We start from the raw sequence: 72,089 nt of genomic DNA on the forward strand, positions 1-72,089 counted from the left end.
ATAATTTTTTGCATTATTTATTTATTTAATTGGTTCTCTTCTTCTAGCTTTAGGACTTGTGTGAAGACCTGATCACATTTTAGGTCATATTTATGCAGAAATGAGTTGAAATTCTACAGGGTTCACAAAATTTCTATCACCACTGTACTTAGTACAATTCAGCTTTTTCTATTATTATGTAGTGCATGGTACAGCTGCCACAAAGACAACACATTTTACCACATTTAACGGTGATATTAAACCTGGTGCTGATTCTTTTTAAGGAAAGCTGTAAGTCATGTTCGTTATTTACATACTTTCATTGTTTTATTTTTGATAAATGAATAGCAGGCATTGAAATAGAAGAAGCGTTTAAAAAAAAAACCTGCTCAGAAATTATGGATATTAACTATTTACAAAGACGATTGAAAGCAAACATGTGTATGTACTCTGATAATAAAATTTACTTTGAACTTTGAATTTTGCTTCAAATTACATACAGGCTTAATTCAGGCAGGAAGTGAAGAGGTGGATTATTTTAATATTAAATTATCTGCTCTGAGTGTCATGGCAAGACTAACATTCATTGCACATCCTTGCTTGCCTCTGATGGGCTGGTGATGGGCCAGCTTTTAAAGGCACTAGACCATAACAACATATAATATAGGAGTAGAATGAGGCCATTTGGCCCATCGAGTCTGCTTCATTATTAAGGCCACATCTGAAGTGTTACATACAGTTCTGGTTGCCTCACTAGAAGAAGGATGTTGAGGCTTTGGAAAGGGTGCAGAAAAGGTTTCTGTTTCTCAGGTTTGAAATGTCTAATACTAGGGCATGCAATGAAGGTGAAAGGGGGTGTGTTCAAAGTGGATGTGAGGGGTAAGTTTTTCACTCAGATGTGTGGGTGCTGGAATGCACAGTTTGATACAGTGGTAGAGGCAAGTACATTAGAAGCTTTTACGAGATGTTTAGATAAGCTCGTGATTATGAGGAAGATGGTAGGAAATGGACATTGTGTAGGTAGGAGGAATTCGTTTTGGGGTTTTTTAATTTACTTTTTTAGCTGGTTTGCCACAACACTGTGGGCCAAAGGGCCTGTTCCTGCGCAGTACTATTCGATGTTCTATGTTCAAGATTGTCACGAACCCCGTGATGGGTTAAAAAGGACCAGCAGAAATGGAACACAGCTGGTCTAAATTAAGACTATAGTTATTACTAGTAGGAATTAATATCATTAAACCGAATAGTACAATACAGGTTATAAACTATTACATATATATCTATCCGTAAATGTGTGTGTGGATACAAAATATAATATTCCAGGAGGTAGATATCAGTCTTACGGTATCAGGTAAGTTTAAGCAGTTCAGTTCACTTTGTGTTGCGTCGAGTTGAATTGATGGAGAGAGAGAGAGTTAATTGAGTTGATGTTCAAGTTGGCAGCTTTAGTTGTTCTTGCTTCCGAAGTCTTCAGAGTCACTTCATGTGACCCCCACACAGACACAGATGGACAGAGCCCCTTCTAGGGAACAGTCTACTAACCCACGGCACGGGTTCACCACCAGAAGACCCCCACAGGCAAGCTCTTACCCGCACTGGTAATCACGGGTCAAAGTTAATCGGTCTGTCGCCTCCACCCTCGTGGTGGTCTTAAACTCCACCAGTGGTTTCTCGGGTAGCTTCCCCAGTTCTCTCATGTCGTGTCTCCTCTTCCGTTATCAGACCGAAGGATCAACATTTTATAATCCATCCAAAATTCCAGCGTCCGTTAGCTCAACCGCTCTGAGCTGTTACCATGGTGACTCCCCAGCTCGTGTCTCAGCTTGCGCCATACTCTCTCTCTCTTTTAATTGCCTCCTTGTTCATTAGACTGCTGAGCTTTCTAGCAGTTTCTCACCCTCCCCCTTTTGAGAAGATCTTGATCTTCGAGCAAAATTTTGCTCACTCACAGATTCTACACACCAAGCACTATATTCTACTTCACAGAGTGTACATTCAGCATTTACACAGTTCGTCGGCGTTTCTAACAGCGGGATAGGCAATCTGCAATGACATTGTCCGTACCCCTTAAGTGTCCCTCTCGAGTCTTATATTTTTAATTGTTTTTTCAAACCATCTTTAATTGACTCATCTTTTAAGGAATGGGATAGATTGGGTATTAAATGATTTCAGGATTTGGTTGAGGGAGGGAATCTCTTCTTTTGTGCAACTTTCAACGAAATTTAACCTTCCCAACACTCATTTTTTTTGATACTTACACAGTGGAGGTTTTTTAAGACCTCAATTCCTTACATTTCCTACAAGTCCAGATAAGCACGATCCATGTGGTACACCACAGGTCACAAGCTTCCAACCACAATGCCAAACACTTCATCATCCACACGTGCCCATTCAGCATCTAATCTGCCATTGTTCCCTGTGAAACACCCTGGTTTCCTTGGCTGTGTAAGTCGAGGGAAGACAATCTCAAGTCCCAGAAACTCGTGAGATTGAGACGGCTCATCCCACCCCAAACTGTGGTTTGTGTGAATGCTGGGTATTTTGTGACCCTGTTACAAATTAGTGCCATGAAATAACAGACAGGACGCTCCATATGATTAATGGAATTATCTTTAGGAATCTTAACTAAAGGGTTAGTAAAGAATAACAGAACGAAAAGGCCCTATTCTAATTAAACATTCAAATATGCACAAGTTGGAGCTCATCTTGAACTTCTCTGTCACTTATGCGCTGGTCCCTCGGTCAATGTGAATACCCACACCACCTTCTGTATGTCGTGCGCAATCTATCTCGAACAAACAGGTCTCCCACCAGATTGTATGCTACGACCTAGCGTCTTGTCTCTTCATCTCCCGCTGAAACAGAATGCAAGACTAACCTTATTGTCCCTCAGCAAGAAAACCTCCCGCTGATTGGATGGCACACATTGCACATCATCCCTTATCTTCAGCAATAACCCAAACTGGCTGACAGCAGAGCAGAGCTGCTCAATGAAATCCCTACAGCATCACAGTAAAGATGTGAAGCAGGGCTTTACACCTGGATGTCATGGGCAAGCCCCGCTCCCATTCCATCTTTCTCCATGCACGTCTGCATTATCTTTCTATAATGCAGTTCGTTGAATCTTAAATGTGCCCGTCCACTTCTCCACAACTTCCTTCAACTTGCATTCTGAATCCTTCAAGTCTGGCTTTTGTTGAACATGGATAGATTGAGGTTTGGATTGGTCCGACCTCTCTGCCCTAAAATTTGGAGATTCTGTGAAGGTGATCGGTGGTAAGTAGGTGGCTTCTCCCACAATGATTCTCTTTCTAAGTTTATTTGGAATTTCTACATCAGGGGAAATGAGGTAAGGCTCAAACAGCACAGCTCACAACTCATTCACGTAGTTGATTAAAACTGGATGAAATGCCAGATTCATACTGTCCCTTCTATGTTTAAATGCACTTGTTGGCCTCTCTCTCCCTGCATGGCCTGATTTTCCCCCTCTTTTTTCCCACCTTCGTCTAATTCACCTGCCACTGTCTCCTAACTCCACTCCAAGCCATTTCCTCTTTGACCTGGCGCATCTGTCCATCATCTTCCACCTTGTCAGCTCACTAATCACTTTGGTCTGTCTCACCACTCCTGGGGGACCATCTCACTTCTCCCACTCTGTCATGATGAAGGACTTCAACTCAAAATCAACATTTCCTTTTCTCCCACTGTTGCTGCTTGAACACCCTGCAGCTTTCTGCCAGTTGAATGTTTGATGCGGGCTGTTAGTATTTTAGTTTCTTCTTTCTCTTTTTATTCTTGTTCTAAATACTCCCTCTTTATCTTATCTCAGTCAATATCCCTGCTTCCGAAGCTGCTTCCAGTTCTCAGGGTTTTAGATTTCTTGAGACATCTTTGTTTTTTCATAAGCTTCTCTGAGGAACTTGCAAAAGTTGAAAATACTTAATGCAGAAGTTGGTTACTCTGTAGTATGTATTTGTCATGGTCCGGTCCGTGAAGTCTGTATTCCGGTTCACGGTCCAGTCCATCGACCCTTGCTCCAGGTTTTCCTGTCTATCCTGTTTCTGTTCTTGTTGAGCTAATTGAGGCAGCTGATGCTAGTTGGGGCTGGCTGCATAAATACCTTCAGAGACCAGGGTGTGGCTGCTGGATTGTTCTTGTCCTTACTCCTTGTATCCCTTCCTTGGCCTTCTGTTTCCTCGCCTGAAGCCCTGCCTTGTCTTGCCAGTAACTCTCGCCTCACCTGAAGTTCTCATCTCACCTTGCATTGCCTGAAGCCTTGCCTGGTCTTGCTGGTAACTCTCGCCTCATCTCGCCTTCAGTCTGGTCCTAGAGCCACCCTGTACCTAGCTCCTTTCCTGTCCCTTGCCTCTGCCGGGTAAGTCAGGCTGTCTTGCCGTTACCTGCAGTTGGTTCTGTCCCTTCCTGTCCCTTGCCTCCATCAGGTAAGTCAGGCTGTCTTCACATTACCTGTGGTTGATTCTGTCCATTCCTGTCCCTTCCTGTCCCTTGCCTCCATCTTGCCGTTACCTGCGGTTGGTTCTGTCCCTTCCTGTCCCTTGCCTCTGTCGGGTGGTGATCCGTGCCCTGCCCAGGAGTACCATGCCCTACCCAGGTGAACCATGCCATGCCCAGGAGGAGCCTGCCAAGCCTCAAGCCTGAAGACTCTAGCCTCCTGCCAAGCCTCTAGCCTCTATCCTCAAGCCTGAATACCCCAGCCTCCTGCCTCCTGCCAAGCCTCATCTCCAGCCTCTAGCCTCACGCCTGAAGACTCCTGCCTCCTGCCAAGCCTCGTCGCTAGCCTCTAGCCTCAAGCCTGAAGACTCCAGCCTCCTGCCTCCTGCCAAGCTTCGCCTCTAGCCCCAAGCCTGAAGACCCCAGCCTCCTGCCTCCTGCCAAGCCTCGTCTCCAGCCTCTAGCCTCTAGCCTGAAGACTCCAGCCTCGTCCTTGCCTAGTTCTGGAGTCCAAGCCAGAGGCAAGACCCAGGTACTGGGTCCTTGTCCAGTCTCTGGCTTGCAGGTCAAGCCCGGGCTCCTAGCTCTCTTGTCCAGTCCTGTTCCGGGTTCCCGTTTTCGTGTCCATATCCTTGCCCTCAGCCTGTATCCTAGTCCTGTCCCTAGTACTTCAGTGTCTGTGTCTTGCACTTGGGTCCGTTCCCAGCCACCACCCTATGACAGTACTGTCTTTACTGTGACAGTAAAAATGCTGACATATAAAAATAATGCGCATCTTTTCCTGTTCTCATGAAGTACTGTGTATTTTATTAAGGTCCTGTCCAGAGATGAGTGTGTTTTATAGGCCAATTGATTAGAGTTCAGGATGTGCTTGTCTCTGTACGGGTGAAATGTAAAACATTGGAAGCATTGGTGAGTTTGAGTGACAAGAGTTATTGAATGTATAGTAAAAAATAAGAGTTCACTCTTACAAGCCAAACTGGATTTTTTGAGCAAGCGATGCAGGGAATTTGTTTTGGTTGGGCAGTGGATGTCATCTACATGAACATCACTATAGTGTTTGACAAGGTACGTCATGGTCTGATGGTCCAGAACACAAGGGGATCTGTGGATGTTGGAAATCTTGAGCAACATGCTTTAGATAGACCAACTCAGCAAACCAGGCAGCATCTATGGCGGAGAATACACAGTCAACATTTCAGGCCAAGAAACTCATCACTTGCAGGGTCTCTGCACTAAATATTGGCTGATCCAAAGGATTTAGTCAAAATTGGATCACCGGTGAATTGATAAATTGGATGCAAATTTGGCTTTGTCAGAGAAGACAGGGTAGTGGTTGCAGGTTGTTCATGATGGGTGGACACTAACCACTGATATTCTGTAACTATCAGTGCTGGGGCTTCTGTTTTGTAATATATGTTCAAGAGTCTTATTAAAATTTTATGTGCTCTGATCGGGAAGTGTACAGATGAGATGAAAATTAGTGGAGTTGTTGGAGCAGTATACAGATTAGTTGTAAATTTAAGCAGAGAAATAGCAGCTGGAGTTTCATCTGGACATGAGTAAGGGTCAAATACTGGGGGAAAGTCTACAGCCAATGGCAGGACCCTTGGGGACATGAATCTACAGAAGCAACTTGAGGTACAAGTGCACAGCTTGCTGAAGGCGGCAGAATATATGGTCAGGATGGTAAAGAAACCCTCTGGACCAGACTATATTTTAGAGGAGACCTTATAACGGATCAGGGTCTTGGCCCAAAATGTCAATGGTGTATTCTCTGCCATAGATGCTGCCTGACCTGCTGAGTTGCTCAAGATTCCCAGCATCTGCAGACCCCTTGTGTTCTGGACCACTCTACCATGAGTTACCTTGTCAAACACTTTACTGATGTTCATGTAGACAACATCCACTGTCCAATCATCACAAATTATCTGTGTCACTCCCTCAGAAATTCCAGTCCTTGTAAGAGTGAACACCCCCATGAGAAAGCCAGGCTGACCATCGCTAATAAGTCTATCCTTTACCAAATCAACATACTCCCCCTTAATCTTACCATCACCTATGATCTTCTCTCTGGTGAACACCAATGAAAAGTTCTCATTAAGTATCTCAACCATTTTTCCTGCCTTGTGACCAAATTCATTCCATTGTCCATGATTACACAATTTTTTGACTCCTACCATCTTGCTCCCAATACACCTGTAAAATGCCTTGAGATTCTCCTATTGCTGCTATTGTTTAGGGCATTGAGTATAAAGATTGGGAAATTATGTTGCAGCTGTATTAAACTTTGCTTTGGCCACAACTGGGATATCTCTGGTGTGCAGTTCTGCTTTCCACATTATAGGAAGGATTTGAAGGATTTGGAAAGGGCACGGAACAGGTTTACCAGGATGATGTCTAGATTGGAGTGTATTTCCAATCCCAAGAGGCCTGTTTCTCTGTTCTACTGGTCTGTCTGAAGAATGCTCATTGAAATCTATCGAATGTTGACAGGTATTGGAGGGGGAATGTGCAGGGGATATTTCCAGTGCCGGGGGAGTCTAAAACCAGAGGATACATCCTTATACTAGAAGGACGTTCATTTAGAACGGAGATGAGGAAGAATTACTTTAGCCGGAGCTTGGACAATCTGAGAAATTTGCTGCCATGGGCGACGATAGAGGACTCATTGGGCAGGATTAAGGCAGAGATTGAGAGGGTCTGGATCAGTCAAGGCGTGAAAAGTCACGGGGAGAAGGCAAGAGAATGGGGGTGAGAGGGAAATTTATTAGCCATGATGGAATGGCGGAGCACAATCGACGGGCCGAATGGTTTCATTCTGTTCCTATGTGTTATGGTCCTATGGATCCGGCACGAACACCCGCTCATTGTGAGGAGGGTTAGGAACTGAGGTGGATCAGACCACGCATTATGTCAGCTCAATAGCTTCTGCCTTTGGGCTGGACTCGGTTCAGCGACGGGGATGAAGAAGCAAAGCGGGAGGAAAACTCCCCGACAAACTGAAGCAGCGCCGATGATTTGGGAGAGTCTGAGAGCTGAGGTTTCGGAAGAAAGCTGAAGACCTTGTGGGAATTGTCCCAGTTCACAGAACTTTAGCAACCACAGTGTGAGGTGGAGAACTGCAGGTGCTTGTAAGACCAGGCATTTCCGTATATTATCGCTTGACCGAACTTCCTCGGAGCGATGGAGCTTTGTGTGCCCACCGTGACTATAGAGACGCTCTTAGTCAGTCGTGAGAAACAGATTTCTCTTCGGGAGCTTTCTGACATTTATCACAGACTGAGATTTTGGCAAAACAACGTATCCCAGCGGCGATTTCGTAAGCTATGAATTTCAGGCCGATTTCACTGAACGAATCAATTTTCGTTTTCACTTTACTCTTTATAGTAACAGGTAGGTAAAGTGATTTAAAAACATTCAATATACACGTATTTACGCGGACTCACAGAGAATCCGATAACTCTACTTAGTATCTGTGCCACACACACAAAGCACTGGTCCTAATGAAGGGTCTCGGCCCGAAACGTCGACTGTTGGCTCTTTTCTATAGATGCTGGCTCACCTGCTGAGCTCCTCCAGCATGTTGTGTGTGTTGCTTGGATTTCCAGAATCTGCAGATATTCTCGTGTAAGCAACCGTGTATTTTTGCGCTGTATACTTTATTCTGCAGACTGTTACTCGTTTCTCGTTTTTATTCGTCGTCTCCGGCTTGCAGAACAAAAGAGAAATTTCACATTGATTTGTACTTCAACCGCAGAATGGCTGGAGAGATGAAAAATGGGAAAAAATGGGCACCGAGTAAATATTTGCACAATTCACAGACGGGCTTTCAAACAGTTTCATGTTTAGTGAATTTTACACGTCATTTTGCCCATGATGTCGGAAGCGTGGCATTGTTCAGTATTGAGGACCGTTACAGACCACGTGCCTCTCGGTGATCCATTCCGACTCCCCGTCTGAGCGTAAAACTGTGGATCAGCCGCCAAGACTCAAATGATCCCAGATACAATTCGGTTTGTTTATTCATTCATTCATTCGTATTCCCGATGAATTGTTAATCCGCCTGTTAAATACTGTTAAAGTTGCGATTGTAGGTGGAGGTTTAATAAAATGGCTCGCGCAACTCTGGTTTGAACGCAGACGAGCGTTGACATAGCGGTAGCTGAGGGCGGAGATTTCAAAGACTGGGTTCTATCATTTCTGAGGAGTGGTCAGATTTGCAATGTCTAGTTAGTCCCCATTCCCCAGGGGAGAATGAGAATTCTGAGGTAGTATCCGCCCTTAGCTCTCTGGCGAAAATTGGGAAAATGCCCAGGTTCAAAGTCCCAGCTGTGTTTGGCTCTGCCTATTCTCTGGAATACGCCCACCCCGAAAGGGGAAGAGGAGGATGAAACTTGAACGGAGCAGACCTCCCAGTTGTTAGGCGAATAGCAGTGCTCTGATGACGTCAGGCGACAGGGATTGGTTGAAAGTTTGAATGGGTGGGCCGCTGACGTTGTAAGAGCCGTCAGGTTACGGTATCCCGTAGCGACGGCTATCATGCAAGCATTAGACGATGCTTTTAGTCCGACTGGAAGCCAATGGAGCTCAAGGTCAGGAACTTGCGTCAAGAGGAGCGGGGAAAAGCTTTCTGCTTTTATTTTTCGGCTAGAGAGGCAGTTAAGTTGCTCGCAGCGCAGAGGGGTCATTCAGGCGGCTGAGGTGGATCAGTTACGAATGGACCAGATATAGCCAGGAGCGCCCAGTCCCATGACCTGATTGCTTGGGGTCTCTGACAGTCTCGCAAGACGCCCCTCTCCATCTTTTGAGCTGATCAGAGAGGTAAGGGAAGAGAAGAATGCGGCGGAGGCGCTGGAGGGCTTAGTCGGCGGGGTACAGTCCTCGGTAGTAGTCCCCTGCGGTGAAGTGACCACAGATAGCCTACCCCGGGGAGCGGTAGAGGAAATTGTGGCAGGGTTGAGAACGAAGATGTTTCGACTGTTATCAGCAGATGTGACACCCCCCCCACCCCATATTATGGAGCTGATTGGGGTTGCGCTATCCCCTAAGGGGACGTACAATGCGGAGGGCTGCTGGCAGCAGGAGTCACGCCAGAAGGAGAGTGAGTCCCCGGGTACCTCAGCAGGGAGAGTCGTTGGGAAAACTTAGAGGAGACCCAGTGAGGGAACGGCCTGGTGTCTCTGGGGGAACACGTTCCCAGCAATGTACCAAGGAACCCCCGAAAGGGAAAGGCCCAATTCCTGAAGGTTTATTGGGACCACGCTCCAGTGTGTCGCTATGGATAGAGGGTATTTATGCTAAAGCCAAACTCGACACCGGGTCGCAGGTCACGTTGTTGTACTGTTTGTTTTACAGCCGGTAATGAAGCATTTACCCTTGACACCATTCCGGGCACTGGAGATCTGCGGGCTTAATGTTAGTGATTATCCGTATGACGGTGATTTGTCAGAGAAGTTGGAGTTCTCGGAGGCCGATGTGGGAGTGTCGGAGGTCGTTGATACATCGGTGCCGGATTGTCCAGACCCTGCTGAGAAGGGTGGCGTTTCAATTCTGGTGGAGACCAACACCCCTCTGGTGAGGAGACTCATGGGGGCCTGCAAGGAGAAGGCTGGCGAGAGATTTTTTGGAACATCGTCCGTGCACCCGGTGTTTCGAGCTGCTGTTGAGGAAGTTCGTGGCTGCATTAGGCCGAATTCCGAATTTAGACGAGGGACTGTGCGGTTCTCCCAGTCAAAGCCAATGGTGGTACGGCCCGGGAAGTAGCAAGAGTGATGGGAAGCCCCACATTTCCAGGAGGGCCTGAGGGCGGGGGCCTCTTACTGGACGCTTCGGAACACCACGAGGGAGAGTCGGGATTTCCTGCTGGGGTACTGCTGAGACCCGAATTGCAGGCAAGCAGGATGGCAGTGATTGTCAGGAACTTCACGAAGAGGGAGGCCACCTTCCAGCGGGGGATGCCCCTGGTCCATTTGTTCCCGGTGACGGCAATGTCTAGTGTCCCTATGAGGCATGCCAGGACAAACCATTGGACAAAGCGGGGAAAGTCATTCAACTTTGGGCACTCCCCGATGCCGCCGGGTTGGAAGAAGAGGTTGGTAGAGATGATGTTGAAGCTGGAAGGTGTCTTTTCCACTGATGAGTTTGATGTGAGTTGTTCCAAGAACACGCGTCACACTCTCCAGGTGACTGAGGATACTCTGTTCAGAGAAAGGTCGCGGCGACTGGCCCCCGCACTGTTGGAGGACGTTCGGCAGCATTTGTGTAAGGTGAAGCAGGCCGGGATCATCACCGAGTCCCAAAGCCCGTGTGCGTCCCCAGTAGTAGTGGCCCGAAAGAAGAATGGGAAGGTACGGATGTGTGTGGACTTTTGGATTCCGAACGAGCGTACCGTCCCTGACCAGTATACTGTCCCGAGGATTGAAGACGCACTGGCCTGCTTGAGTGGTGCAAAGTGGTTTAGTGTGCTGGATTTGAGGAGTGGATATTACCAGATCCCCATGAATGAGGTCGACAAGGAGAAAACGGCATTTATATGTCCCCTAGGATTTTTCCAGTTCGAAAGGATGCCCCCAGGGCATCCCGGGAGCTCCTGCAGCCTTCCAGCGGGTCATGGAGAAGAGGGTGAGGAATATGAACTTGCTTGAGGTATTGGTGTATCTGGATGGCCTCGTAGTGTTTGGATCCACCTTGGAAGAACATGAACCGAGGCTGCTGAAGGTGCTGGGCCGCCTGAAAGCTGAAGGGTTAAAACTTTCCCTGGACAAGTGCCAGTCCTGCCGAACGTCTGTTAGCTTTGTTGGGCACATAGTCTCATGGGATGAAGATCTAGCTAAGATAGAGCCGGTTACCACTTGGCCAAGATCCCAGACCGTGAGCGCTCTGCGCTCGTTCCTCGAGTTCTGTGGGTACTATCGGAGGTTCGTTAAAGGCTACGCGAATGTGAGTCACCCGTTGAATCAGCTTCTGTGCGGTTACTCTCCCTTGGGGAAGAAAGGGAGGGGGAGAAAAGGACTGGACGGTGGAGAGTATCTCAGCCCGTCGGAGCCCTTTGGACCGATGTGGGACGCAAAATGTGAGGGGGCCTTTCAGTCGCTGAAGGAGCTGCAAACACAGGCGCCGGTGCTGGCTTTTGCAGACCCGCGCTTCCCGTAATTACTGAACACGGATGCCAGCCGAGAGGGTTTGGGGGCGTCCTCTATCCGGATCAAGGCACCAGGTTGAGACCTGTAGCGTTTTTCAGCTAGAGTCTGTCTCCCTCCAAGAAAAACTATCCCACGCACAAGATGGAATTTCTGGCGTTGGAATGGGCGGTGGTGGATAAGCTGAGTGAGTACCTCTACCGGGTCAAGTTTGAGGTGAGGACGGATAACAACCTCCTAGTTTATATCCTAATCTCGGCGAAATTGGATGCCACAGGCCATCGGTGGTCGGTAGCGTTGTCTGCCTATGATTTCAGCCTGAAGTGCCGGCCGGGAACCAGGAACATTGATGCTGATGCTTTGTCCCAATGGGCGCATGAGAGACTGGCTAAGGACGAGGAGTGGGAGAGCGTTCCTGCCCCGGGGGTGAAGGCCATGTGTCAGTTTGCCATCAGCGTGAAGGCAGAGGGAAAGGAGGGGCAGGGTAGAGCGGTGGATCAATAGTGAGGTTCTGATGACGCCATTCTACAAGTTTACTGTAACCCGACTGCTCTGAAAACAAGCGGCCGGAATTGAGCCCTGGGGAAGTGGCAGCTGCTCAGCGAGATGACCCGGGCATTGGTACCATTTAGGCGGCAGTCAAAAACGGAGACGTAACTCAGGCGGAGAAGAAGAAACACGCGGCGCTGCCTCTATTACAGCGAGAATGGCCTCGCTTGGAGATGAAGAACCACATCTTATACCGGGTCACGTCACCCCCGGACCGACCTCGGCGTTGCCAGCTGGTTCTGCCCGAGATGTAATGGAGAATTACGTTGAAGTCACTTCACGATGATTCTGGACATTTGGGGGTGGCAAGGACCTATAGATGGCTCAAAGCAGTTTTACTGGCCCCGGATGAAATCGGAGGTCGAAGAATACTCCAAGTCGTGGATTCAATACATGCAGAGGAAGACACTGCCTACGCGGGCAGCTCCCTTGTCCCACTTGCAGAGTGCGGGGCCTCTGGACCTTGTGTGTATGGATTTCCTGTCAATAGAACCCAATGCCAGCAACACGGCGAATGTCTTAGTCATCACGGCACACTACACCAGATATGCGCAAGCTTTTCCTACCAAGGAGCAGAGGCGTCCACGGTGACAATAGTGTTATGGGAGAAGTATTCCATTTATTATGGCCTTCCCAGGTAGATACATAGTGATCAAAGACGGGATTTCGAGAGCAGACTCATCCATGAGTTTCATGCAATGCTTGGAGTCGAGAAGTCGAGGACCACGCCCTATCAACCGCAGGGTGATCCCCAGCAAGAGAAGTTTAATCGGACCTTGCTAGACATGCTCGGGACCCTGGAGATCAGCAAGAAGAGCAAGTAGAGTCAACATATTGGGCATCCTGTCCACTGCTACAACTGTAGATGAAATGAAACTGCTGGGTAATCGCCATATTATCTGATGTTTGGGAGTGAGGCAAGGTTGCCCATTGCCCTTTGTTTTGGGACTGACAAGGGTGACATACCCCCAAAGACTTATCTGAAGTATGTGTCTGATATGGGAAGGGAGCTGAAAAAGGCTTATGAATTAGTTGGGGTCGTGGCTGCCAAGCAGAAGTAAGGAAATAAGAGGTACGATCCAAAGGTTAGGTCCTCCCAACTCCTGCCGGGAGACTGGGTCCTCATGAGGAATTTGGAGATACCTGGAAAGCATAAGTTGGCTGACCGCTGGGCAGCTATGCCCCATGTGGTGCAGAGTCAGATGCTAAATCTACCAGTTTTCTGGGTGAAACCAGAGAATGGGAATGGGCCTGGCAAGATTCTCCATCGGAACCGCCTGCTGTCTCTGGGACAAGAGGTGCAGGTAGACCCAGAGCCAGACTTGGAGCCTACACCATGTAGGAGGACTCTGTGGAAACGCGGGGCGACTTCAGGGCCCAAAGCAGGTGAGGTTAGGCCAGCCCCCATCCCTGAGAGGGATACTGATTCGGAGGATGAGGACCTGGATGTGTGGTTAATGTTGCCTTTTGCTAACTCCCCACTGATTGAGGAAGAGACTCCCAGCCCTCCTTCCGCTGTGAGGTAAAGTGGGGGGAGGGTCTATCTGTGGGCAGCCTGGGTTGCAGTGGGACTCTGCGGGGAGGAAGCGGGGCTTGACCACGGGGCAGGGAGGGCTCAGAGTTGCAGGTGGGCACGAGTGATAGGTTGGGAGAGGCCTCGCCAGGTAGACCAGAAGTATCCCCAGTAGTGTCTGAACTTGAAGAGTTAGGTGAGGGTGTGTGGAGGTCTCAGAGAATTAGGGGATCACCGGATAGGCTGGCCTACGTAACACCAGGGGAACAGAGTGTGACCCCAACTGTGTTGGCGAGCTATGTCACTGCCTTTTACACTTGGATTGGGCTTTGTGTTTTGCAGGAAGGGTTAGCGAATTATCTCAACATCATGAGGACATGACTAAATTTGGTGGGAGGAGAGTGTAACGCGCTGTAAGGTTTCACTACTATGTAATGGCCTCTCTGTAATGTTTCACTGCTAAGGCTAAGGTAATGGTTTCTCTGCAGCAGCAATGTTTGGGTTATGACTAGAGATAACAGGGCATGTTAGTCCTGACCCTTCGTCAGGACTGAAGAGGGAAGTGGCAGATATGACGAAGGGTTCCGGCCCGAAACGTTGACTGATCGTTTCCACGGATGCTGCCCGACCTGCTGAGTTCCTCCAGTGTGTTGAGTGTTGTTTTGACCCCAGCATCTGCAGAGTATTTTGTGTTAACAGGGGACACATCGCACAGCATCCACCAAACAATATTTCTTAAGTTTGGCTGGGCCGGGGGCTATCATCCCCTAGATTAAACCGCTAGCCGAACCGAGGGTTACATATGTATTTATATTTATTGTGTTTTAATTATTATTGTATTTTTATCTTTTTTAGCTGCATTAGATCCTGACTAACAATGATCTTGTTTCCCTTTACAGTTGTTTACAGGACATGATATTAAACAATCTTCAACCTTGAGTGTTGAACGACAGGAGTCCCATGTTCTCTAAATAACTCCATGTGTCACTGATGTCTCAATTTCTACCTCGCCCTTCCTAAATATATTCAATGACGTGACCTTTCTGTACATTTTGGAAAATTTTTCTCCACAGCTCAATCCCTCCATCCTGAAACAGCAATTTGGCATGTCTCTGCCAATCAGGTCTTAGGGAGGAGTCAAATCAGATCCACCCATGTTAGAACAGAGTGACTTTTAATGTCTTTATTCAAAGATTCAATTTACATTTATTATCAAAGGATGTACACATTATACAGCCTTGAGATTCATCTCCTAACAGTCAGTCACAAAACAAAGATACCCAAAGTAATCTGTATAAAACGACTGTCTAACACCCAAAATGCAGAGATAAAAAATCACATTCCCATAAAATAAGAAAATGACTGAAAAATTCCTTCTGTTTGAATACACAAGGGCTAAAATTATGCTGACATGCGTTTATATTATGTGGAAATAGACAGGAAGCTAACTGCATAGAATACGAGCCCTTCACTACGATTTTTCTCCACACATCCTCGTGCATCCCGAATCTGCAAACCCTTAGCCAGGGAAAGTATATCTCCTGCATCCAACCTCTCGAGATCTGTCAAAACGCCATACATTTGATTAGATCTTCACTAATTCTTCCAAACCTTCGTGTTAATGGGCCACAGTGACTCAATCTCTCTTCATACGCCAGTCCTGCCATCCCCGGAATCAGTCTGGTGAACCGTCCCCTCACTGTCTGAACGGTAAGTATATCCATTCTCAGCTGAGATTGAACTGCACACAACACTTCACTGAACAGATTCCATTTCCCTGTGTGTGTGTGTGTGTCAGTACCTCCAGTTGAACTCTGTCTTTTTGTGTGTTTTCCCCTAGCTGTCAGTCTGTGGTTTTGTATTGCCATGTGCCCCTGTCCCCGCTCCTGCTCTACTCCGGCCGCTGTATTACTGAGTACTCCATCTCTCATCTGCCTCTCATTATTACCTGTTTTGCTGCCACCTGTGTCTCATTGTGCTCCACCTATCATCTGCCTCTCTGTTTATTCTCAGTGTATTTCAGTCCTGTGTTTTCACCTGTTTGTGGCCAGATTGTGCCAGTGAATTTTCCTCAGCCTTTCCAGCATTCATATCTGTACTGTCTGTCTGAATATCGACTCTGCCTGTTTCCTGATTCTAGTTTTTGGATTTCTCTGGATGTTTTGATCTCAGCCTGAACTTTGACGCTGAGTTTGTTTGCTTCTCGGGATTTGTTACTCAATTAATATCACAGTGTGCACAATACTGGGTCTGCGATTGAATCCCTGTTCCAGCGTCCTGACAGTACAATCTGGCCAGAATGGATCCAGCAGTCCCCGGTCAACTGAGAATGGCTCTGGAACAACAGGGAGTGATGCTGAGGAAACCCAGCTGGACTCTGTGTTCGGGACAATGGAGTCGCTTTTTATCAATGTAGCTGATCTTGTGGCCCTGACTCAGCCACTCCAGCTGTCCCAGAGCGCCCATCAACATCCTGTGACTGCATCTTCCGCCCCACCCTCCACCTTCTCAGTTACTCCTCCTATCCAAGAGCCCGCCTGCCTCCTCCAGAAAAGTACTCAGGTGAGCCCGGTACCTGCCACTCTTTTCTTTCCCAGTGCACCCCCAGTCTTCAATTACAACCAACAAACTTTCCGACTGATCGAGCCAAGGTCACCAATGTCATGCAACTGTCCGGTCTATCCTCCTTCCCCTCACCCTACTGTTTAATTCTTTTGTCTTCCCCATTCCTTTCCAGGATAGCTGCTGTTTCTAAAAATGGAAAACTGTGGAACTGGAGGCAAAGTTTCGGGGTGAGTGGGTGGTCATTTGGGACTGAATTAGGGAGGAGTTTCTTCTCTCCAGTTGTGAATTGATGGAATTCTTCATGCACAGGTTGTGGTTGCGCCATCACTAAACATATTAAATGGAATTTGGTCCGGGTAGGATTAGAATACAAATTTATTTTGGAAGGTGCTCGGACAGAATACTGCCAACTTCTATTTATAACGCTCCGAGAACCGGACACCGATCGACACCAGGGGATGATTAAAAAGCGAGAGAGACACCTTGTGGTCTGGGAAGGGAACTGCAGAGTTTAACTCTGAAGGCAGCTGCAAGCACAGCTCCCCCTAGTGCAGGGATGAATCAGCAATGGGCAGTCAGAAAGTCCTCGGGGAGTTGTGTAACTGGATAACAGGGATAGAAAGCGATCGGATATCAACTGTTTAAACCAGAGAATGAGAATGTTGCGAAAGGTGTTGCCTGACATCTTATCCACTTGTAACATAATATAAGGACAATATTTGTGTCATTTAAGCAAATAGTTACCACAGAAGAAGATGATTGCAACATTTGAACAAGTCTGTGATCCAACGGTAATTTCCATGAGTGGGACGGAAAGTTGTCAGGCTCAGATGGCCTTACTGCTGAAATAGTCTTGATACCCATGTTCAGGTGGTGACTCCGTGTTCGTAGAAATCAACTTTTGAATGAATTGATTTAAAACAGCCCGGAAATCAACACTCTTGGGAATGTCCCTGCATTTAGCACAGTATATGTTGCCGGTAGACTGTAGTTATTAGAATCAGCAGTCTCCCTCAACAACAATATTCATAAAATTATTGTTTTATCTGTGCAGGATTGAATAATACCATATATATGAGTTCGTTAGTGGTTATCGTTTAGAACTTTGAATTTACTTCTGTTAAAAATTCCTGATCATTCCCAGAAGGGATGTCCTGATTTTTGTGGGGTGCTGCATTCATGACGTTGTGATGTCCTGTTTTCTGAGCTCTGTTTCTTAGGATGCAGGTGATGACCAGCACGAGTAATAGTATTAGGATGGGTAGCAAGATCATCAACACCATCTTTCAAACATCATCTGGGGAACATACACAAAAGCCATTACACAGTCATTAACCATCTCAGGCAAACACATCAATTGTCAAGCCACTAATCCTTCTGAAAATCCCAGAATTTTGTAGATTTCATGGACCTTACTGTTTACTCTCCCATGCTTTCTCATTTTCTATATAAACGCATACTACACATGAAACATTTTGACATGGTACTTCACAACCAGTGAAAATAATTTCTGAGGAGTAATGACTGTGAAGGCCAAATTTCACCCAGCAAGACCAGAAACAAACACGTGGCAATGCCATCATCCGCTTTAATAATGCTGATTGAGGGGCAAGTAGTGACCAGGATTCCATTAGAAATCATCTGCTCTTTGAGTTTGTGTCATTTTGTTTTAGCTACAAGCCTGAGAAAGCAGGCTGTTTAATGCCTCAGCTGGAAGGCAGCACCTCAGAGAGTGCTCCCTCAGGTTGGAAGCCCGTGATGAGCTGTGTGCCCAGGGTTCAGAGCTGGGCCCATTGCTGTTTGGTCGAGAACATACAGGGACATGGGTAGACAGTTTGCAGATAACAAGATGCACAGGTGGCATTATGGACAGTGAAGATGGTTATTGGGAATTACAGAGAAATCTTGATCGGCTATGTAAGTAGACAGAGGAATAGCAAATGGAGTTTAATTCAGATACGGTGGCATGGTAACATTGTGGTTAGCACAGCGCTTTACAGGACCAGCAACCCAGGTTCAGTTCCTGCCGCTGTCTGTAAGGAGTTTGCATGATCCCACTGTGACTGTGTGTGTGTGTTTCCTCTGAGTTCCTCCCACAGTCCAAAGACCTACCAGCTGGTAGGTTAACTGGTCATTGTAAATTGTCCCGTGATTAGGCTAGGGTTCAATCAGGGGTTGCTAGGTGGCAATAGAACAGAAAGAGCCGGAAAGGACTGTCCCATGCTGGAACTCAATCAATATATAAATGCGAGGTGTTGCATTTTGGGAAGTGAAGTTAGTGTAGGACTTTGCACAGTGAACGGCAGAGCCCTGGGGTGTGTGCAAGACAGAGAGATCGAGTGATCTCAGTTCCCTTAAAGTGCTATCACAAGCAGACAGTATGGTGACAATGGCTTTTGGCACACTGACCTTCATCAGTCAGAGTATGGAGGGTAGCGTCTGTACAGGATGTCAGTGGAGCCACATGTGGAATAGTTTTCCGTTCCACTTGTCCTTTCACTGGAAAGATGTTGTCACCCTCACCCACATCTCTTGCATTTCCCGAACATCCGTGCTCACTCCATCATCTCACCACCTTAACAGTGATCGAGATCCTCTTGTCCTTACCTACAACCCCATGAGCCTCTGCATCCAACACATCATTCTCCTCAACATCTACCATCTCCAAAATGATCCTACCACTAAACATATCGTTACCTCCTCACTCTCTGCCGAGATCACTCCCTCAGTGATTCCCTTCTCCATTTGTCCCTCCCCATTAAACTTCCTCCTGGCACATATCCCAGCAAGTGGCCAAAGTGCTCACCTGCCCATTTACATCCCCGCTCACCTCCATTCAGGGCCACAAACAGTCCTTCCAGGTGAGGCAACACGTCCCCTGTGAATCTGCTGGGTTGTCTATTCTGGCCGGGGCTCCCAATGTGACCTCTCCTACACTGATGAGCTCCATCGTTCATTGGGGGACAGCTTTGTCGAGCACCTCCGCTCCATCTGCCAAGACCTTTTAATTCTGATTCCCATTCCCATTCATGTCCATCCATGGTCTCCATTGTTCTAAGATGAGGCCACCCTCAGAGTGAAGGAGCATCACCGTATATTCCTCCTGGGTAGCCTCCAACCTGATGGCATAAATACCAATTTCTTCAGTTAAAAAAAATCCCTTCCCCTTTCCTCCTCTTCTATTCCCTCCTGAGCACTGTTACCTCTTCTCACTTGCCTATCAGCTCCCCCTGGGTCCCCTCCTCCTTCGCTTCCTCCTCTGGTCCACCGTCTTCTATCACATTCCTCCCTCTCCAGTCCTTTATCTCTCCCATCTACCAAGGAACTGAAAGAGTGTGTTAGAGGGACAGATTGGGTATGCTTGGACTTTATTCAAGGGGCCATAGGAGAATGTGGGGGTGATCTCATACAGGAGTTCAAAATCAGGAAGGGCAGAGATAGGTGAATGTGCTCAGTCTTCATCTCAGGTTGGGGATCAGGAACTTCAAGTCACACATAAGATGAGAGGGGAGAGATTTTATTGGAATGTCAGGGGTAACTTTTTCACCAGAGGCTAATCTGTAAATGAATGAACCACCAGATGAAGTGGTTGAGGAAGGCAGATTAAGAACATTTAAAAGCACTTGGACAGGTACATGGAGAGGAAAGGTTTAAAGGTAGGGTGAGATGCATCCTTGATAATATTTTTCACTCTGCCCAGGCAGCATTTATGGTAGATGTTCTCAATGGTGGGCAACTGGGTGCCAATAATCTGCTGGGCTGTTATCACCACCCGCTGGAGTCCTTTGCAGTCTGATACAGGACAATTGCCATACCACACTGAGATGCAGTTGGTGAGTATACTCTCAATGGTACAACAGTAAAAGTCTGTCAGTATCCCGGGACAGAGGTGAGCTTTCTTGATGCTCCGCAGGAAATACGTTGCGCCTTTTTGATCAGGATGGAGGAGTTCAGGGACCAGGTGAGATCATCGGAAATGTGGACACCAAGGAATTTGAAGCTTGATACACACTCCACTACAGCTCCGTTGATGTAAATGGGGATGTGAGTGTGGCCCTAACATGCCTGAAGTGCACAATGATCTCCTTGGTCTTCTGGGTGTTAAAGGCCAGGTTTTTGTTGGCACACCACGCGGCCAGGTGCTGGACCTCATCCCTGTAGGCCATCTCGTCATCCCCTCTGATCAGACAAGCCGCCGTGGTGTTATCTGCGAATATTGATTATGGAATTAGAACCATGTACAGGAGCGCAGTCATAGGTGAAAAGGAAGTACAGAAGAGGGCTCAGCATGCAGCCTTGAGGCACGCTGGTGTTCAGGTTGAGAGTGGAGGAGGAGAGGTTGTCTAACTTAACAGATTAGTGTCTGTTAGTCAGGAAGCTCAAGGTCCAATTGCAGAGGGATGAGCTGATACCAAGCTGGTGAAGTTTAGCGATCAGCTAGGAGGGGATCACAGTACTGAATGCTGAACTAAAGTCAATGAACAGCATTCTGACGTAAGAGTTGGGGCTGTCCAGGTGGGTCAGGACAAAGTGAAGTGCGGTGGAGATGGTGACCTCTGTTGACCTGTTGGTGCAATAGGCAAATTGATGGGGGTCCAGGGTAGTGGGCAGACAGGATTTCAGATGTGATAGAACCAGTTTCTCAAAGCTCTTTGCAATGATGGGGGTGAGTGCAACTGGGTAGAAGTCATTCAGGCCCGTGGCAGTGGAATGCTTTGGTACTGGCACGATTGTGGCGATCTTGAAGCTTGTGGGGACAACTGCCTGGGCCAGGGACAGGTTAAAAATGTCCATGAAGACCCTAGCCAATTGCCTTACTCAGACTCTAAGCACACAGCCAGGTATTCCATCTGGACCAGCTGCCTTCCATGCATTCACCCTGCTCAAGGTGGCACAAACATCGCAGGTGGAAAGTGAGAGAGGCAGTTCACCAGGTGGGAGATCCACTTTGAGGGTGACCTCCTTGTTCTCTCGGTCAAAGCGAGTGTAGAAGTAATTGAGCTCATCAGGGAGGGAAGCAGAGCTGGAAGGGGGCACAGTACTAGGTGGTTTGAAGTCTGTAATAATCTGTATGCCATGCCACATGCACCGGGGGTCCGAGGAGTTGAAATGCTCCTCGATTCTCTGTTTGTATATGTGCTTAGCCTGAGAGATTCCCCTCCTCAGGTTGGCCCTGGCTGAGCTGTAACCCTCCTGCTCTCCAGACCTGAAGGCTGAATCTCTCTGTTCATCCAGGGTTTCTGATTGGGGAAAAGTTTTATTTGTTTTTGTGATGTCACTCTATCTACACACTTGTTGATGTGCTCAAGGACAGAGCTGGAATTGGTGCTGAAGAGCAGAGTCAGCACCCTCCAGCCAGATCTTAATAGTCTTCATTGTGGGTTTCACACGTTTAATGACCGGGCTATACTTGGGAAGCAGAAACAGTGAAAGATGGTCGGACTGTCCCAGGTGGGGCAGGGTAGTGGCGTCAGCCACATTTGTGTAGATATGATCTAAGGTTTTATTTCCCCTTGTGGTGCATGATACATTTTGGTAAAATCTTGGAAGCACGGTACGTAGGTTGCAATGATTAAAGTCCCCAGCAACAATAAAGGCTCCGTCTGGATGCAATGTCTGCAGCTTGCTAATAGCGACACTGAGGTCTTTCATGGCTACTTTAGCATTAGCATCCGGTGGTACATAAACTGCGACAGCAATGATGCATGTAAACTCTCGTGGTTCATAAAAAGGTCTGCACTTAATAATCAGGTATTCCAGGTCAGCAGAGCAGTAAGTGTCAGCAATGGTAGACATTCCAGATCAGAATCGGAATCAGATTTAATATCACCGGTATAGTTCAGTAGTACAATGAAACAGATTACCAATAAACATATTTAAAAAAAGCTGAATTACACCAAGTACGTATACATACATACATACACACACATACACATATACGTATATATATATATATATATATATATATATATATATATATATATATATATATATATATATATAATGACAATGTCGTTTAACAATGGTGTTGGAGTGATGGTGAAGTGTCAGCTCGGCCTCACAAGTGAACTGCTGTCCATTCAGCTCTGCTGGTGGATTCACAGTGTGGTAGATAGTCAGCCCAGTACTGGCCAACCTGTTCACTAATATCTCACTTCCCTTCTTCAGTCTGAGTTGAAGTTCCCCTGAGATGTTAAACACACTGCAGGTAATATCCACTGGAATTCCCTCAGTGGTGATTGGGATTTGGATTTCAGGGTTGGAGAAAACTGTAACAACAGAGAACATTGTTAGAAACTTTCTCAAAGTGAGTTCTGCAGCCCTTCTGTGCCACTAGACCGGGTAGTCAACCTTAAGCGCAAATGATTTTCTACCATGTGTTATTCATTAATTTGTGGAAAAACATAACTAGGTGTATTTAAATGGATAATTCCCATGTTGCAAGTTTTTTATGGCATTTATCTGTCCCACCGTCTGCTCATTAATATGCGATCCTACCCACAGAGGCAAAAACCCCTGACCCCTGCACTAGACTGAGGTAGCAAATGGAACTCTTTTGAAGTCTGTCTGTGGTGCAGCACCCATCTACCTCACTGTGTGTCTAGTGGCTAAAGAATGTGCTGTGGGAATTATGAAAAACCCTTCCCACAGTTTGATCCATTTGCTGGCAGACTTTAATCCCACTTTCACTTTCTATCTCTGGCAAATTCAATTGCCATTATTTGATTTTTTTTGTTCTCTTTTTGCAATACTATATACATATATATATCTTACTGGAACTTATAATTTGTTCTTGTTATCGTGCATTGCATTGTACTGCTGCTGCAAAACAACAAATTTCATGACATGTGCCAATGGTGTTGAACCAGATTCTGATTAATGTCCAGGCTTATTCTCATGCTCCATTGAACCTGCTCCATTGATAAACCCATGGTTAAATAACTGCAGCTGCTTCAAAGGTTCAACGGTTCATTTTATTGTCAAAGTTTGTATGCAGAATACAACTCTGATATTCGTCTTCTCCAGATAGCCATGGCATTCAGAAAAACTATGGGCATTGTTGAAAGAAAAGTCATTGACCACACCCCCCTCCCCGCATGAAAAAGTTAAAGAAACAAAACTGGCAAACCACGCTCCCCCCCCCCCACCCCGCCACACCACCCTTGCACAAAAAAAAACTAACAGATTGTCCACATGGAAAACAGCAGCTGGAACATCAAACGCCAAACCTCCCAACCTCTCCCTCACAGAAAAACTATCAGATCGCCAACATGGAAAATGGCAGCTTGAACAAATACCAAACCACCAAACCTGTAAACAAAACAGCAACAATAATATCAAACACTGACCACCCAACTCCCTGCCTTAAGATCTATTTTTCTTTTCCCCTAGATTTCTATTGATTTCTGTTTCAAATACCGATTGAGAATCTGCTCTGTGTTGCTGCCTGTTGACAGTCTAGGAGCAGGTGGGAAACTCTGAAAGATTACCGTCCAGTCAAAGTGCTCAATTATCCAGCATACTTACCGTACACGTCAATGGTAATGCTATCATTCTTCGATGAAACTGATGGATAGTCCCCAAAATCTGCCATGCCGTTGAGTTCAGTCAGACCGGTCTCTTGTGGTTTCCATGTAGCTGTTGCCTGGACTGTGGTGAGATTTGATCTACTGGCAACTGAACTCCATTCCTCACCATTCTGAAACCACCTTATTCTCACCTTCTCAGCAGGGTAGACGTTTGAGACCTCACACTTCAATGTGGTCTCCTGATTTACTTCTACAGGGTCTCTGTTGAGGATCCTTGGAGGCTCTGGAAAAGCTGCAATACACACAAGAAATTCACTGCACATTGGTTTGCCTTGGCCTGTTTCAGACACTGATGGAATGATGCAAAACTGACCAAACCTCCGTAAGCCTCTATACACAACCAGGAGTTCATCAAACCCAAGTCAGTATCAATAGGTTCCATACTTTGCCCTTTCTCTGAACTCTTCCTACTCTTCAGGCATCCCAAAAATCTAATTCTTTGCTCCTCCCATGGGCAGTGATACAGGAGTAAATGCTCACTGACTTATCAGGAGTGTGATCTCAATGAGCAGCTAGTTTGGGGTGGCATGGTAGTGTAGGGGTTAGCACAATGCTTTACAGTGCAGGTGATCATTATTCAATTCCCAGTGCTGCCTGTATGGAGTTTTTATGTTTTCCTATGATCATGAGGGTTTCCTCCCACAGTCCAAAGACGTACTGGTTGGTGGGTGAACTGGTCATTGTAAATTGTCATGTGATTAGAATCGGGTTAAAATGGTAGATTGGTGGGCAGCATAACTCGAAGGGCCAGGAGGGCCTATTCTGCATTGTAGTCTTTCAATTTATTTTGTTCTGCCCATACTGGCCCAAGAGAAGGGCTGATCCGTGAGAGATTGTGATTTTGCCCTGGAGTGCAGGACCTGAGTTATGAGGAAAGATTGAATAGGTTTGGAGTTAATTCCTTGGAATGTAGAAGATTGAGAGGAGATTTCATAGAGTTATACATAACTGTGAGGGGTAAAGATAGGGTAAATGCAAGCAGGCTTTTCCCACTGAGGTTGGGTGGGAATACAACTAGAGGTCATGGGTTAAGGGTGAAAGGTGAAAACTTTAAGGGGAACATGAGGGGAAACTTCACTCAGGTGGTTGTGAGGTTGTGGAACGAGCTGCCAGTGCAAGTGGTGCATGTGAGCTCGATTTGAACATTTAAGAGAAGTTAGGGTAGGTACCTGGATGGTAGGGGTATGGAAGGCTGTGGTGCTGATGCAGATTGATGGGAGCAGGTAGATTAAATGGTTCAGCACAAACTAGGTGGGCTGTACTTTTCTAAGACCCTGTCTATTACCCACCACCTGCACTGACCACCAAGAGGAACACGGGAGTATCAGGTAAGACTGCAGAATTTGCAGGAGTTTGGAATTGTTTCAGTGATCTTCAGCCAAATAATCTCTTCTACTTCCATGGTTCTCTGAAGTTGTAAACTTTCAGTCTTGGTTGAAGATAAGCAAGTTTTGCTGAAGGGATAAAACAGGAACTAAATGCGAAAACTTTCAAAACAGGACCACTCTTTGCTTATTTTTGCCTATTCCTAACCAAAGAGCAAGAGGGCAATTCGATTTCAAAATGGAACTCACAGTAAGTTTGCAGAATCACAAATGCGTTTGCGATCCGTTTGGTTGTGTTAGAGTCCAAGTTCAACTCTGCCAAGCAGGTGTACACCATCCCATCGTCTGAAATACTTGCTTTGAAATGAAGGACATTCTTCAATGGACCATCTTCTGGGAAACCTGGTTTCTCTGTGGAAATATTTGCTATAGTCTCACTCCCTCTGAGCCAGGTGAGTACGAGTTTGTTCTTTGGATAGACCTTCGGGCCAGTACACTCCAGCTGATATGGTTTGTTAACTTCCAGCACGTCAGGAGGTGGAACAACGCTTAAGTTTCGATCTGTTAAAGGAGAATCATGTTAACAAAATTCATTCAAATTACAACTCTATACTTGTGTCAAACACAGGAAAATCTGCAGATACTGGAAATCCGCAGCAACACACAAAATGCCGGAGGAACTCAGCAGGCCAGGCAGCATCTATGGAAAAGAGTGAACAGTCGATGTTTAGAGTCGAGACCCTTCATCAGGTTTGGTAAAAGAAGGGGAGAAGTCAGAACCAGAAGGTGGGAGGAGGGGTGGAAGACGTACAAGGTGTTAAGTGATAGGGGAAACTGGGAGGGGGAAGGGGTGAAGTTAAGAGCAGGTCAAGTCAAATTTATTTATAAAGCACAGTTAAAAACAACCCATGTTGAACAAAGTGCTGTACAAACCATAACAGGTAGCTAAAATCACAAATGCAAGAAACACAGATACAAACGACAAGGCACACAGCTTATAGGCACAAAATAAACAACACATGAGCCTAGGCACAAGCCAAAAATCAGCCATATCAGGAAGATTCAAACACTAGTGAATAAAGGTAAGTTTTGAGGCTGGACTTAAAAGTCAATGGAGGGGGCAGATCTGATACTGAGGGGTATGCTGTTCCACAGTCTAGAGGCTACAACAGCAAAGGCACGGTCACCCCGAACTTAAATTTAGATCGTGGGACAGCCAGGAGCCCCAAGTCAGCCAATCTGAGGGACCTGGAAGTAGAATAAGGGGTTGGGTCTGCGATATAGGAGGGGGCCAGCCCATTTAGGGCTTTATAAACAAACAGGAGAACCTAAAAATCAATTCTAAACCGTACTGGTAGCAAGTGGAGAGAGACCAGGATAGAAGTAATATGGTCACTCTTCCGGGCACCTGTCAGGAGCCTGGCTGTGGTATTTTGGACCAGTTGCAGGCGGGACAGTGATGACTGACTAATCCCAGTATACAGGGAGTTGGAGTAGTCCAAGCGGGAGGATATAAGGGCATGGATGACTTTCTCGAGATCTTTGAAAGAGAGAAACGACTTGATTTTGGCAATAGTACGAAGCTAGAAAAAAACTGGCTTTTACTACTGCATTAACTTGCTTGTTAAACTTAAAGGCAGAATCAAATATCACACCAAGGTTTTTGACATGGGGTTTGACAAGGGTGGACAGGATATCAACACTGTTGGTAATCACTTGGATGGAGTCAGGGGGGCCAAATAGGACAACTTCAGACTTGCCTTCCTTCAGCTGTAGGAAGTTTTGTGCCATCCAACACTTTATGCCCTCAAGGCAGTTCAGGAGGCTGACTAGATTTGACTGGTCGTTTGGTTTCAAGGGGAGATGAAGCTGTGTGTTGTCAGCATAACGATGGAAGGAAATGTTGTGTTTTTGAATGATTTGACGGAGGGGAAGCATATATTTAGAGAAAAGAATAGGACCTCGGATGGAACCAAGGAAGTTGACTGGAGAAAGGGTTACAGTAAAGGACTGGGGAAGGTGGAATCTGATAGGGGAGGACCAAAGACCATGGAAGAAAGGGAAGGGGGAGGAGCACCACAGGAGGTGACGGGTGGGTAGGGAGACAAGGTGAGAGAGGGAAACTGGAATGGGGAATGGTGAAGGAGAGGGGGGTGCCAATTCAATGTTCATGCCATCAGGTTGGAAGTTATCGAGACAGAGTATTTGTTTCCCTCTCTCACCTGATCTCCTTGTTCTGACTTCTTCCCTTCCTTCTCAGTCCTGAAGAAGGGCCTCGGCCCAAGATGTTGACTGTTTACTCTTTTCCACAGCTGCTGCCTGGCCTGCTGAGCTCCTCCAGCATTTTGTACTTGTCCCACCTTTCATTCCATTCACTGTCATTTCAGGTGACTTAAGAACTTTGAAATACTCTTTAATACTAAGTCTACCTTCATTAAAAAATTCTTCAAACTTTAATGAATGTCACTAACAAGTGGTGCTCAAGGATATAGTTATTTTTCCATACACATGTACACCACCAAATGAACCAACATCCTTCTGGAGCGAGGTGCACAACACAGTACACATACAGTAAACTCACACACTACACATAAAGTAATATTACCACAAGTAACAAGGTGCATTACAACACAAGTTAAAACATAAACAGTACAATGCTACTGGTGCTTCAAACCTGATGAGGCCTGGGTGGTGGCAGGGAGTTCAGTAATCTTACGGCCTGGGGAGAAGAAGCTCTCTCCCATCCTAACAATACCTGTTTTGATACTACAGTAACCCGTGTCTGATAGTAGGAGTCAAAGAGACTGTTGGACGGATGGCAGGGATCATTGACAATGCTCAGGGCCCTGCATACCCAGCACTCCTGATAAATATCTCTAATGGGTGGAAGAGAGACCCCAATAATCCTTTCAGCAGTCCTTACAATCCTCTGTAGAGACTTGCGGTCAGATGCCTTGAAATTCCTGTACCAGAGAGATATGCAGCTGGTCAAGACACTCTTAACAGTGTTCCTGTAAAAATTGTTAGCATGGGGCGGTGGGACAGGGTGGGGTGGTGGGAAGTGGAAAGCCTTGCTTGCCCCAATCTCCTCAGGAAATGGAGATACTGCTGTACTTTCTTGTCCAAAGAAGTGGTGTTGAGGGACCAGGTGAACGGTCTGCTTTGTGCACTCCCAGAAACTCAGTGCTGCTAACTCTATCCATGAAGGATCCATTAATGTGCGGTGATATCAGCTTCTCAACATCAGGCAGAATGTCACTCAGAAGGAGTCTCAGATCTCTACATTCAGTCATTTGCAATCTGCTTCATTGCTTTGAAAGAAAGTTGGCAACTCCACTGAAACAATGCTCCACTAAATATGATGTTAGAAAGGCAATAGAGAACAACGTGATCATTTTCCACAGTGCAGGATATCATTCAGATTTCCTTCTGCAATCAAATCGTTATGATGCTTTGGAACTTTGGCTTCACTGCAAAGTCATTTTGTAGTGAGATCAGTTCTTCCTCCACCCTTCCTGTTAATTCCTCATTGCAAGTGTTGAGCAATGGATTAATTACTCAATCTGGAATTTGGATTGACAGAAGATCCAGAAATCTCTGACAATTCTTTTTGCAGCTCACCCAGGTGGGTACTGTATGCTTGAAGAACTTCATCTGGTATTCTTCCTTTCTCTTCCAACTCAGAGAGGCTCAGAAATTGGAATGGTCGACTCTTGGACAGAAATGTGGAGACGACTATTTGACTTTGATAAGATTCATATCATTTCCTTGTCATTGAAGACTGATTTCATCAAAGTTTACATATACTGTCATTCTGACAAATAAACAATGGGATGCTGAATATTCTTGAGTTGACTACTGAATGAAGCATCAAGGCTTCAAAGCATTTTATCATGGTTTCAGTGAATGCATAAAAGCATCTCAGGAAGGCTCCTTTTGAGAGCCAGGAAAGTTCTGTGTGTAACAGCAAGCATTCAAACTGTTCATCATTCTCAATACAAAGCTTTTAAACTAGTCGAGAATTGAGAGTATGAGGCTTGATTTTATTTACTACTGTGATACCTGTAACAGCATTCAATGATTTGTGCAGCCGATCACTTCGGTATTTTGTGACAATATGCTGTCTGTGAATTATACAGTGAATGGAAAATATGTTAGGAACAGGATTTTTTTGTAAAAGTAATAACTCCACAGAAGTGCCCTGTCATTGATGGTATCTCATCTGCTGCACAGGCAAGAATGTTGGTGAGCGGAGTATCCTTCTCTTTGGAAAATTGCTCAGCAATAACAAGTACTGGTTGACTACCCATTATCCAAAATGCTTGGGGTCCGAAGTGTTTCAAATTTTTGGATTTTGGAATATATAATGAGAAAGCTTGGGATCAGCAACATATACATCTCTGAATTTATGTGCTACCGGTGAGCAGTGTTTGTTACAAAAATGTTCATTACATGTATGTACTGAACACTAAAAATGATTGCATACTATTAATATAATGACAATATAATGTGTGCAGGGTAACTGGAGCAACACAGCAGTATTGGGAGACTACCTGAATCAACAACGAAGCTTTCAGTCTCCACCCACGGTGCCATGGATTGATGAAAAGGACAGTACACTGTATTTGTATTGTACTTGGGATTTATGTAAGATAATTTTTTTTTAAAATCACCATTGCAAACTTGTTCTGTTGTTGGATTTTCAGCAGTGACCATGTTCGCACTCCTACAATTTTCTCTGCTGCTGTGTGACCTGCAGATGCTTTATCTTTAAAATTTTAATGTGATGCCTTTCAGAAATCTCTGTAATCACCCTACTGAATATTCAAAAATCCCTTCAATTGTCAATTTGTCATGATAGATTTTTGCTTGTTTCATGATCAGCATACCATCAAGTGGCATGTGTTCATTGCCACTGATGAATTCACCCTTTTGAGATGATTGAGAGCTTCGTTTTCCACTTAATAGTGTTTTTCCATTCTTTGTTAACTCTGTTCATTATATATGAAGTCACTTCTCAGAACTCCCTGTGAAACACAGACCTGTGTATTTCTTGGGAACCTTCACAGCAAGTTGTGGAGTTTTCCATTTGTGATGCCATGTCAGTAATCAAAATTTTTTTTAAAATTTAGAAACCAGATTTCGGATGTTTTCAGATTTGGGTATTTTGAATAAGGGGCAATCAACCTGCATTGACTCATCCTTTGTATCTGTTTTAGTTCCCTTTCAAATAACAACTTTATACCATTGCCTGAGAGTACCGACTCATCCAAATGCAGAGCAAATTCTTTCATTCTACTTAATGTGTCTCCAACATTCTCAGACAGTTCATCTCTTCATCTTTGAAAAGAGTTGTCACTCAGAGGAATCACTTTAATTACTTGGTCTGGAGACTTATGCAAAATCGTATTCAGAACCTCCCTTTTGCTGGCAGAATCAGTTCTTCTCCAATTGTATGGGGCTTTCCAGAGTGAACAATGAACATTGAAATGTTGGATGAAGCTCATAAAACATCACTATTTTCTTAAGTGCTAACAAACATGTTTTGAAGTGTTTTCCTTTTCTGGAAGTTTTCACACAATGACTGAAAATAAGCCAAATTTCTGTTTGCTTTACAAAGTGTATTCTCTTCAAATGTTCAAGGAGCCTGGTCAGTTTCATTTAGAACTTAGAACTATGCTGGAAAATCTATAGCACAATACAGGCCCTTCGGCCCACAATGCTGTGCGAAACATGTACTTACTTAGAAATTATCTAACGTTACCAATAAAGGTTACCAATAGTCCTCTATTTTCCTAAACTCCATGTCCCTATCCAGGAGACTCTTAAAAGACCCTATCGTATCCACCTCCACCACCATTGCTGTCAGCCCATTCCACACACTCAGCACTCCTGGGGGGGAGGGGGGGGGACTTACCCCTGACATCCCCTCTGTACCTACTTCCAAGCACCTTAAAACTGTGTACTCTCATGTTAGCCATTTCATCCCTGGGGAAAAAGCCTCTGACTAATCCACATGATGAATACCACTCATGATCTTATACACCTCTTTCAGGTCACCTCTCATCCTCTGCTGCTGCATGGAGAAAAGGCAGAGTTCACTCAACCTATTCTCATAAGGCATGCTCCCCAATCCAGGCAACGTCCTTGTAAATCTCCTCTACACCCTTTCTATGGTTTCCACATCCTTCCTGTAGTGATGTGACCAGAACTGAGCACAGTACTCCAAGTGGGGTCTGACCAGGGTCCTAGATAGCTGTAACATTACCTCTCGCCTCCTAAACTCAATCCCACGATTGGTGAAGGCCAAGCAACACATGCCTTCTTAACCACAGAGTCAACCTGTGCAGCAGTTTTGGGTGTCCTATGGACTTAGAACCCAAGATCCCTCTGATCCTCTACACTGCCAAGAGTCTTACTATTAATACTATATTCTGCCATCATACTTGACCTACCAAAATGAGCCACCTCACACTTACCTGGGTTGAATTCCATCTGACACTTCCCTGCCTGGTTTGCATCGTATCAATGTCCCACTGTAACCTCTGACAGCCCTCCACACTATCCACAACACACCCAACCTTTGTGTCATCAGTAAATTTACTAACCCATCCCTCCACTTCCTCATCCAGGTCATTTCTAAAAATCACCAAGAGTAGGGGTCCTAGAACAGATCCCTGAGGTACACCACTGGTCACTGACCTCCATGTAAAATATGACCCATCGACATCCACTCTTTGCCTTCTGTGGGAAAGCCAATTTTGGATCCACAAAGAAAGGTTCCCTTGGATCCCATGTCTCCCTACTTTCTCAATAAGCCTTGCATTGGGTACCTTATCAAATGCCTTGCTGAAATCCATATACACTACATCTACTGCTCTACCTTCATCAATGTGTTTAGTCACATCCTCAAGAAATTCAATCAGGCTCGTAATTGCATGACCTGCCTTTGACAAAGCTATGCTGACTATTCCTAATCATATTATACCTCTCCAAATGTTCATAAATTCTGCCTCTCAGGGTCTTTTCCATCAACTTACCAACCACTGAAGTAAGACTCACTCGTCTATAATTTCCTGAGCTTTCACTGATCCCTTTCTTGGATAAGGGAACAACATCTGCAACCCTCCGGAACTTCTCCCATCCCCATTGATGATGCAAAGATCATTGCCAGAGGCTCAGCAATCTCTCCCCTCGCCTGGGGTACATCTCATCTGGTCCTGGAGACTTAGCCAATTTGATGCTTTCCAAAAGCTCTAACACATCCTCTTTTTTAATATCCATATGCTCAATCATTTTCTCATTTCTTCATTTGAAAACAAAAGCTTGCATTCTTTTGTCCTTACTAACGTGTCTTTGACATTCTCAGTCATAAATTGATGAATTAAAATGACTGAATTTCATTTTTTACCAACAGAACAATACCACCCCTCTGCATTCCTGACTGTCCTTTCAATACAATGTATCATTAGACTTTAAGCTCCCAGCTATAATCTTCCTTTGGCCATGATTCAGTGATGCCTACAACATCATTCTTGCCAATCTGTAACTACTTTAGAAATTAATCTACCTTATTTTAGATACTGCAGTCCTATATTCACCCTTTTCAATTTTATCCAACTTTTACTTTGCAACTCATCCTTTTGACAGCACTTTCACTCTATCATCAGCCTCTCCTCACTACATGGTGCCTCTGTGTCAGGCCACTGAAGTAGGGACCCGATCACAGACCCAGTACTGTGCACACAATGGTATTAACTGAGTAACAAACCATAATGTGCAAACAAAGTCAGTGACAAAGTTCAGGCAGAGATCAAAGCAGCCAGAGAAATCCAAAAACCAGAATCAGGAAACAGGCAGAGTCGATATTCAGACAGACAGACAGACAGAGTACAGATACAAATACTGGGAAGACTCAGGAAAATTCACTGGCACAATCTGGCTACAAACAGGTGAAAACACAGGACTGAAATACACTGAGAATAAACAGAGAGGCAGATGATAGGTGGAGCACAATGAGACACAGGTGGCAGCAATACAGGTAATAATGAGAAGCCGATGAAAGACGGAGTACTCAGTAATACAGGGGCCGGAGTAGAGCAGGAGCAGGGACAGGAGCACATGGCAATACAAAACCACAGACTAATGGCTTGGGGGGAAAACACACAAAAGGACAAAGTTCAACTGGAGGTACTGACAGTACCCTGACCCCCACGGATGCCTCCTGGCATCACGGCAGGGAGATGAAAGTGCTGGTGATGAAAGTCCCTGATGAGAGAGGGGTCCCAGGTGTTATTGGTGGGGACCGTAGCCATACCAGTCCACAAGGTACTGGAGGCCCCAGCTCCGACGATGAATGTCCAATAGTCGATGCACTGTGAAGGCCTCTGACCCATCGATGAGCTGTGGGGTGGGGTGGGGTTTGGGGACGGGGCATGGGGTGGCTCATGAAAGGCTTGATGCGGGACACATGGAAGGTGGGATGAATGCGGCGGAGAGTGGAGGGGAGCTTGAGACAGACGGCAGCAGGGCTGATGACTTTAGCAGTGAGAAACGGGATGATGAAGTGTGGGGGGAGGTGAGGTTGCGGGAATCCTTGAGGGGCACGCTGTCCCTGGCCGTTCCTTGGAGCGATGGCGGTCAGTTTGATGCTTAATCCTAGCTGAGGCACGGAGAAGGGCAGAGCAAATGTGCCTCTGCGTCCACTGACAACGGCGGATGGAACATCAACCTCCTCCTCCTGGGCAGGAAACAGGGGAGGTTGGTGGCCAAGGCAGCACTGAAAAGGGGACAGACCAGTGGATGAGGACGGATGAGAGTTTATGGTGTACTCAGCCCAGGGTATCTGCTGACTCCACGCAGAGGGTTTCTGGGAGACAAGACACCATAATACTGTCTCTAGCTGTTAGTTGGCCTGCTCAGTCTGGCCATTGGTCTGTGGGTGGAATCCTGAAGACAGACTCACAGAGGCGCCCAGAAGATTACAGAATGCCCTCCAGAAGTTGGATGTGAATTGAGAGCCCCTGTCTGACACAACATCTACAGGTAAACTATGTAATTTAAAAACGTGCAGTACTAGTAAACTGGCTGTTTCTTTGGCAGAGGGGAGTTTAGGTAAAGGAATGAAGCATACAGACTTGGAGAAACAATCACCTACTGTGAGAATGGTGCTGTTACCATCAGGTGGGGGAAGACCGGTGACAAAATCCAGGGCAATGTGGGACCAGGGTCTCTTGGGGATAGAGGGGTTGTAACAGACCAGTGGGTGACCGGTTAGAGTTCTTGCCTTGAGCACAAACAGAGCAGACTGAGACAAAGTTGCGGATGTCATCTCCCATGGAGGACCATCAGAACTGCTGACTGAGAAGGCCTGAGTACGCTTGGTTCCAGGGTGTTATGATGGCTTCAATCCAGAAAGTTGACAAATTTGATAGAGCTAATGAAGACTGGGATTTGTAGATCGAAAGGGTTAAACTCTGTTGTAACACAGACAACATGGAGGAGCAAAGGAAAGCATCTACACTTCTTAGCTTAATGGGAGCAAGAATGGACAGTCTCTTATGCAATTTAGTAACCCCTGCAAAGCCAGAAAGCAAGGTGTTCGACGAAATTGTTACAATTTTACAAGGTCACTTGAGGCCTAAACTGCTGGCAATAGCTGAGAGATGTAGATTTTACAAAAGGAACTTGTAAAAAGATGAAAGCATTTCCGAATACATTGCAGAACTTTGCAAACCTTCCCAGTACTGTGACTTTAGAGATGGACTTTCTGATGCATTAAGGGACAGGATTATATGTGGATTGCATAGTCAAAGCACTCAGAAGAGTCTACTGTTTGAAAGGCACCTAACCTTAGCACAGGCATTGACCATTGCAATATCGTTAGAGACTGCAGCAAAGGAAGCAGCAGAACTACAGAAAAGGAAATTAGAATGTGAAATGCACAAAATGTCCCTGAATAGTGTAAAAAGCCAAAGATGTTATCGATGTGGCAAATCCTCCCATGATGCAAATGACTGTTGCTTCAAAGAAAAAGTTTGCAAAGGGTGTCACAGACAAGGTCATACAGAGAGAATGTGCAAAGCAGACAAAAAGCATAACCGAGTGAAAAGTCTCAGACACAAAACTAAGCAAATGCATAAAGTTACCAAATGCAAAACAGAATCAGACAACATAGAGTATGACAAAGGTGAACTGGCATGCCTAGAACTGCATAGTATAAATGAAGCAGATCACAAAATCATTTGGACCACAATAGATGTGTCCAGTGTAAAACTGAAAATGGAGCTGGATACAGGGTTAGTTTTGTCCAGAATTCCATAGGCTGACTACAACAGACTGTTTCTAAGATACCATTAGAGAAGACCTCAGTGATACTAAAGACTTACACAGGTAAAAAAAAAGTGACTCCCAATGGCAAACTGTAAGTAAATGTGGTGTATGGAGCTAAACAACAGAGCTTTATGTATTGAAAAGTGGAGGGCCAGCACTTTTCGGATGTGTATGGTTAAGAAAAATCCAACTAGACTGGCACTCAATCAAAGCTCTCAGTGTGACATCAATGACAACAGCCCATATAGTAACACTAACCAGAGACTGTCACAGTTGCTTAATGCTAATCAGACGGTGTTTAAGAAGGGAATGGATAAACAGATTAAACACCTGACCAAACACTGTTTGGGATGCCAAAAAGTTCAAATTGCTCCGCCACAGGCACTGTTACACCCTTGGGAGTGGCCACCATCACCATGGCAAAGAGTGCATATTGACTTTGCTGGGCCATTCATGGATTCCATGTGTCTAATTGCTGTGGATGCTCATCCAAAGTGGCTGAAGGTTATACCAATGAAGTCAACACCTCAGCAAACACTGTTTCCACTCTGAGGACTATCTTCACCAGAAATGACTGACCAAAGCAAATTAGGAATGATAATGGATAACAATACACATTTGAAGAATTCCAACTGTTAAGAAGAAAAATGGCATCAGACATTTCAAGTCAGCTCCTCACCAACCAGCAACGAATGGGTTAGCTGATAGGTTAATCCAAACATTCAAGAAGTCTATTAAAACAGTAGACAAGGAGGACATTTCTCTACAACACAAAGTGGACAACTTCCTTTTTGTTTATTGGAAATCTGTTCATGTGATGACAAATCAAACACCAGCAATGCTGTTCATGAGCAGGAATCTGAGATTTTGCATTGATCTCCTGAAACCAGTCCTGTGGTGGGAAGTGCAGAATGAAGAGTTCAACCAGTTGCCAAGTGAAGCAGCAAGGAGCTTGGAGATTGGACAGGAAGTCTTAGTGCATGAATACCAAGAAAACAAGTGGACGCCTGGTAGGATAGCTAAAGGAACTGGACCACTGATGTACACAGTGGATCTTGGGATCAGACACGGAGACGTTATGTGGACCAGATACTGGATGCTCAATTGGAGAATACACCTGAGTTGATTTTATCCAAGACATTTTACTGTCACTGGACTTACCTCTCAGTGATGATCATGTTACCGACAGCAACGTGACACCGGAAACCGAGAACGTTGCCGTTACCAAGACAGCTACCAAACCCGATACCACTCCACCTGTCCAGGGGCACTATCCTGAAACAAAGCACAGCATCGCCCAAAAGACTGAACCTTCAGAACTGTGAAGTTAGTTATGGACAGTTATTGTGAAAGCATGTTTATTTGGAATATGGGTTTATGAAAGGGAAATGGAATGTTTTGTACCTATAGATTTATGTTGCATTAATCCAAAAGGGGAGGAAGTGTAATGTATGGATCTATTTCTTTTACAGCAATGACCCCCCCCCCACCCCTTAGCACGATATATCGATCTGTTGTCTGTGCATTCACCGTTGTCTACACATGCGCATTGTTCTCTCTCTCACTGCAATGTGAATACACCAGTTAAAGCCATCTCCGATGTTCATACTTCTATTTAATCGATATGTAGTTGTGATCTGACACAACACTATCTCAAGTTCTACACTTATTGTTGAGGGAATTGCCACAGGTGTATTCTGTACTGGCTGTGCATTCCCCTCCTTCTCCTGACAGTCACCCAGTTATCTGTCTCCTGCAACTTAGGGGTGACTACCTCTCTGTAGCACTTGTCTATCACCTCCTCATTCTCCTGTATGAGTCAAAGGTTATCGAGCTGCACCTCTAATTCCTTAAAACGTTCTCTATGTGCTTGTTACATTGAATGTGCAGGAACCAGTCCTCAAGCCGTGGTGTGGAGTGGTGACCAGGCTGGAGTGGGTGCTGCCTTCCCCCTCCCCCCGACCAGTGTTCAATCAGCAGAAGACAAACTATATTGTGGTCATCTGCAGATTTTGACAGCATTGGATGGCTTGAATTTGGACTCATATTAAGCGGCTGTATCTGTCTACCTTATACATGCAATGTGTGCTTTGCATTGTGTGTGACTGTTGGTACTGTTTTTAGAACCTTGACCCCAGTGTTAACACTATCTCATTTGGCTGTGATCATGTATGGTTGGTACTGTGCTTAGCACCTTTATATATCCATTCAGAATTCAGATGGCAGAAGGGAAGAAGCTGTTCCTGGATCACTGAGTGTGTGCCTTCAAGCTGCTGTACCTTCATCCTGATGGTAGCAATGAGAACAAGGCATATCCCGGGTGATGGGGGTCTTTACTGATGGATGCCACCTTCTTCAGTCATCGCTCCTTGAAGACATCCTAGATACTATGGAACTGGTACCCATGATGGAGCTGACTATGTTTACAACACTCTGCAGCCTACTTGGATCCTGTGCAGTTCCCACCCCTCTCCCCTAATACCAGACAGCAATGCAGGCAGTTAGAATGCTCTCCACGGTACATATTGTTTTTGAAGTCATACCAAATCTCCTCAAGCTCCTAATGAAATACAGCCACTGGTACGCCTTCTTTGTAGCTGCAGGAAAATGTTGGATCCAAGTTAGATCACCAGAGATATTGACACCCAAGAACTTCTGCTTGGTCTTATCCCTGATTTATTCTCCACCATTATCACAGTATTAAGCTCAGTTGCATACAGTCGGCTCCTTATCCACGGGGGATTGGTTCCGGGACCCCCCACGGATACCAAAAAACATGGATGCTCAAGTCCATTATATAAAATGGCGTAGTATTTACATATAACCTACGCACATACTCCCGTATACTTTAAATCATCTCTAGATTACTTATAATACCTAATACAATGTAAATGCTATGTAAATAGTTGTTATACTGTATTGTTTAGGGAAAAATCACAAGAAAAAATGCTCAAACAATGTGTGCTGGAGAGAGAACCTCCAGATTTTCCTGATCCGCAGTTGCCTGAATCCGCACATGCGGAACCCACGGATAAGGAGGGCTGACTGTACTTTATGTTCAGGCAGCATCTATGGAAAGAAATAAAGTCAATGTTTTGTGCTGTGGCCCTTTATCAGGACTGGATATTAAATTCCATTAATTTATTAATTATGAATTTTCTGACCTGCTGAGTTCCCCCAGCACGTTGTATCTGTGGAACAGAAAACTGTGATGAATTCTTGTTGATAGTCCTTCCTTCGGTTTGATCTTCAGTTCAGTTGGTGGATGGGAAAGTTGGGAGCTCGATGATTTTCAATTCTGAATCCTACAATCCGGTGGCTACACAATGTTTGTGAGAATCGCAAGACCAGTTCCTTCATTGGCCCAACACTATGTGGTGTGACACAGCAACATATCTTTCCTGACCTGAGACTCTCTGAACATTATTTCTCCATTTCTGCAGAATTGTTTCTGTACGATGTCAATATCTAAACCCCTCTCAGACTGTGAACTCATTGTGGGGGAGTGAAGTGTAAATCCATTTCCCAGCAGGCTGTTCTCTACCTCACCTGGTTCACAACAGCATCTTTCTGTGTAACATTTTCAAGTGAAACTTAATTTCATTTTGCTTCCTTTCATCCTGTTATACTCTGCTATGGGATGTGTTCAGAACAAGATATTTCACTTACTGTACACTGGGACCACACGTTTGTCCTCCTGCAGATAGACAGATTACAGCACAGGGCACTGGGAAATCCCATTTCTGGACACTCGGAAATAGGTCTGTAATCCACTTATCACTGTGATTTCTGATGGGATTTATCCCTGGTTTATATTCCAGAACCATCATCGATGGGTTGTCATACATTGTACTGCAGTTCACCTCCAGGGAGTGTCCAAATTCCACCATTCGGGGGTTTGTTTTGACTGATACCTCAAATCCCTTCAGTTTATCTGCCAGAGACACACATGGAAATGGAATTTGTTCAGTGAAGTGTTGTGTGCAGTTCAATCTCAGCTGAGAATGGATAGACTTACCGTTCAGGCAGTGAGGGGACGGTTCACCAGACTGATTCCGGGTATGGCAGGACGGGCGTATGAAGAGAGATTGAGTCAATTCTGCCCACTTACATGAAGGTTTGGAATACTTAGTGAAGATTGAATCAAATATATGACATTTTGACAGATCTCAAGAGATTGAATGCAGGAGATATACTTTCCCTGGCTGAGGAGAGTAAACAAAGGATTGCATTTTTGGGATGCAGGGTGATGTGTGGAGAAAAATCTTCAGACAAACGTAGTGAAGGGCACCTAGTCTATGCAGTTAGTTTCCTGTCTATTTCCACATAATATAAATGTTTGTCACCGTAATTTTGGTCCTGTTGTGTTCAAACAGAAGGAATATTTTCAAGTCAGGAAGATATTAAATGTCACTCTGTTCTAACATGGGTGGATTTGATTTGACTCCTCCCTAAGACATGATTTGCAGAGACATGCCAAATTGCAGTTTCAGGACAGAGGGATCGAGTTGTGGAGAAAAATTTTCAGACATGTAGAGAAAGGTCAAGTCACTGAATGTATTCAAGAAGGGAGAGGTAGAATTTGAGACCTCAATGACACATGGAGTTATTTAGAGGACACAGGACACTTGTCGTTCAACACTCAGGACTGAAGATTATTTAATATCATTTCCTGTACACAAGTGTAAAGGGGAACAAAATAATTGTTAGTCCGGATCCAATGCAGGTGAAAGAGAAAACACGAAAGATAAAACCACACAATAATAATTTTAAAAATAATAAATATAACTACATAAGATGGCTTATTTACACAGATTGATTGTATGTCCATAAAGCAACGTTAGGCTATACAAAGGTGACTTACAAGAAAAAATAAAGTACTGATGGAGTTTGTGGTGAAGGTGTTGATCAGCCTTACTGTTTGGGGAACGTGTCTGTTTTTGAAATTCAAAAGTTCAAAGGTAAATATTTTTATCAAACTTTGTATGCAGAATACAACTCTGAGATTTGTCTTCTCCAGATAGCCATAAAATTCTGAAAAGTATGTTGAAAGAAAGATATTAATCCTCCCTCAGTTTTACTCCACCACCCTGCCCCCACACACAAGAAAAAGAAACATATACTCGCAAACCTGAAACCCCCCACCTCACCCCTCCCTCATTCAAAAAGTAACAGATCACCCACATGGAGAAACAACAGCAAAGAAACAAACCCCAAACTCCCATCCACCAATCGGCAACAAGAGAGAATGGGCAAAATCACACAAAAAAAATCATAGAACGGAAAGAGGCCAAAGTGAACTAAAGCCCAATCCAAAATTATCAGAATATCGATTGCATCTCTGAGAGCACTGGGACCTAGAAGCCCCTCCCAGGGCAGTGACATGAACCAGCAGCCCCTCCCAGGGCAGTGACATGAACCCACAGCCCCTCTCCCAGGGCAGTGACATGAACCAGCAGTCCCTCCCAGGACAGTGACATGAACCCACAACCCCCTCTGAGGACAGCGACTCGAAGCAGCGGCCCCTAAGAGAACCGCTCACTGTCCTCCAGATTTTCCTTGATGTTTCAATCTTCCTTGACGCTTCAATCAGCCAGATATGGAGACAATCACAGCCCCTTGTCTCGTCTTCGAGCTTCTCCTCGTGGTAGCTCGTGTTTACGCTTCACTCCTGGAGTTCTCTCAGGGACAGCAGGGCGCGAACCCACTCAATTGAACTACAGACTGGAAGTCACAGGCTCCAACAGTTTCAAAAACAAAATTAGAATAAAAAGAAGAAGTTGAAGATGGAGAAAAACTGAAATGGTTGCTGGTCCTTGCTTGGGTGCTACGTATCCTCCTCCCTGATGGGGGTGGGACAAACAGTTCATGAGCAGGGTGGGTGGGATCCTTCAAGATGCTACTGGCCCTTTTCCGGCACCCCGGCTGGTGCAATGGACAGCCCTGACTATCTGTTGTAGGGCCTTCCCGTCCATCACGGTACAGTTTCTGTACTATACGGTGATACAGTTTGACAGGATGCTCTCTACTGCGCGTCTGTAGAATGCCATTTGTATGGATGTACAAAGTTCAGCTCTCTTCCACCTCCTCAGAAAGTAGAGGTGTTGATAAGCTTTCGTGACTCTGTAGGATGTGTTGTGGGACCACGAGAGGTTATCAGTGATGAACACTCCCAGGAGTTTGAAACCAATCGCAGTTTCCACCTCTCTGCCGCCGATGCAGTAAGGGGTGGAGTGGTGTGAGTTCTCCTGAAGTCCATAACCATCTCCTTTGTCTTGTTGATATTAAAGATGAGTTTATTTTCCTGACACCAGTCCTTGAGCTCTTCGACCCCCTTTCTGTAGGTCATCTCATCGTTGTTGGTGATGAGTCCCACCACTGTTGTGTCGTTGGTGAACTTGACATTGTGATTGCTCAGGTGTTTGGCCATGAAGTCCTGTGTGAGCAGAGTGTACAGCAATGGGCTCACCCCGGGGGTGGAGGGCTGGGGGGAGAGCAGCTGTGTTGAGGATGATAGTGAAGGAGGAACGGTTGTGCACGCTGGCTCTCTGATATCTGTTTGTTAGGAAGTCCAACACCCCATTACATAGTGGTGTATCTGAGAAGTAGGAATTTGTTCACCAATGTCTATGCAGTTAGTTGCCTGCACCCCATTTCAATCTCCACACAATATAAATGTTTGTTAGTATAACAATGCCCTTTTCACATTAAAACAAAAAATATTGTCAGTCATCAGATCGTAAAGATACCACCGACTTCTAACACAAGTGGGTCTGTAGTGAAGATCTGTTTTCTAGGGATGTCCAAACTAAAGGAAAGAACAATATCACGGAATAGTGCCAGAGAGCGGAGACATTTTGTGTGCAGCTCCCATTTCAATTATCGAGTATTCTTGTTTAAAACTGAACAGCTGAAATCTGCAGCCACAGACACTGCAGTTAGCAACATTGTTGAAAGTCCATCTCCTTGGCATTACGCGGGAGGGTGGGGGGTGGGTGGGGAACAGTGGGGGCTGGCTGGCTGCACAGAAGAGATTCATCAGGACCGGCGAGGCTCCAGATGGCTATGGATCAAGAGGTGAGACCCGTGGACCAGTGCTGCTGGGACACAAACCAGAGGCTATCGAACAAATGACGTAGTTCAAAGTGCTTTACACTGTGACAGAAGTACGAATATGAAGATAAAATAAAAGTAAACATGTCAGTAAAAGACAAAAAGATGTTGGTTAAGAGCAAGCTACATTAAATAGGTTTTGAGTTGTTATTTAAAAGTGTCAACTGTATCTGTACCCCTTATACTTTTAGGGACTGAATTCCACAGTTTATGAGCCTATTTTTTAAGCTGACCTGCCAATTATCTTTTGAGGGAGATTGTTTAAATTTCGGCAGAAGAAGACCTGAGAGCTTGGCAGAATTAAAAACGAAAGAGATTCTGTGATGTTCTCTAGTCCTAGACCATTTAAGAACAAGTAAGAGACTTTAAAAATAAATTGTAAATTGTACAGGAAACCAATGCAGAATAGCTAGTATAGGAGTGATATGTTCCCTCATCCTGGTTTTTGGTAACAGTGGTGCTCTGACTGAGCTGAAGTTTGTCAGTAGATTGCTTTGGAAGGCCAGTGAAAAGTACATAGCAGTAATTTAGTCTTTTTGATGTAAGTGTTGCTGTGCCAGAGGAGATTGTTCACACATTGTGGTCAGTGGTCTGATACTCTCAGTGGCCACTTTATTCAGCACACCTGGACACCTGTTCATTAATGCAAATATCTAATCAGTGCAGAAACACAATGCATAAAAGCATGTAGACATTGTCAAGAGGGCATGTCTGTCCCCCATCAGGAGGGTCTTAAAGCTCTCTGCTTCTTTCTGAACATCAGACCTGATCAGCTCCTCTCCATCACCAATCTCCTCCATTCTCCTGAACTGGTCGTCACCTTCAATAATTTCTCATTTAGGTCCTCCCACTTCCTTCAAACCCAAGGTATAGCCATCTGCAGTCACATGGGTCCCAGCTATGCCTGCCATAACCGCCACCATCTCTAATGGGATCTCACCACCAATCACATCTTTCCATCCCCCTGACTTACCACAGGGACTGCTTCCTATGTGACTCCCTTGTCTACTCCTCCCACCCTATCAATCTCCCTCCTGCTAAATATCCTTGCACGTGGAATTAGTGCCTCACCTGCCCCTACACCTCCTCCCTCACTACCATCCGGGGCTCTGAACAATCCTTCAACACTTCACCTGTGAGTCTGTTGGAAGTCATCTACTGTATCTGGTGCTCCCAGTGTGGCCTCCCGTATATCAGCGAGACCTGACATAGGTTGGGAATCCACTTCATCGAGCACTTCACTCTGTGCACCACAGAAAGTGGAATTTCCCAGTGGCCACCCTTTTCAATTCTACTTTCCATTCCCATTCTGACATGTCAGTCCTTGGTCTATTCTACTGTCATGATGAGACCATACTCAAGTTGGAGGAGCAGCACCTAATATTCTGTCTGGGGTTCCTCCAACCTGTTGGCATGAACATCAATTTCTTGAACTTATGGTAATTGCACCCATCCTCTCCTTCAACGTTCCCCATTCTTGCTTCCTTCCAACACATTCTCTTCTTACTTGCCCATCATCTCCCTCTGGTTTCCCTTCCCCTTCCATTTCTTCCAAGGCCTTCGATTCTCTCCTATCAGATCCGATTCGGAGAAGTGCACAGACGCAGTCGCTCATCATCACACAAGGCCACTGAGAAGGTTCCGGGATAAAAAAGGAGTTACTGTCTAGTGGAGCATTTTCGGAGCAGCCTGAGTCAAGAGTAGTAGGGCTTTGATTCATCAGGGTTTCTGCAAGGATGGATCTAGGTGAGGTAAGGAGGTAAGTTACTTTCATATCTCTTTTTACCTCTAACTTAAGAATAGTGGATATGACTGCAAGGCCAGTTTTCTGCTCTGGGTGTCAGATGTGGGATATCCAGGAGACTTCCAGCCTCCCTACAATATATATTAATGATTTAGATGAGGGAATTAAAAGTAACCTTAGCAAATTTGGTGATGACACAAAGCTGGGTGGCAGTGTGAAATGTGAGGGGGATGTTATGAGAATGCAGGGTGACTTGGACAGGCTGGGTGAGTGGGCAGATTCATGGCAGATGCAGTTTAATGTGGATAAATGTGAGGTTATCCACTTTGGTGGTAAGAACGGGAAGGCAGATTATTATCTAAATGGAGTCAAGTTAGGAAAAGGGGAAGGACAACAAGATCTAGGTGTTCTTGTACATCAGTCACTGAAAACAAGCATGCAAGTACAGCAGGCAGTGAAGAAAGCTAATGGCATGCTGGCCTTCATAACAAGGGGAATTGAGTATAAGAGCAAAGAGGTCCTTCTGCAGCTGTACAGGGCCCTGGTGAATCCACACCTGGAGTACTGTGTGCAGTTTTGGTCTCCAAACTTGAGGAAGGACATTCTTGCTATTGAGGGAGTGCAGCGTAGGTTCACAAGGTTAATTCCCGGGATGGCCGGACCGTCATATGTCGAAAGATTGGAGCGACTGGGCTTGTATACTCTGGAATTTAGAAGGCTGAGAGGAGATCTGATTGAAACATATAAGGTTATTAAGGGATTGGACACGCTGGAGGCAGGAAGCATGTTCCCGCTGATGGGTAAGTCCAGAACTCAGAGGCCACAGTTTAAGAATTAGGGGTAAGCCATTTAGAACGGAGTTGAGGAAAAGCTTTTTCACCCAGAGAGTGGTGGATATATGGAATGCTCTGCCCCAGAAGGCTGTGGAGGCCAAGTCTCTGGATGGTTCAAAAAAGAGATGGATAGAGCTCTTAAAGGTAGCAGAAACAAAGGTTATGGGGATTAGGCAGGAACTGGATACTGATAGTGGATGATCAGCCATGATCACCGTGAATGGTGGTGCTGGCTCAAAGGGCTGAATGGCCTACTCCTGCACCTATTGTCTGTTGTCCCTGATGGCCTCAGCTGCACCACGTGTATCGAGCTGCAGCTCCTTAGAGACCAAGTTAGGGAACTGGAGCTGCAACTTGATGATCTTCGGCCTGTTAGGGAAAGTGAGGAGGTGATCGAGCTACACGCAATAGTCACGCTGGGGACTATTAGGAGAGGGATGAGAGAGCATCAGGTAGTGGACAGAACCCTTGTGACTGTCCCCTTAACAATAAGTAAGCCATTTTGACTACTGTTGGGGGGGGGGGGATGACCTACCTGGGGGAACCAACAGTGGCTGTGCCTCTGGCAGTGAGTCTGGCCCTGTGGCACAGAAGGGTAGGGAATGGAAAAGGATGGCAGCAGTAATAAGGGACTCCATAGTTAGGGTGATTCTGTGAGGGTAGAAAAGAAACACAGATGGTAGTTTGCCTCCCAGGTGCCAGGGTTTGTGATGTATCTGAACGCGTCAACAATATGCTGAAAGGGGAGGGTGAGCAGCCAGGAGTCGTGGTAGACACTGGTACCAACGACCTCTCTCTCTCTCTGACTATCCATCCCATAGGATGATGATGGTTCCTTTCAGTCAGTTGGTGGGGTGGTATCCCACTCCTCAGAAAGGAACAGCGTGTGTGTGAGTGGATTTTAGGTGAGTAGGGGGTTGCACAGGTCCAGACCCACACTTTTGACATCCCCTCACGGATCCAGCGGCGTGGTGGGGTTCAAGATGGCTGGGGGAAGTTCTGTTGCAGTGAATAGCCAGACAAAGCTTCGATGCAAGGGATGCCCTTTCTGCGCTTCACAGCTCGTGTTTGCTAGATGGTCGTTGACCCTACGAGAAGGTTCATCCGCCCTTTGACAGGTCTTGTTTTTCATCCTGCAGGGTGTCTAGCCACCCTCCTCATCAGGCAAGCCTGGTGGGCGAGCCGGTTTAGTCGTCGACCACCCGACCATGTGACAGGTAGTACTGGGTTACATGGTACCAGTAGCACTCAGATGAGTGACCTGACCAATGACATAGGGAGAAAAAGGGAGGAGGTCCTGAAAACAGAATACAGGGAGCTAGGAAGGAAGCTGATAGAGGAGGTATTTAATGAATACTTTGCTTCAGTATTCACCTGCATAAAAGACCTATGCAATTATGGGGATGACTTACAGCGGACTAAAATATTTGAGCATATAGACATTAAAAGAGAGGATGTACAGGAGCTTTTGAAAAAGCATTGTTAGATAAGTCACCGGGACCGGATGAGATATATCTCAGGCTACTGTGGGAAGCAAGGGAGGAGATTGCTGAGCCTCTGGCGATGATCTTTGCATCATCAATAGAGATGGGAGAATTACCAGAGGACTGGTGGGTTGCAAATGTTGTTCCCTTTTTCAAGAAAGGGAGCAGAAATAAGCCAGGAAATTATAGACCAGTGAATGTTACTTCAGAGGTGGGCAAGTTGTTGGAGAATATCCCGAGAGGCAGGAATTATGAGCATTTAGAGAGATATAATCTGATTAGGGATAGTCAGCATAGCTTTGTCAAGGACAGCTCATGCCTTATGAGGCTGATTAAATTCTTTGAGGATGTAACAAAAGACATTGATGCAGGAAGAGCAGTGAATGTGGTGTATATGGATTTCAGTAAGGCATTTAATAAGGTTCCCCAGGTGAGGCTCATTCACAAAGTGTGGAGGCATGGGATCCAAGGGGACCTTGCTTTGTGGATCCAGAATTGGCTTGCCCACAGAAGGCAAAGGGTGGTTGTAGATAGTTTGTATTCTGCATGGTGGTCGGGGAGCAGTATTGTTCCGCAGGGATCTGTTCTGGGACCCCTGCTCTTTGTGATTTTTATAAATAACCTGGATGAAGAAGTAGAAGGGTGGGTTAGCAAGTTTGCTGATGACACAAAAGTTGGGGGTGTTGTGGATAGTCTAGTGGGTTGTCAGAGGTTACAGCGGGACATCGAAAGGATGCAGAACTGGGCTGAGAAATGGCAGATGGAGGTCAACCCAGGTAAATGTGAAGTGGTTCATTTTTGTAAGTCAACTATGATAGCAGAATATAGTATTAATGGTGCCTCTTGGTAGTGTAGAGGATCAGAGAGATCTCGGGGTCGTGCCCATAGGATACCCAAAGCTGATGTGCAGGTTGACAGTGTTGTTAAGAAGACGTATGGTGTGTTGGCATTCATCAGCCATGAGACTGAGTTCAAGAGCCGTGAGGTAATGTTACAGCTGTATAAGACCATGGGCAGACCCCATTTGGAGTTCTGTGTTCAGTTCAGGTCACCTCACTACAGGAAGGATTTGGATACTATAGAGAGAGTGCTGGGGAGATTTACAAGGATGTAATTTGGATTGGAGAGCATGCCTTATGAGAATAGATTGAGTGGAACTTGGTTTTAGTTATACGGTGGGTCGTTGATTGCGGATCCAAATGCAGCACACAGACAATGAAGTACTAGGTACAGGACAAGGTTTATCAAGGAGGCAAGGGGAGTCAGGAAGAAACGATGCTGGACATGGACACAGGCCCTAGAAAAGACAAGGACACTGGGCCTGAGCTAGGACTAAGACTAGGAAAGCGGGACCAGGACAAGTAACTCGGAACTAGGAGCCTGGGCTGGGACTCCGAGCCAGAGAATGGACAGGGACCTGGAACCTGGGTCTTCACTCGGGCTCGGACCTCGGATCTAGGCGAGGACAAGATGTGGCTATAGGACTGGACGTGGCTAGGTTACAGAACTGGACATGGAAATCTTGCACAGGACGAGGCACATGAACAGGATGAGGTTCTTGGACGTGGCTTGGTCTAGGGACTCCTGGACTGGACGAGGGATCTCCAGCACAGGGTGAGGGATCTCCAGCACAGAGTGAGGGATCACTAGGGCTGGGTGAGGGTTCTCCAGGGCTGGTCGAGGTACTCCTGGGCTGAGCGTGGAACTCCAGGGCAGGACTTGGCTCTTGGATTAGGCTAGGCTCGGCTCTTGGACTCGGCTCGGTTAACCTCTTGGGTACAGAGCCAGGGCTCCTTCTTGGAGCGCAGAGCTGGGAGCCTCTTGAGACACAGGGCCGGGACCCTTTCTAGGACGCAGGGCCGGGATGACTGCCGAGGATACTTGCCTTGGTAAACTGCCAAGGTAACTGTCGGGGATTTGGATGGGGAGGGGAAGGGATCTGTCCAGCGAAAGAGGCTGAATCCCGAAGCTATTTATGTAGCCAGCCTGAAACTAGAATCAGGTGCCTCAAGTAAGGAGCCCAGTGGAACCGGGGAAAACAGGGAAAACCCAGAATACAGATCGATGGACTGGACCGTGAATGGGAATGCACACTTCACTGACCGGACCATGACAGGTTTTTTTTCTTCTTGGTGCGATGGACGATGGGAGATAACCTGGAAGAGGTGTACAGAATGATGAGAGGCATTGATCATGTCGATAGCCAGCGGCTTTTTCCCAGGTTTGAAATGTCTGACACAAGGGGGTATAGTTTTAAAGTGTTTGGAAGTAGGTACAGAGAGGACATCAGAGTTAAGTTATTCACACAGAGAGTGGTGGGTGTGTGGAACGCACTGCCAGCAATGGTGGCGGAAGTGGATACATTAGCTTTTATAAGTGACTGTCAGATAGAGCTGAGAAAAATAGAGGGCCATGCTGTAGGGTAATTCCAGGCAGTTTGTAGAGGAGGTTAGATGGTTGGCACAATATTGTGGGCTGAAGGGCCTGTAATGTGCCGTAGATTTCTTTTCAAATCTTTTTATTATTATATTATTCAAAAATAACACGAGTACATCGAAGTAAGCAACACTTACAATGTCTCAAGAAAAAAAACATTATTTTAAAGATTGAAAAATTTTGGTGATAATAAAGAAACCCTACTAAGCAGAAAAAGTTTGGGGGGAGGAACCCCATTAGGTGCACAACCCCAGAGCTATGCATCATACAAAAAGCTTCTAAAGATAAACATCAAACTGCCAGCAAGAAAAAAAATATACCAAAAATTTACAATTAGATCATGGAGGAAATCTATCAATGAACTCAAATGATAATGAGCAAATGAGCCTCATCTTTTCTCAAAAAATAGAGGTTCAAAGGTTCGACTTCTAATATTCTCCAAACTAAGACATAGCATGACTTGAAAGAACCATTGTGATAAAGTGGGAGCTGATGTATCCTTCCACTTCAACAAAATGGCCCCCCTAGCTATCAATGTAACAAATACAATAACATGTTGGTCAGACACAGAGTTACCATGGATATTTTGAGGAATTATTCCAAAAAGCAGAGTTAATTTGTTAGGCTGTACATTAATTTTTAATGCTTTAGAAATTGTCGAAAGAACTGACTTCCAGAACTGTTCCAATATAGAACAAGACCAAAACGTGTGTCAGTGTAGCTGTCACAGTTTTACATCTATCACAATAACTATCAACATTAGGAAATATTTTAGACAGTCTCTCATTCGTCAAATAGTAATGATGTACAATTTTAAATTGAATCAGCGAATGACTAGGGCAGATCAAAGAAGAGTTAACCAGCTTCAGAATCCACGTCCAGTCCTCCGTCATAAAAGTCAAATTGAGTTCCTTTTCCCAATCTTATTTAATCTTAAATAAAGGACAGTTATCGCATTGTAATAATAAATTAGAAATTCTTCCAATAGAACCCTTCGTCGAAGGGTTCATACTCATAACAGATCAGCCTCCAATATGTAAGGAAAATTACTTAAACATTTTTGTAAGAAATGTCTAACTTGAAGGTATCGTAAAAAGTGTGAATATGAAAGAGAATATTTATCAACTAATTATTCGAAAGGCATTGATCTAGCTCCTTTAAATAAATCCAAAAAAGAATTAATACATTTATTTTTCCGAAGTAAAAAAATTGGATCACGCAAAGGAGGTTTAAAAAAAGTAATTTCGATAAATTAAACTACAAAGTTTAAATTTTTTTAAGATTAAAAAAATTGTGGATCTGGAGCCAAATTTGTAAAGAATGCTTAATCTCAGGGTATAGGTTTAAATTAGCAACTTCAGCTAATTGTATAGGTAAAGCAACTCCCAATAACGAGGTTAAATAAAACTGTTTCACAGCTTTCAATTCCAGGTCTACCCAAATTGGCCGATCGTTCTTATCAACCCAATATAACCAAAAGGACATGTATCGTCTACCAAGGGAATGAAATTGGCTTTATAAAGATCCTTATTTTTTTTGTGATTATAACACCCAAATATCTAAAAGAATCCGTGAATTTGAAAGGAGTATTATCATATATAGAAATCGATTCATTTGAAGGAAACAATTCACTTTTACTAAAATTTATTTTATATCCTGAAAAATGTCCAAATTCATTGAATAATTTTAGCAAGGCAGGAATAGAATTTTTTCTTTTTAATGATATAGGGGTGGGTCCAAATTAATTATATGGGATACATTTAAAGCATTTTTACGTGGTCAGATCATTTCTTATTCAGCTAAGCTTAATAAACAGACTAAAGTAGAATTAGATAAGATTTCAAAATAAATTAAAGACAGATAGTATTTATGCAATTTCCCCTGATATGGATTTATTCCAGCAAAGGGTGGAACTTCAATGAGAATGTAACCTATTACTAACTCATCCCATTGAAGGCTATTTGCTTAAGTTAAAGAGCCAGTTTTATATGTTTGGAGATAAAGATAACAAACTGCTCTCATCTCAATTAAAAACGGCTGGAGCCAAAAGGCAAATTTTGAAAATTCGGAGGAAAGGTGGTACCCTGGCTTGGGAATATGAAGAAATTAATAAGATTTTTCAAGATTTTTATACTGAACTTTATAAATCTCAATGTCCAGTAGATTCTTCTGAAATGAATGCTTTCTTACGAAAGATTGCTATTCCTAAAATTTCTGTTAAGGATTAAAAAACTCTTGATGCCCAAATTACTGAAGCCGAAATTCATAAAGCTTATTTTTCAATGCAAACAGTTAAGGCCCCTGGACTTGATGGCTATCCTGTAGAATTTTATTAAAAATTTGGAAAATTGCTTTCTCTGTATATGTTGGAAATGTTTAAGGATTCTTTTGTGAAAGGTGATTTACCTTTTACTTTCTATGAGGATTCTATTTCTGTAATTCTTAATAAAGATCCTACTGACTGTGCATCATATAGACCTATTTCATTATTGAATGTCGATGCAAAGGTTCTGTCAAAGATAATGGCCAATTGGTTGGAGAATAGTTTGAGTAAAATTATTTTTAAAGATCAAACAGGCTTTATAAAGGGTCGCTATTCTTTTTCAAATGCTCGGAGACTATTGAAAATTATATATTCGTCCTCTTCTAAAACTCCACAGTGCGGCGTCCCTTTGGATGCTGTAAAAGCTTTCGATCGAGTCGAATGGAAATATTTATTTAATGTTTTAGGGAAATATGTTTTGGTGTTAATTTTAATAACTGGATTGGAATGATACAGTATATAAAGCTCCTATGGCTACTGTTGTCACTAACAACTGTAGGTCTCCTTTTTTTCAGCTTTCACGGGGGACAAGACAAGGTTGTCCATTAAGTCCTTTGTTACTTAATTTAATATTAGAACCCCTTGCTATTGCTCTTCGTGAAGCTAAAAATATTCATGGGATTTTTTTGTGAATGAGACCATTCATAAGATTTCTCTTTACGCTGACGATTTATTGTGCTGTAGATTTCTATGTTCTATTCCCCCTTCTCTAGCCCCTTATCTCTTCCCCAAATCAACTTCCCAACTCCTTACTTCACCCTTCCCCCTCTCCCGGTTTCACCTGTCAGCTGCCACCTTGTGCTTCTTCTGACGTCTCCCCTTCCTTCCCAGACCTGATGAAGGGTCTCAGCCTGAAAGGTTGACTGTTTAATCATTTATGTCGATGCATCCTGTCCTGTTGAGTTCCCCCAGCATTTTGTGCGTGTTGCCAGAGGCTCAGTGGTTGTTTAAACCAACCAACAGAATGCGAAAAAGGCGTGGTCGAAGTGACTTGGACCATAGAATGAGATGGTTTGAGTATCTCAGAAACTGCTGATCTCCTGAGAATGTTGCAAAAAGAATCAACAACTAGGTGCGCAGCTGTTCTGTGGGTGAAAAAGATTTGTTCATGAGGTAAGAGGAGAATAACCAGTCTGGTTCATGCTGACTGAAGGCGACAGTAATTCGAATAACCACACATTACAACAGTGGTGTGCAGAAAAGACAACATGTCGAACCTTGAGATGGATAGGCTGCAACGCAGAGGAACGCGAGCATACACTCAGTTGCCAGGGAGGTAAGTGATAAAGTGGACAACAAACAAAAACTGGTCAAATTGTATCTGAGATCATTTGAATCTTGGCGACTGATCCACAGTTTTACGCTCGGACGGGGAGTCGGAATGAATCACCAAGAGACATGTGGTCTGTAACATAGCAGCCCGTGCCCAGTCTTCAATACTGAACATGGGAGTAGAGAGCAGTAACCGTGAAACAAAATGTGACGTTTCCCACATCATGGGCGTGTAAGATTCATTAAATGTGAAGCTGTTTTAAAGCGAATTGTGCCCATTATTCCCTATTTTTGTCTCCCTACCCATTCTGCAGTTGAAGTACAAATCAATCTGAAATTTCTCTTTTGTTCTGCCAAGCCAAAGACGACGAATAAAAACAGGAAATGAGTTACGGTCCGCAGAATAAAGCACACAACGCAAAAGTACACAGTTACTAAGTACAGTTACCATTTAATACTTGACCCCGCGTAAATACGTGTATATTGAATATCTTTAAAAGACACTGAACCTACCTATTACGATAAAGAGTAAAGTGAAAACGAAAAATGATTCGCTCAGTGAAATCAGCCAGAAATCCATAGCTTTCGTAATCTCCGGCGGGTGTGTTTTACAAAACGTCAGAAAGCTCCCAAAGAGAAATCTGTTCCTCACGGCTAAGAGCGTCTCTGTGGTCTCAGTGAGTGCACGAAGCTCCAACGCTCCGGGGAAGTTCCAATGCTTCGAAGAATTTCGTTCAAGCGATAATAGACGGAAATGCCTGGAGCTGACTGTCTCACAGTCATCTGCAGATCTCCAGTTTACACTCGCGTTAACGCTCTAATCCAGGCAGGGAGCCAAAAGCTGGATTCTTTGTTAACTTTATTGAATTTTCTGATTGAGAAGACCAGCAAGTTTTGTCCATCCTTAACTTGCCTTGAGACCGTGGTGGTCAGGCAGCGCTTTGAGCTGTTGCAATCCTCTGTTGAAGATTGTCTGGCAGTCCTCTGCAGCAGGTTCTCACAGTGATGATGTACAATGGCAGTGGGCTCCCGTGTCAAGATGGTCTCTGACACGGGGGTGGGGAGAATCCAAAGGAGGTGATATTCCAACGTACCTACTTATAGAATTATACCACACCATTTGGCATGAAATACAGTTGTGTGACATCATTACTTCTGACCCTTGATTAACCCGACAAATATTGGTCAAACTGCAATCCTCATTAATTCATATGCACCCAAAAAGTTGCATTCCTGAAAGATAGACCGGTAGATCACAGAAACAAGCTGCCTGGCCCATATTGTCTGCACCAGTCTTATCACCCGGGGTGAAGTCTCTGACTACCCACCCATCTCCTGTCTGATATACCAGAGAAAACAGTTCAACTTTATTTATTGACTTTTAATTCTTTTAGAGATACAGCATGAAACAGGCCCATCCAGATCAGTGAGCCACACCGCCCAGCAACCCACTTTAACACGACCCTGATCACGGGATAATTTTAAATGACCAATTAACCTACTAACTGGTACGTCATTGGAGCGTGTTAGAAATCTGGAGCATCTGGTGGAAACCAAGGCAGTCACAGCGAGACCAGATGGTGCTGGAATTGAACTCCGAAGTCTGACACCTCAGGCTGTGATAGCATTGTGCTAACTGCTACACTTGTTGGTCCATTCTCTTCTTATACGTAATACACTCCAACCCGGGCATCAGCCTGGTGAAACTGGTCCTGCCCACTCCAAAGCCTCCACATCCTTCCTATAGGGTGGAAACCAGTTCTCCACACATTACTCCAAATGCGGCCAAACCAAAGTTGCACCAGCTGCCACGTGATTTCCCAATCTTTATACTCAATGCCCTAAACAATGGCAGCAACAGGAGAATCTCGGGGCGTTTTGCAGGTGTAATGGAAGCAAGATGGTAGGAGTCAAAACGTTATGTGCAATCATGGACAATGGAGGGCATTTCGTCACAAAGGCAGGAGAAAAGGGTGAGGTGCTCAATGAGAACTTTTCATTGGTGTTCACCAGAGAGAAGATCATAGATGATGGTAAGATTAAGGGGCAGTATGTTGATTTGGTAAAGAATGGACTCATTAGCGATAGTCAGCCAGGCTTTCTTGTAGGAAGGTTCACTCTCACAAGTTTGACTGGATTTATTGAGGGAGTAATGCAGATAATTTGTGATGGTTGGGCAATGGATATCATCTACATGAACAGCAGTACAATATTTGACAAAGTATCCCATGGACTAGTGGTCCAGAACACAAGAGAATCTGCAGATGCTGGAAATACTGAGCAACACACTTTAGGTAGATGAACTCGGTAAGTCAGGTAGCATCTATGGTGGAGAAACAACAGTCAACATTTCAGGCCAAGACACTGACCTGTTGTATGGTCTCTATACTAAATATAGTCTGTTTCAGAGGATTTAACTAGATGTACTCATTAAGTCTGCCAGCATCTATGGCGGATTTAGTGCAGAGACCCTACAACAGATGAGTTTCTTGGCCCGAGATGTTGACTATAATTTCCGCCATAGCTGCTACCTGATTTGCTGAGTTGGTCTAGCTAAAGCATGTTGCTCAAGATTTCTAGCATCCTCAGAGCCCTTTGTGTTCTGGACCATCCTACCATTAGGTAGCTTGTCAAGTTCTGTACTGATGTTCATGTAGAGAAATTATCTGTGTCAGTCCCTCCAAAATTCCAGTCAAGCTTGTGAAAGCGAACCTCCCCATAAGAAAGCCAGGCTGACTGTTGCAAATAAGTCCCCTTTACCAAATCAACATACTCCCCGCTAAATTTTACCATTCTCTATATCTACCAATAAAAAGTTCTCATTAAGAACCTCACCCACTTCCTCTGCCTTTGTGATCAAACGACCTCCATTGTCCATGATTGGACCTAGCCTTTTGATTCCTATTTTCTTGCTCACAATGTACCTATAAAATGCCTTATAATTCTCTTTAATCCCACTTGGCAGGGACATTTCTTAGCCCTTTGTAATCCATCAAAATATCTAATTGAATTTCCTTCCTGCTTCCCTTGGGCATGGTGTCATTTCAGCTTCCTAAGCTGTACATAGGCTGCCTGTCAATTTTTCACTAAGCATACAATAACTCTTGTCCTCACCAAGATTTCCCATGTTTTATTTGCACCTACACAAAGGCAATCAATTAGCCTTAAAACAAACTCATCTGTGGACAAGACCTTAATAAAATCCACAGTACTTCATGAGAACAGGAAAGATTCACATTAATTTTATATGGCAGCTATTTTTAATGCCAAAGTTAAGACAATACGCAATAGAGTAACCAGCTTCTGCATTAAATATTTTCAACTTTTGTAAGTTCTTCAGAGACACTTTTCAAAGAGCACAGATGTCCCAAGAAATCTATAAGCTTGAGGACTGGAAGCAGCTTAGGAAGCAGGGATATTGACCAAGAAAAGATAAAAGAGGGAGTATTTAGAACAAGAATAAAAAAGAGAAAAAAACCCAGTCTGCATCAAATAATCAACTAGTGGAAATCTGCAGGTCAGTCCAGCATAGGCTGTGGGAGAGAAGAAAATGTTGTTTCGAGTTTCCGCGGACCGAGAGTGGGAGAAGTGAGATGGTCTCTCAGGAAGAACGATGAGGCAGGAGTCCAAGGTGCTTAGTGGGCTGAGGATGTGTACAATGATAGGCAGCTGTGCCAGGTCAAGGAGGAAAGTGATAAGTGGAGCTAAGAAACAATGGCAGGTGTATTACACGGGGCAGAAAAAGAGAGGGGGAAATGAGAGGCAGATGGAGCAAGGTGGGAGGAGGGGAGTATGAGGTCTGGAGACAGCTACAACAGGTAGATAAGCAGGAACACAAAGGGACACCAGTGCTGGTACCTGGTTAGCATGAGTTTGAGAATGGTATCCATTAGTTGGGACGTGAATAGCAGATGGAGGACCAGATGGGGAGAGAGGGCGAGCGTATGGGCCAACTGTGTGTGGATGGAAAAAGGATAGTGAAGAGAATATAGATAGATCATGGGGGTTGATGGACTGGAGGTGGTGGCGAAGGTTGTTGCATTTGAGGGATAGGGGACAAACATGGGGAGAACAGAGGAGGATTGGAAGAAGGGGGCAGTATAGATCTAAAAGCTTGAACAAGACACGTTGGTTCATTTCAGTAATATTTTGCGAGCTGTTTTTAGAAGAATCAAGTTTGTGCTATTCCTGGCTTTCACCTCAGGAAGAGAGATGGAAAAGGAATATGTGGACTTTAAAGTAATTAACGTCACTAAGGAATGAATCCTGGAGAGAGTGAGGAGCCTAAAAACTGACCAGTCCCTCTGCCCTGACAATCTTTATACAGAGAATTTCAAGATTTGGCTGCAGAGACAATTTTTACGATGTCCCAAAATCCCTGCAAATCTGGAACAGCCTCAGTAAACTGAAAGGTAGAACATGTAACATTGCAATTCAGTCAGAAATAGAGAGAATATATTGAACTAATCTGCAGTCAAACTGACATCAGTTTTTTGTTACTTGCTTGAATCCAGAATGTGTTGCAGTGCAAAGTAAATGAGGAATGTCTTTGATCCAAACTTCATTCCAGTCGTTCTGCAGGACAATTGTAATCTCAGTGGCGTTCATTGCAGTTTCAGTTCTCAGGTGATGCTCCAGTGTCTGTGGGAATCATTGTAACACAGGGGTTCAGACTGGACCCCCAAAGCAGAGCATTCTCGGCACTGAGCAGGTACAGTGGGGCTACGTATTAACACTGTAGTCAGAAGCTATCCTCAATAAGAATACGATCTACAGCATCATTAGAATATCTGTCCACAATCAGCATGTTGTGCTATTGATAATAAACGTAATTTGAATCTTTAAATAAGGACATTAAATGTCACTCTGTTCTAACATGGGTGGCTCTGATTTGACTCCTCCCTAAGATCTGATTTGCAGAGACATGCCAAATTGCAGTTTTGGGATGGAGGGGTCAAGCTGAGGAGAAGATTTTCACGGACATGTAGAGAAAGGTCAAGTCGCTGAATACATTTAAGAAGGGCGAGGTAGAAATTGAGACATCAGTGACACATGGAGTTATTTAGATAACACGGGACTCCTGCTGTTCAACACTCAAGGTTGAAGATTGTTTAATTGCATTTCCTGTAAACAAGTGTAAAGGGGAACAAAGTAGCTATTAGTCAGGATTTAATGCAGCTAAAAAACACAAGAGATAAAAACACAATAAATATAAATACATACGTAACCCTTGGTTCGGCTAGCGGCTTAATCTAGGGGATGATAGCCCCTGGCCCGGCCAAATTTAAGAAATCCCGTTTGGGTGGATGCTGTGCGATATGTCCCCTGTTACAAATCAGTACCACGAAATGACAAACAGTACAGCGATTAAACGATTAAGCTTTATAATTCTTAATTTGACTATTTGGTTATTAAAGAAACAAGAAAAAAGGGCCCATTCTCATTAAACAGTCTAATGCGCAAACGTTGGAGCTCACAGCACAGTCCATTTGTTCCCGTCGTCCTCCTCTGAGCGTAACCGACCCTCGGACCCTCGCTCGTCAGTCCACTCCGTTCGGAGGTCTACCAATTCTCTCCATTCGCATCCTCACTCTTCATTGCTCCCCGACAAAAGACCGCAAATTCCCGGCTCCCAGACACACAAGAGAGAACAACATCCCGCTCCTTAGCTAATATGCCCCGTTATCTCTAGTCATAACCCAAATATTGCTGCGACAGAGAAACTATTACCTTAGCCTTAGCAGTGAAACATGACAGAGAGGCCACTACATAGCAGTGAAACCTTACAGCGGGTTACACATAATATAGCTCACTGAATATACGTCCATTGACTGTATGTCCATAAAGTGATGCAGAAGGTAACTGACAAATGATAATAAAGAGGTGGTGGAATTAATGGGGGGGGGTGTTGACCAGCCTTATCGCTTGGGGTAAGTGTCTGTTTTTGAGTCTGATGGTCCTGGCGTGGATGCTACGTAGCCTCCTCCCTGATGGGAGTGGGACAAACAGTCTTTGAGCAGGGTGGGTGAGATCCTTCAAGATGCTACTGGCTCTTTTCCAGCAGCTGGGCTGGTGCGGCCGGTGCAATGGACAGCCCTGACTATCTGTTGTAGGGCCTTCCCGTCCATCACGGTACAGTTTCTGTACTATACGGTGATACAGCCTGATAGGATGCTTTCTCTTGCGCATCTGTAAAATGCCAGAAAGTGGAGGTGTTGATGAGCATTCGTGACTGTGTAGGATGTGTTATCAGTAGAGGTTATCAGTGCTGAACACTCCCAGGAGTTTGAAACCAGTCGCAGTTTCCACCGCTGTGCCGCCGATGTAGTAAGGGGTGTGAGTTCTTCTGAAGTCCATAACCATCTCCTTTGTCTTGCTGACATTAATGGCGAGTTTATTTTCCTGACACCCGTCATTGAGCTCTTCGACCCCCTTTCTGTAGGTCATCTCATCGTTGTTGGTGATGAGTCCCACCGCTGTTGTGTCGTCGGTGAACTTGACATTGTGATTGCTCGGGTGTTTGTCCGTCAAGTCATGTGTGAGCAGAGTGTACAGCAATGGGCTCACCCTGGGGGTGGGGGGCTGGGGGGAGAGTGGCTGTGTTGAGGATGATAGTGAAGGAGGAACGGTTGTGCACTCGGACCCTCTGATATCTGTTCGTTAGAAAATCCAACACCCCGTTGCACAGTGGTGTACTTAGACCGAGGTTTGTTCACCACGGTCTGGGAGACACTGTGCAGTTAGAGGTCTGCCCCGCCCCCCCCCCATTTCTAATTCCACACAATATAAATGTTTGTCAGTATAACAATGCCCCCTAGCACGTTAAAACTGAAGAAACAAACAAACAAATAAATAGGCCGAATTGTACCTGGGATCATTTGAATCTTGGTGGCTGATCCACAGTTTTACGCTCAGACGGGGAGTCGGAATGGATCACCGAGAGGCACGTGGTCTGCAACATATCAGCCCGTGTCCAGTCCTCAATACTGAACATGGGAGTAGACAGCAGTAACCGTGAAACAAAATGTCACACTACCCACATCATGGGCAAAATGACATATAAAATTCACAGTGTGAAACTGTTTGAAAGCCCGTCCGTGAATTGTGTAAATAATTTACCAGGCGCCCATTTTTTATCTCTCTAGCCATCCTGCATTTGAAGTACGAATCAATGTGAAATTTAGCTTTTTGTTCTGCCAAGCCAAAGACAACGAGGAAAACCGAGAAATAAGAAACGGTCCGCAGAATAAAGCACACAACGCAAAAATGCACAGTTACTTACACGAGAATATCTGCAGACGCTGGAAATCCAAGCAACACGTACAACATGCTGGAGGAGCTCAGCAGGTGAGCCAGCATCTACAGAAAAGAGTCAACAGTTGACGTTTCGGGCCGAGACCCTTCATCGGGACTTGTGCTTTGTGTGTGTGGCACAGATACTAAGTACAGTTATCGGATTCTGTGTAGTCCGCGTAAATACATGTATATTGAATGTTTTTAAATCACTTTACCTACCTGTTACTATAAAGAGTAAAGTGAAAAAGAAAATTGATTCGCTCAGTGAAATCGGTTGAAATTCAAAACGTCGGCAGGATATGTTGTTTTGCCAAAACCCTGTCTTTGATAAACTTCAGAAAGCTCCCGAAGAGAAATCTGTTTCTCACGACTAACAGCGTCTCTGTGGTCTCAGTGACTACAACAAGCTCCAATGCTCAAGGAAGTTCATTCAAGCGATAACAGACGGAAATGCCGGGAGCTGACTGTCTCACAGTCATCTGCAGATCTCCAGCTCACACTCGCGTTAACGCTCTAATCCAGGCAGGGAGTCAAAAGCCGGATTCTTTGTTAGATTTATTGAATTTTCTGATTGAGAAGACCAGCAATTTTTGTCCATCCTTAATTTGCCTTGAGAGCGTGGTGGTCAGGCAGCTCTTTGAGCTGCTGCAATCCTCTGTTGAAGATCCCCTCACAGTTCTTTGCAGCAGCTTCTCACAGTGATGACGGACAATGGCAGTGGGTTCCCGTATCAAGATGGTCTCTGACATGGGGGTGGGGAGAATCTGAAGGACGTGATATTCCAATGTACCTACTTGTAGAACTCAGTCTTTGATAAACGTCAGAAAGCTCCCGAAGGGAAATCTGTTTCTCACGACTGACATAGCATCTCTATGTTCGCAGTGAGCGCCCGAAGCTCCAACGCTTCAAGGAAGTTTGGTCAATTGATAACATACAGAAATGCCTGGAGCTGACTGTCTTACAAGCACCTGCAGTTCTCCAGCTCACACTCACACTGTCGTTGTTAAAGTTCTGTGAACTCGGACAATTCCCACAAGGTCTTCAGCTTTCTTCCGAAACCTCAGCTCTCGGACTCTCCCAAATCATCGGCGCTGCTTCAGTTTGTCGGGGAGCTTTCCTCCCGCTTTGCTTCTTCATCCCCGTCGCTGAACCGAGTCCAGCCCAAAGGCAGAAGCTATTGAGCTCACGTAATGCGTGGTCTGATCCACCTCAGTTCCTAACCCTCCTCACAATGAGCGGGTGTTCGTGCCGGATCCATAGGACCATAACACATAGGAACAGAATGAAACCATTTGGCCCGTCGAATGTGCTCCGCCATTCCATCATGGCTAATAAATTTCCCTCTCACCCTCATTCTCTTGCCTTCCTCCCGGGACTTTTCACGCCTTGACTCAACAAGACCCTATCAATCTCTGCCTTAACTCTCCCCAGTGACTTCACTTCTATCGTCACCTATGGCAGCGAATATATACATATTGTCCACGCTCTGGCTAAAGAAATACTTCCTCATCTCCGTTCTAAATGGACGTCCCTCTATTATGAGGTTGTATCCTCTGATCTTAGGCTCCCCCACCATAGGAAACATTCTCTGCACATTCCCCCTCCAATGCCTTTCAACATTCGATAATTTTCAATGAGCACTCCTCGAAGACAGACCAGTAGAACACAGAGACAGGCCTCCTGGGATTGGCAATACGCTCCAATCTAGGCATCATCCTGGTAAACCTGTTCTGTGCCCTCTCCAAAGCCTTCAAATCCTTCCTTTAAGGTGGAAACCAGAAATGCACACCAGAACTAACCCAGTTGTGGCCAAGGCAAAGTTTAATACAGCTGCAACATAATTTCCCAATCTTTATACTCAATGCCCTAAACAATGGCAGCAATAGGAGACTCTCAAGGCGTTTTACAAGTGTATTGGGAGCAAGATGGTAGGAGTCAAACAAAATTATGTGACATCATGGACAATGGAGGGAATTTGGTCACAAAGGCAGACGAAGCAGGTGAGATACTTAAGGAGAACTTTTCATTGGTGTTCACCAGAGAGAAGATCATAGGTGATGGTAAGAATAATGGGGAGTATGTTGATTTGGTAAAGGATAAACTTATTAGTAATGGACAGTCTGGCTTTTTCATGGGGACGTTCACTCCCACAAGCTTGACTGGAATTTCTGAGGGAGTGATGCAGATAATTTGTGATGGTTGGACAGTGAATGTTGTCTACATGAACATCAGTAAAGTATTTGACAAGGTAACTCATGGTGGGGTGGTCCAGAACACAAGGGGTCTGCGGATGCTGGAAATCTTGAGCAACTCAGCAAGTAAGGCAGCATCTATGGCAGAGAATACACAGTCAACATTTTGGGCCAAGACCCTGATCTGTTATAGGGTCTCCTCTAAAATATAGTCTGGTCCAAAGGGTTTCTTTACCACCCTGACCATTTGTTCTGCTGCCTTTAGCAAGCTGTGGACTCAGTAGATCCATGTTCCCAAGGATCCTGCCATTGACTGTAGGCTTTCCCACAGTATTTGACCCTTACTCGTGTCCAGATGAAACCCCAGCTACTATTTCTCTGGTTGAATTTACAACAAATCTGTACACTGCTCCAACAACTCCACTAATTTTCATCTCATCTATACACTTCCTGATCAGAGCACATAAAATTTTCATAAAATCCATGAGCATATATTACAGAAAAGAAACCCCAGCACTGAGAGTTGCAGAACATCAGTGGTTACTGTCCTCTCATCATGAACAACCTGCTACTACTACCCTCTGTCTTCTAAGACAAAGCTAAATTTGCTCCAATTTATCAACTCACCGGTGATCCAATTTTGACTAAATCCTCTGGATCAGCCAATATTTAGTGCAGAGACAGTGCAAGAGACGAGTTTCTTAGGCTGAAATGTCGACTGTGTATTCTCTGCCATAGATGCTGCCTGTTTTGCTGAGCTGGTCCAGCTAAAGCATGTTGCTCAATATTTCCAGCATCCACAGATCCCCACTAGACCATGAGGTACTTTGTCAAACACTGTACTGATGTTCCTGTAGATGACATCTACTGCCCAACCAAAACAAATTCTTTGCACCACTCGCTCAAAAAATCCAGTCTAGCTTGCGAGAGCTCACCTCCCCATGAGAAAGCCAGGCTAACTATTGCTAATGAGTCCATTCATTACCAAATCAACAGACTCACCCTTAATCTTACCATCATCTATGATCTTCTCTCTGGTGAGCACCAATGCAAAGTTTTCATTAAGGACCTCACCCACTTCCTCTGGTTTTGTGACCAAATGCCCTCTATTGTCTAGAATTGGACCTACACTTTTGATTCACAATGCATTTATAAAATGCCTTGAGATTCTTTTTAATCCTACTTAGCAAGGATATTTCTTGGCCCTTTGTAATTCTCGAAATTTCTGGTCAAATTTCTTTCCTGCTTCTTTTATATTCTCAAGGGATTTGTCTGATTTCAGCTTCCTACATAACACAGAGTAACCAACATCTGCATTAAATATTTTCAACTTTTAAAAGTTCCTCAGAGAAACTTATCAAAAAGCACAGATGTCACAAAAAACATGTAAGCCTGAGGACTGGAAGCAGCTTAGGAAGCAGAGATATTGACCAAGATAAGATAAAGAGAGAATATTTAGAACAAAGATAAAGGTACAAGAAACGCGATATTGATGTTAAGGATATCATCAGAATGAGCTATTCCAGTGCAAAAAGATTTGTCTGTTTTATTGTCTACACAAAAACATTTGATAAAGTGAAGCACAATAAGTTATTTGAAATATTACAGGAAACTCTAGATCTGGATTTGAAAGGCCTCCGCCTAATCAGAAATCTGTACTGGGAACAAACTGCCTCTGTAAAAATAGATGGAGAAGTGAGTCATTTTACAAAAATCAAGAGAGGCATTAGACAAGGGTGTGTTTTCTCCCCTGATTTGTTTAATGTGTACAGCGAAGCAATATTACAAGAAATAAGAGACATCTTGGGAATCAAAGATGACAGTGAAAACAACAATAACTTCAGATATGCGGATGACACTGTGTTAATTGCAAGTACGGAGGAAGGACTACAAAACTTAATTGATATAGTTGTTGAAGAAAGTGCAAAAATGCATCTATCTATCAATGCAAAAAGAGAAAATGTATGGTGATATCCAAAAAGAAGGAGAATCATTTCTGTAGGCTGAGAATAAACGGGGAAGACATAAAACAAGTACAGAACTTTTACTATTTAGTAAGCTGGGTGCCATCAGATGGCAGGTGCGTCTTGGACACGAAAAGAAGAATAGGGATGGCAAAAAGACATTCATTTCGGTGAATGAAGAATATACTGAACAACACTAAACTAGGCATGACAACCCGCCTCAGAGTACTGAAATGTTACGTTTATCCAGTTATGTTATATGGTTCAGAATGTTGGATAATATTTAGTAACACGAGAAAATGAATTGATGCAGCAGAGATGTGGTTTTTGAGGAGGATGCAAAGAATATCATGGACAAAACGAATATCTAACGAGGATGTCATGAACAGAGCAAACACAGAAAGATAAATAATGTATGAGATCATGAAAAGGCAATGCAACTTCATTGGACATGTGATTAAGAAAGAGGAGTTAGAATGCATGGTAATTATGGGAAAGATTGAAGGGAAGAAAGCAAGAGGAAGACAAAGACAAATGATGATGGAAACAGCAGCCAGAGAACTGGAAATGAATACCAAGGCCTCTGTGACAGGATAAAAGACGAATTGGCGGCTAGGGATGACACAAACAGCTTCGACTCTTTGGTCTCTCTAGCCACCAGACTAGGTAATCGACTCCGAGAACGTCAGAGAGAGAAAACCGGTCGCTCCACTCCTCGGGTCACCCCATGGCCTGTTTTACCATCTTCCACCAGCTCTAACCTCTCTCTCCATTTCGCTCCTAGCATAGCTCCCGCTCCGACCGTTCCCACTACCCTGGTGAGCCAGACGACACTCCCTTCAGTCCCCCAAACCAGGATGCAGATCCGAGCTACTGTGAACTAATACCAACCGTCCCTGTCTCTATCCGCCTTGGTGGACTCCGGTGCCGAGGGAAATCTGTTGGATGAGGATATAGCATCCCGGACCAGAGTTTCTCGGGAACCGTTAAGTACCCCTCTGGAAACCCGGGCGCTGGACGGCAGACTGCTGGCCCGTGTCACCACTGTACGCCACCCCTGACTTTGATTCTGTCTGGAAACCATTGGGAGCAGGTACAATTTAATCTAATCCATTCTCCTCAAGCCCCTATAGTTCCTGGATACCCCTGGTTGAGCCACCATAATCCCCACATCCGAGGGGTGATCGATAAGTTCGTGGCCTAAGGTAGATGGAGTCAATTTTAGTAAACCTTGCGCATTTATTTTTCAACATAGTCCCCTCCTTCGTCCAGCGGTCGCGGACATATGGATCTTGGACCTCCAGAAAGTGTCCACAGCAGGGGTGATTGATAAGTGCGTGGCCTACGGTAGAAGGAAATGGGTTATACAGCTCTTCTTACATGCACGTGCAGTTCAACTCTTTGAGTGATTATGCAGAAAGTTTGACGTTAATAACTCATCTCCTTCTACCTCAGGCCACAATCATCCCTGGTAGACTGGTCTACTGCGAGGACGGCCAGCTGGAGCCCGTTTTGTCACTTCACCTGTCTTCAGTCGGCCCTGTCCCCCGGGGAGGTCACCGCGACCTCGCCTGTCATGGAACCCCCCGACTTGTCCAGGGTTTCAGCAGAGTACCACGACCTGGGACAGGTACTTAGTAAACAACAGGCTCTTTCCCTGCCTCCACACTGACCACACAATTGTGCTACCGACCTTCTCCCCGGGGCCTTGTTACCCACCAGTCGGTTGTATAACTTGTCCCGGCCTGAGAGAGAAGCCATGGAGAAGTACATCAGTGAGTCTCTCGCGGCGGGCATTATTCGGCCCTCATCCTCCCCGGCGGGTGCAGGGTTCTCCTTTGTGGGGAAGAAGGATGGATCACTACGTCCCTGCATCGATTAACGAGGCCTTAACAACATAACCGTTAAAAACAAGTACCCACTGCTGCTCATAAATTCGGTGTTTGAACCGCTTCACGGAGCCACCATCTTCTGGACCTACGAAGCGCCTACCATCTGGTCAGAATAAGGGAGGGGGACGAGTGGAAGCTGGCATTTAATACCTCTGTAGCCCACTTCGAATACCTGGTCACGCCGTTTGGCCTCACCAACGCCCCCGCCGTTTCTCAAGCCCAGATCAAGGATGTGCTGACAGACTTTATTAACGGCTTTGTGTCTGTCTATCTGGGTGACATCCTGATCTTCTCCAGCAGTCTCCAGAACCACATTCATCACGCCTGTCAAGTCCTAAGAGGCTGTGGGAGAACAAATTGTTCGTGAGGGCTGAGAACTGTGAATTCCACGTTCCCTCGGTCAGCTTCTTAGGTTACATCATTGAGAGCGGAACCCGAGAAGATTCGGGCGGTGGCGGAGTGGCCAGGAGTGAGAGCGGATCCCGAGAAGATTTGGGTGGTAGCGGAGTGGCCCAGACCGACGACCCACAAGCAACTCCAGCGATTTCAGGGGTTTGCGAACTCCTATTGCCGGTTCATCACGGATTATAGTCGGGTGGCGGCGCCCCTTACCCGATTTACCTCACCTTCAACACCTTTTCTTTGGGACTCCGAGGCTGACTCAGCATTCGCTAAACTGCAGAGGCGTTTCACGTCCGCTCCCCATCCTAGTCCACCCGGACCCTTCCTGTCAATTCATTGTGGAGGTCGACGCCTCCGACTCCGGGGTGGGAGCGGACCTGTTCAAACGTTCTGGACCTAATCAGAAATTTCATCCCTGTGCTTTCTTTTCTCGCCGGCTGTCCCCCCGCTAAACGAAATTAGGACATGGGGAACCGGAAGCTACTGGCAGTCAAACTAGCATTGGAAGAATGGAGGCACTGGCTGGAGGGAGTGGAACACCCGTTTATCGTCTGGACCGATCACAAGAACTTTGCATATATCCGAGCCGCCAAACGCCTGAACTTCTGCCAGTCCCGTTGGGCATTATATTTTTGTCGGTTCAAATTTACACTCACCTATCGTCCGGGGTACAGGAACGGGAAACCTGACGCGCTCTCGAGGAGGACTTTTCCAGCCCGGAGACCGTCCTCCCACCATCCATTGTGGTGGCCGCCCTCACCTGGGAAATCGAGGCCAGAGTAACAGAGGCCCAACGGGCTGAACCTGACCCCGGCAGCGGACCCGCCAGTCGCCTTTTTGTGCCCGATTCCGTTCGATCTCAGGCTCTCCAGTGGGGGCACACGTCTCGTTTCGCCTGCCATCCCGGGAGTGATCGGACACTGTCTCTTCTGAAAAGACACTTTTGGTGGCCTTCCATGGACGCCGATACCTGTTCCTTTGCCTCTGCATGTTCCGTCTGTTCCCGTGGAAAAGCCTCCCACCGGCCACATGCTGGATTACTTCACCCCTACCTGTCCCCACTAGTCGTTGGTCTCACATAGCACTGGATTTTGTCACGGGATTACCCCCTTCACATGGGAACACCGCCGTACTCACCGTGGTGGGCCGTTTTCCCAAGACTGTGCACTTTGTATCCCTCACTAAACGCCCTTGTGTTCAGGAGACCGTAGACCTTCTCGACCACCACGTTTCCCGCATTCACGGAATTCCTTCGGACATTATCTCCGACCGGGGTACCAATTCGTTTCGCAAGTCTGGAGATCCTTTTGTCGAACCCTGAGTGCCTCAGTTAGCCTGTCATCCGGCTTTCATCCACAGGAGAATGGGCAAACGGAACGGGTCAACCAGGACTTGGAGGCGGTGCTACGCTGCATAACAGCCAACAACCCATCTACCTCACGTGGGTAGAGTACACCCACAACTCTCTGGTTAGCACCGCCATCAGAAGATCTCCTTTTGAATGCTCTCTTGGTTACCAGCCCCCGCTGTTTCCCACTCAGGAAGAGGATATTGCGGTGCCTCCTGTTCAGGCCCATCTCCGCCGGTGCCACAAGGTCTGGGAAGACACACGCACGGCCCTGCTCCGCTCAGCCGACCGCAACCGGAGGATTGCCGTTCGCCATCGGACACCTGCACCAGAGTATCGACCTGGGCAGAAGGTGTGGCTCTCGTCTAAAGACATTCCTCTCAAGAACGACCCAAGAAGATCGCTCCTCGCTTCCTGGGACCTTTCGAGATTGAGAGTATTATCAACCCTCGGCGGTTCGACTCAGACTGCCTAAATCTATGCATGTCCATCCTACATGTCACGTTTCCCAATTAAAACTGCTTTCCGTCAGCTCCTTGTGCCCTCCGACTGAACCCCCTCCACCCATTCGGATCATCGACAACCACCCGGCGTACACCATCCGGCGGTTTCTGGATGTGCATCATCGGGCAGGGGCCTCCAATATCTGGTTGACTGGGAAGGATACGGCCCGGAGGAACGTTCCTGGATTCCCCGCTCCTTCATCCTAGACCCTTCCCTCATCCGTGACTTCCATCGTGACCATCCAGACAAGCCTGGAGGATCGCCTGGAGGATTCCGTTGGGGGGTCGGGGTACTGTCATGGTCCTGTCTCGCTGTCCACCATCTCCCTCCTATTTCCTTGATTATGCCTTAATTCCAGTCGTTAGATTCCCAGTTGCTGCTAGTTCACTTAATTACAACACATCTGGTTTCCATCAGAGACTGCAGGATAAGAACTCTGCCATCATATCCACGGGTCGCCAGTTCATTGGTTTATTCCAGTGTGATAATTTCATTTCCCGACCACTTAGCACCATGAGTTCTAAGTTCAGTTCTATTTTCAAGTTATTCCATGAAAACCCCCGTCTCCGTATCAAGACTCTATATCAGAGCTCCGTGTCAAGGTTCCTCCTGATTATCTCTTCCACGTTCGCGTCGGTGCAAGCACCTCTCAACCCTATCTCCATGCCTGTGTCCTGCACTTGGGTTCACTTCAGTTGCTCCTCGTAACAATGGCGTACTGTCTGTTATCTTGTGGTACTGATTTGTAACAGGGTGACACATCACGCAGCATCCACACAAACAGGAGGTTTTGCATCTCAATCTCATATGTTTGGCACAACTGATGTTATCCACCTTCCGGCCTCCGATTGGAATACCTGTCTCCTGACGGTCGCATTCCCGAAAAATCCATTTTCCGTAGAGGTTGTACAAATCCGGCGAGCCAACACAGCCTTGCCTTACACCTCGTTTAATACATGCCCATGGTGATAATTCATTTTCTACCCTGACCACTGCTTTCTGTTTCCAATACAAGTTCCTTATTATCTGCACATTCTCCCATCTCAGATCGTAATTGTTCAGCACCTCTATTACTTTCTCGTGTCTTCCTTAATCAAAAGCCTTTTTCATCAATACAGCATTAGATGGTCTTTTGTGCCTCAATGCATCTCTCCATGATGTTTCTCATCGCAAATATTCCTTCCCTTGTTCCTGAGCCTTTACGAAAACCAAACGGTGTTTCTCCAATTTCATCGCTGATTGTACCTTTCATTCTGCTGAACACTATTTTCAACAGTAGCTTGACACAGTGAGACATTATGCTTATCGTCCTGTGTTCGTTACATTTTATCGTCCTTGGCTTTTTTGGTAAAGCAATAAATACTGACTTGAGAAAGTCCTCCAGAAGGTTTCCTGTTCCATAACTGTTGTTTAACATCGCTGAAAGGTTTGTTTCTCCCTTCGGACCAAGTGATTTCAGAATTTCAGTTGGAACCTTATCTTCAGCGGCTGCCTTTCTAACTTTTAGACTCCGAATCGCACTTTCCATCTCTGACATCAATATTTTAGGTTGATTAGTCATTTGATTTAATTATGGTAAATCCTCAATCCTGCTATCGTCAATGATTCTGAGATGTACTCAACCCATCTGTCCATGATCTCTTCTTTTTCATATCATGGATTACCACTACCATCATCGATACACCCAGTTTATGGCACGGTCCTCTTTAATTTCATTATATCCTTCTCTTTTTGGTGAAGGCCTCTATAATCATGACTTCGTTCATACTGCTCAATTTCTTCGCTCTGTTCATTCATCCAATTCTCCTTCGCTTCCTTACATTTTCTTTGAATCAAGCGGTGTAGGGCTTTGTAGTGTTCATTATCCCGATGTTTTACCTTTTGTCTTTCTTCAGTTAACGTTCTCAACTCATCGGTGAACCAAGGGTTATGTCTTTTGCTCTTTTTCCCATAACCCAAAGTCTTTTCCGCAATTTCGGTCACTGTTGTTTTAAACTCTTCCCAATGTTCTCTACTGCCATGTTGCTACCCTCGTCATCTAAGACTGAAAGTCTATTCTCTATTTCGACCAAATATTCGATCTTTTTTGCTTCATCCGTAATGAGTAAATCAAAGTCTATCTTATTGGATGGTTTGGCCTTTCTCATCTTCTTCAAACACACACTCATGTCCAATACCACAGGGCTGTGATCTATATAACAGTCAGCACCAGGGTACGTTTTCACCTGCTTCACTCCATTCGATTGGGTACTAAAATATAGTCAATTTCGTTTTTTACTAAACCATCAGGACTGGTCCACGTGTACAGTCTCTGTTTTCGCAGACTGTACCAGGTGTTCGCAATCATTAGTTTGTTAGCTTTTGCAAATTCAACGTCTTTCTCCTTGGTCGTTTCTTTCCCCAAGCCCAAAGGGTCTTACAGTCAAAACTTCTCTTGCGCTGCCAACTTTGGCAGTAAAATCACCAAGAATCACAATTACTTCATTATTTTTTAGTCTTTTTCATTAGCTTTTCAACTTCTCCGTAGACCATATCGACATGGTCATCGTCATAGTCCGTGGTTGACATATAGACCTGTATGACATTAATGTCAAATGGTTTAGCCGAGATTTTAATCATCATCACTCTTTCATTAATGGTTACACTGTCTTTGATAGTTCTCGCTGTTTCCTTGTCTACCAAGATTCCAACTCGAACAGTACTCTAGATACATTGTTAACTGTACCTTGGTACATATGACAACAATGAACCTATTAACCAATTCATTTGGAACATAAGCTAATTAGTCATAGCTTTCTGAAACAAAAATTATGTTTGAATAATCAGGAGGTTTTTGAGGACATATCTCATAAATTTGAAAGGAGGATCAAATGGATGTGGTGAAATCTGATTTTCAATAACTTTCTACTTTGACAATATGCTATAATTTTAATATAATCATTTAGCTGCCACATTGTTACCCTTTCTGGCTCTGGCAGTGCCTGGCTAAAATTTATTTCTAAGACCCAAATACTGGCATCAGTAAATTTAGTACTAGTCATTTTTATTGGTTTCTGAATCTGTTTAGTAGCTGTTTGGAGTCTCTGTGATCTATTATTTACAATTTATACTAAGAAAGAGGATAACTTTTTTTTTGTTTCCAGATAAGGTTCTAGATTCTCAAAATACAACATACATTCTCCAGGACAGCGGTGACATGAACAAATTTGGCCCCTGGATAGCTATTCAATTGTACTTCTTTATTCGGGTACTTTTTAATTTTGCGGACATTAGAGTCACTAATAATTAGTGTAGGTTTAAAGGGCCTTAATTTCTAAGTTATATCACAATTAGAGTGCCTAATTATTTAGATTAGATTAGATTATGAGGACACTTAGTCCTCGTATATTGTCATTTAGAAATGCATACATTAAAAAATGATACAATGTTCCTCCAGAATGATATCACAAAAAAAGCAGGACAAACCAAGACTAAAACTGACAAAACTACATAATTATAACATATAGTTACAACAGTGCAAAGCAATACCATAATTTGATAAAGAGCAGACCAGGGGAACAGTAAAAAAAAGTCTCAAAGTCCTGATCGACTCCCGATAGTCCTGATAGCAGGCAGCAGAAGGGAGAAACTCTCCCTGCCATGAACCTCCAAGCGCCGACAACTTGCCGATGCGTTGGAAGCACCGGACCGCAGCCGACTCTGAGTCCGTCCGAAAACTTCGAGCCTCCGACCAGCCCTCCGAGCACCATCCTCTGCCGAGCGCTTCGACCCCGCCCCGGCCACTGAGCAACAAGCAAAGCTGAGGACTCGGGGCCTTCTCCTCCGGAGATGCTGTACCAC

General features: G+C 45.0%; 1 pseudogene; it reads right to left on the reverse strand.

Moving 5' to 3' along the window:
* Nucleotides 1-22,197: 22,197 nt before the first annotated feature.
* On the reverse strand, nucleotides 22,198-41,876 carry LOC140191060 (intercellular adhesion molecule 5-like; annotated as a pseudogene).
* Between the last annotated feature and the right edge of the window lie 30,213 nt (nucleotides 41,877-72,089).

The sequence above is a fragment of the Mobula birostris genome, chromosome 32, assembly GCF_030028105.1.
Source record: "Mobula birostris isolate sMobBir1 chromosome 32, sMobBir1.hap1, whole genome shotgun sequence".
Classification (NCBI taxonomy): domain Eukaryota; kingdom Metazoa; phylum Chordata; class Chondrichthyes; order Myliobatiformes; family Myliobatidae; genus Mobula; species Mobula birostris.